Below are 71755 nucleotides of genomic sequence, written 5' to 3'. Positions count from 1 at the left end.
AAGGGTTGTTAATTAAGTTTATACATGCGAAGAACTTAGAATGGTGCCCTGCACATGGTAAGCACTAATAAGGTGTAAGATCAACATCCAAAAATCAATAATATTTCTATTGACTAGTAATAACTAATTAGAATTTTTTCTAGAAATTGAAAGCTCATTAGCAATAGCAACCAAACTTATACATACCTAGAAATAAACCTAACCAAAGATGTGATTTCTTAGGCAGTAGACGACAAAATCCCATTAAGGCAGTGGTCCCCAACCTTTTTGGCACTAAAGACCAGTTTTGTGGAAGACAAATTTTCCACAGATGAGGGGAGGGGAGATGGTTTCAGAATGAAACTGTTCCACCTCAGATCATCAGACACTGGATTCTCATAAGGAGCATGAAACCTAGATCCCTCCCATGCACCGTTCACAATAGGGTTCAAATTCCTATGAGAATCTAATGCCAAGAATCTAATGATCTGACAAGAGGCGGAGCTCAGGGGGTAATGCTCACTGCCCTGCCATTCACCTCCTGTTGTGTGGCCCGGTTCCTAACAGGCCATGGACCACTACCAGCCTGCGGCCCAGGGGTTGGGGACCCCTGCATTAAGGGACTGCTATGATCTGAATGTTTATGCTACCCCTGCCAAATTCATATGCTTAACCTAATCACCAATGTGATGGCTTAGGAAGTGGGGCCTTTGAGAGGTAATGAGGCCATGAGGATGGAGTCATCATGAATGTGTTTTGTACCCTTATAAAAGCAACTTCAGAGAGCTGCCTGGCCCCTTTTACCACCATGTGAGGACAGCAAGAAGGCACCTTCTATGAAGCAGAATGCCTTTGCCTGACACCATAACTGCTGGCTCCTTGATCTTGGACTTCCTAGCTTCCAGAACTGTGAGAAATAAATTTCTGCTGTTTGTAGTCACCCCGTCTAAGGTATTTTGTTGTAGCAGCCCAAATGGACTAAGATGGGGTCAACACAGAAGACTTGAACAAAGGCAGGGCTGAAGCGTGTCATGTCTGAGGGGTGTCATGAAATATGCCATCGCCCTCCAGAGTAAGTCAGGGGTTCGGTGCAATGCCAATCCATGTCGCATAAGGGTTCTTCCTAGAATGCACCCAGCTGGTTCCCAGCTGTATGCGGGGAGAGTGAAAATCCATGGATAACATAAAACAGGCCTTCAGAACAGAACAAGAAGGCCCAAAGTCACCTGTACAAGGAACTTGCTTTTCCTCCTATGGCTGTGTCTTGGTCATTAAGTGAAATTGATGGTGCATGCAGACCCCTGATCCCCAGTGTCCAGTGGTCCTCCCAAAGGATGTACCAATTAATGGCACTAACAGAGGATGACTACTCCTTCCCTAACACAGTGGATTTTCTCTATTTTTAGTATTTGACAATTTAATTGAAAAATAATGTCTCACTCTTTTAAAAATTATTAGGTGCTTACCTACTCCTTCAGGGCAGCTGGCAGGATCAGGGTGCCTGCTTTTCTATTAGAGTGCTGGGCCTGGTGGCTTTAAGGTATGTAGTCACATAAGTACAGAACCATTAGGCATAGAGCCAGGAAGGAAACTGCTGGATCTATGCACAGGTCTACTTTGCCACTAATGCTCAGCCTGCTTGCAAGTGTTGTGCCTATCTGCACTCCTACCGTGTAGGGGCCTTCCTGTTGTTCTACACCAGTGTCAACTCTTGGTATTATCAGACTTTCATTTCAGCCATGCAGCAGCATTTCACTGTGGTTTCAATGTGCACTTCTGCAGTTACAATGACGCAGGGCACCTTTTCATAAGTTTACTGGTATTTGCATACCTTCCTTGTGAGGTGTCTGTTCAAATCTGCTTTCCCCCTGGGCTCTTTGTCTTTTTTTTTTCTGAGACGGAGTCTCACTCTGTCATCCAGGCTGGAATGCAGTGACGCGATCTCAGCTCACTGCAACCTCCACCCCCACAGGTTTAAGCAATTCTCTGCCTCAGCCTCCTGAGTAGCAGGGATTATAGGTGTGTGCCACCATGCCCAGCTAATTGTTTGTATTTTTAGTAGAGATGGGGTTTCACCATCTTGGCCAGGCTGGTCTTGAACTCCTGACCTCATGATCCACCTGCCTCAGCCTCCCAAAGTGCTGGGATTACAGGAGTGAGCCACAGCGTCCGGCTGTCTTTTTTGTGTTATTATTGATATGAAGACCTTGGAATACATTCTGGATCGCAGTCCGTTGTCAGTCTGTGCACTGCACTCTGTGGCTTGCCTGTCACCCTCTCCCTATTACTTTACACTTGCTTGCTGACCTCACCCACACCTTTATTGGGCTTTATTGAGGGATGTCTCCAGCTCATTTCATCCCTGGAGGAAGCTCTGTTCCTTCCCTTCCATTAGAATGTCTGCATTTTCCACTACTGGCCTATGGACCTCTCTCCTCCAGCTCAGAGCCCTGCTTGCTGCTCCATACCCTCAGCCTAAATCCCAAGCCCCGGCCCTCTCCTCACACACAACACTGAACACGCAAACACAAGTGCACACATGCAGGCCTTCTAGGAGGTGTGGCTGCTGCTGGAGTTTGAGAGAAGATTGGTTGGTAGACGGAGAATGCCAGGGTTTACCTGGGGCCAAGCAGCTCTGTAGGTGCCCCCCTGAGAAGAAAGTGAAGTCACTGAAACGTACTAGGCCTGCTTCCCCAAACCCTGCCCTGCCCACACTCTGCCTGCCTGCCTGCCAGGCTGCTCTCCTCCCTCTCCTCATGGCCACACCTGGGATGCCCTCCTTAGTCCCTCCCAAACTGGCTATTTTTTTTCATCAGCTTGTGATGTAATTTATATACAGTGAAATTCATCTATTTTAGGTGTAAAGTTTGAGTTTTGACAAATAAACTCAGCCACATAGCCAGCACCATGACTGAGGGGTAGAATGTTTCCATCACTGCCACAGGCCCCTCCCTGCCCAGCAACAGCTGTCTGTGCCCTGTCACTAGAGCCAAGCTGGCAGCTGCGTTTTGGTGCTTTCCATGGTCCTGAAATGTAGATGGGCTAATGGTGTCCACTTCTGCAGGTGACAGAAATTCAAATGAGATTTATAGAAATGAGATTTTGTGAAAACAGGTGGAAGAGCTATCTTCAACTTTGAAATCTACATTTATCATGCCCTGCCCTGAAACAGGGTCCACTTTGCGGAGCCCCGAGGGGCCTGGGCGAGAAAGTCTTCCTTCAGGGGGCTCAGGCTACAGCCCAGCACAAGCCTGGGAAGGGCTTATGAAGGAGTGAGGCACTCCTGCACCCTCACAGGAGTAAAGGAAGCCAGGTTCCAGTCAGGAGATGCAAGTCCAGGGCTCAGATTCCAGGTCTGGGCAAGTGCTCCGAAACACTGCAGAAAGGATTTCCATTGTGCAGGCTGGGGTCCCACATCCTCATCCTCGAATGCCCAGGCTTCCCTTGCCCCTGTAGGGAGGGCAGGGCCGGCACCTATATTCATATAGGATGAGCATGATTGCAGGCCTGAGAGCCTCAGGAGATCCAGCATTTGAGAGAGAAAACTGCTTCCTAAGTACGTCCAAAACTGAGTTTTAATATGCAGCGAGACAGAAACTGTAGAGATGGGGAACAAATAACTGGTCTCTGGAGTGAGCTGAGTTCCATGCCTCTCATCATGGGGTGATTCATGGAACCTCCACCCTAAACAAGATGTAGAACTGCTCCCTCTTCACAGACAGCCCCTGCACTCACTCTACGATGACAACCACCCTTAACTCCAGACCATCCCTCATCATGCCAGCACCAGCATCCTGGTTCAGGCATCGTGCCATTGCTTTGTAGGATGCAACCACTAGGGGAAGCTGGGAAGGGCACACAGCCTCTCTACCATCTTTCCGACTTCCTGTGAATCTATAATTATGTTAAAACTAAAAAGACAAAAAAAAAGGACAGTAGTGAGTTAAGTGTACAGTACTGAACAGAGAGATCTTTCCTCATAAACTGCATCACTGGGGAAATGCAGGATGAGATTGAGGAGGGAGTTTCTGCCGCACAGGGAGGTCAGCAGGAGGATGGTGTGGAGGATGACTGGGTCCCAGAAGGGGGACCAGTGTCCCCTCAGTTCCTCCACCTTCACCAGTCCCGGGAGCAGCAAGACGTTGCAAACACTGGGCAGGTTGAGAAAGCACCTGGAAGCCTGCATGCCTCTTAGAAAAACCCTGTGTTCCATCTGGTGCCAGAACCCATGCCCTGCTCAGAGAGGCATCTGAAACTCTGGGTGTTGGGCCTGAGGGTGGATCACAGAGTCCCACACACCTTCGGCAAAACAGCCAGAACCCCCTGAGTCCACAGCAGGTGAGGAAAGACTGCGTAGATAAGTGGGCCAGAAGCAGCCAGCATCAGGCTGAGATGCCCTCTTCACCACAGCCACAGCAGTGACTAGGGACACGAGCAGTAGATACCAGCTCCCCAAAGCCAAGAGACTGAAGGCCCGCCCCAGATCTGCAGGTGCCAGGCTGCAGTGCCCAGAGCCAGCTGATGCAATCACCCTCAGGAGAAGCTGCAGGCATCCCAGGGCAACTTACACCTCTCCTGGCCAAGGGGAGAGAAGCAGAGAGGGGCAACCCACGAGGTTGATAGAATGGTCATCCAAGAGGAGACAGTTAAAAAGCAACTCTGTCTCATTAAAAGTGTCAATATTAAGGGCTTTCTGCTGAAAACAAAGTTGCCCTAGTGTTGGGAGGAAAGCTGGGACAGATGTGGGATAGATCTGGGGTCTCTGCCCACAGGACCAGCCTCCATATCCACTGAATGCCCCCACTGGTGATGCTGGGGCTCAGCCGGCTGCCCAGACCCTGTAGGCAATGGGCCACTTGATAGCTCTCAAGATTTCACAGGCACTTCAAATACAACCAAAGCCAGTGTCCAGGTGGTTCCCTCACACCTGTTCTGCTCCAAGGTTCCTGACCTCCCACTCATGATCTGTGCAAGCCAGAAGTTGGGGGTCATCCTTGACATCTTATCTGTTTTCCCCTTACACTCACTCAAAAAGCCTGGCCACTCCTCCTCACAAAACACATCATGGAACAATCCATTTCCCTTGAACTTGCTGATCCTACTCTGATCTACCTCCTGCTAGGATTTTAAGCCTTCTAACTGGAATCTGCATAACCACAGTAAGTTCTCCCTCCTAAAAAAATGCACAATAATTCCTTGATAGAATCTGAGCATCCATAGCTAAGTTTCCCATATTGTCTCCAAACTGTCTTACATAATTCATTTGAATCTAGTTCTGAACAAGGTCCACACATAATATGTAGTTGTTATGTCTCTTGTCCAGAAAAGTCTCTCCTCACTTTGTTTTTAATGCAACAACATAGTGCAGAAACCTGCTCAGTGTCCCACATGCTGCCTCATCTCCTTGCTTCCTTGTGGTGTCCTCTAGCTTGTTCTTCTATCCCCTGGATTTCCTACAAGTGAAAGTTAGCTCTAGGACCACACTGTCCAATACTGTAGCCACTAGCCAAAAAGAGCTATTTAAATTAATTAAAATAAAATGAAATGTAAAATTCAGTTTTAATTTTAATAAAATCCAGTTGTACTAGCCTCCATTAAAGTGCTCAGTAGTCACACATGGCTTGGGCTGCCTTACCACACAATATGGATACAAACATTTCAGAATCATAGGAGTTCTGTTGGACACTGCTGCTGTAGAGTCTGGATTAAATTCAAGTTTGACTTTCTTGGCAAGAGTCTTCCATTGGTGTTATTGTGTGCTTCATATCACACCTACCAGGAGGTGTGCATTGTCCAGCCATCCCCCTAAGATGGGGATGGTGGGCTCAGTGATGACAGCCCGATTCCTCCATCATAAATCTCTGTTTGCCTTTTAGCTAACAGTTTCAATCATTGATGATCATTGTCTGAATCAATCACTTCATCAGAATTTGGAAAATGGTGATTTGCAAAAATTTTTTCACTTCTTCCATATTTATTATGGACCACAATCTTCCTATAAGAAAAATTTTAGAGAAAGATTTTTAAATTCAAAGCTAATTGCTACTTACCTGCTTATATCCTTCAATAGCTTCCCCAAAATTGTAGGACAGGGCCCATACTTCCTTTTATTTTTTTGAGATGGAGTCTCTGTCACCCAGGCTGGAGTGCAGTGGCATGATCTTGGCTCACTGCAATCTCTGCCTCCCTGGTTCAAGTGATTCTCATGTGTCAGCCTCCCAAGTAGCTGGGATTACAAGCATGCACCAACACACCTGGCTAATTTTTGTATTTTTAGTAGAGATGGGTTTGTGCCATGTTAGACAGGCTGGTCTCGAACTCCTGACCTCAGGGGATCTGCCCACCTCATCCTTCCAAAGAGCTGGGATTACAGGCATAAGCCATCATGCCCAGTGGGCCCATACTTCTAAGGCCCAGTATAACCTGGCTCTGCCCAGCTCTGTAGCCTGTAATACACGGCCTTGTCCTCTCTGCTCCAGCCCCCGGGGTCCTTCCAGTCTCCGAGTCATATGGTGCTCCTCCTGGCTCTGTAAAACCTGCTATCTCTGCCTAGAATGTACTTTCCAGTTCCCTTTGTCTCAACCTGGTTAACTCCTACCCAATCTTCAAGGCTAAAGTCACAGGCCCCCTCTTTGAAAAAGCCTTCTATGCTGCACAGACCAATATGCTTCCCTGTAACGCTTCCTTCGAGCACCCTCTTTCTCCTTCATAGCCCTCAGCATAACATGCAATTAAATATTCTTTGTGTGTTATACTAATGTCTGTTCTTCCCTCACTAGACTCAGGTCCCTCTAGGCACTGACCACGCCTATCTGGTTCACCATGGTGTCCCCAGCACCAACGGCCTGGCATATAGGGATCCTCTATTCCCTGTTCAGGGAATTTGGTGAGTGAGCTGGAGATTGGTAAGTGGGAGCAGGGAAAGCTGTGAAAGGAACTTGTGCTTATGAAAATGGCCAGGGCAGCATCCTACACATAAACCCCAAGTCTTCCTGAGAGGGACTTCCCAGGGCAAATGTCCACACTGCTCAGAGCCTGAATAGGACTCTCACTGGGTCACAGAACATGCAAACCATGCCCTCAGTACAGTAGACTGAGGGGGACATGGTCACTGTCCTCCAAGGCCACTTTACCTGGAAGGGCTGGGGGTCACAGCTGTCCTGGGGAGCGAACTGGAGAACTGTGAACTCAGACTAGTGCAGCAGAAAGAAGTATAAATATTTATATGAGTGGACTATGTATAGTTCAATGCTAACAGATTTGCAAATCTTGGAGAAATGGAATATTGTAAATAAATTAACCAAAATCGATTCAAGAAGTGAAGGCCTTTGGGAAGACCACAAACATGAGCAAAGCTAAGTCATATCTAAAAAAGCTCTGGGCCCAAATGGTTTTATGGGTTTTTTCCAACATTCAAATAATGAGAATGTACTAGCCACACCATATAAACCAATGCCACGTTAACTTCCAGTTGTGGCTGGGGCTCTCAAAGTGTGGTTGCTTCTCAAACAAGCAACCTTGGCATCACCAGGGAACTTACTAGAAATGCAAGCTCTCAGCCTCACCACAGACCTAGAGAATCAGATACTTGGGGGCTGGGCCCAACCCTCTGTGCTGTAACAAGCCCTCTGAGCTAAATAATGTAAAGTCTGAGAACTCCTGGGGCTAACGGAACATCTCTACTTTAGTGGTTTGGATTTCTCATCTCTCCTTACCCAGATATGGCTAATTCTAATTCTGCCTCACACAGCTCTGTGTCCAGATCTTTGCATTTTTATATTGGGCACCTTATTGTTAATCAAAGAATTTTCAGTCCATTTATCTGCAATTTCTCAACTTCTTGTTTTGAAAATTAGGGTCCTTACCAAATGATTTTTTTAAATTATCAACTAATAGATCCTCATTATCAAAACCAGAAAATGCATATAAGTATAAACAAAAAAATATGATAGCACATGATTCTATCTCCCAAAGATAATCTATGTCATTATTTTGGTATGCACACTTCCAGACCTTTTTCTTATGCATAGATAACATTTCTTTCCATCACAAAAAAAGCAATGAGCTTGTATAAACTGCATGGTAACTTCTGTTTTTCATTTCATAATATATCATGGATGATTTTCCTTGTTAATCAATAAACTTTTATTACATTTTTCTCAAAGTCCTTACTGTGTAATTTTCTAAACTAGCCTCCTATTGTTAGGATATTTCATATTGATTAAATGAGTTCATACTGGGAAAGTACTGAGGACAGTGTCTGGCATCTGGTAATTGCTATATAAATAATTGGCTTCAAAATGTGTTAGTAAAAAAGCAACAAAAATATAGAAGAAAATGGCAAATCCACACTCTTCATGGGAGACTTTTTAACACACACTTTTGGAAAACTCCAAATCAAGTACACAAAAAATAGGGAAAGCTATGAGGACTGGAATAGCACAATCAAAAAGCTGAAGGTAGATAGGTGGAGATGGACCTAGAAGAGCCGGTCCATCCTTTGGTAAGTGTCAGGTGCGTGCAGCACCACAGCAGTGAGAACCTCCACACCCTTCACCCAGGTGCCTACTGTCATGCTGCATTCTCTACCAGTGTCCTCTCCTGACCAGGGCTCATGGCTAACCCAAGAAACCCTTCACAGCCTGCTGTCTGCCCTCCCCACATCCTGGCCCTCAGGCTGCAGCAAAGCTCTGCTGCTCTGAAACTCAAACCTGCCCTTTTAACTAAACCTCCATCATGGCTGCGGTTACTTGGGCCCCCAGGTCGCTGGAGGATGGGACCACCTGACTCAGCCCAGTATCCTCCTGGCCCCAGCTGCAGCCACAGTGGCCTGCAGGCTCCTGGGAGGGGTCCGCTCCCTCCTCGGGAGCCTTGGTAGCTGGGCTGCGGTCTGCCCTTGAGGTCCCTGCCCCCTCCACCTGGCAGGGCTGACTCCCACTCCCTTCAGACTCTCCTCCTGGAGTCATTGTCCCCTGACTTCAGACAAGTAGGTCAATTACACGCCCTGCCCCTCTCCTGGCCAGCAGGCAACACAGTGTGGTGAGTACCTTTGTTGCTGGGATTAAACAGATGGCTGGATTGACCCCATCAGCTTCTCGTGTAAGACAGAGGTGGACCTTTGACAGGGAACCTGATCCCCTCGTCTTCCTGAGCCACACCAGCGGCCTTGCCCCACCCCCTCACATGACAGTGTTTGGCTCCACCCCCTCATGTAAGGGCACCAAGTGTGGGGCCTCAGAACTGCTTCCTGCCCTGGAGCTGCGAGGAGGAGGAAGGGGAGGGGGAGGGGGACGGGGAGGCGGAGGGGGAGGAGGAGGCGGCTGGTGCATCAGGGCTGGGGCACAGCGCCCGGCTGACCTTGGACCGCGGCGCTGCCGGGACACTGAAGACTGCAGGCTGCCCTCAGGAGCACTTCAGCACTAGAGGGCCTGCTGGGAGAGTCGGGTGTGTGTGTTCGAGATCTCAGGAGAGAGAGCAGCTTTTGTCAGTGGGGGTTAGTCTTCTTCCGTTTTTCTCAGACGGGACATCCTGCCTCCCGGACCAAAGCTGACCTTGTTCATCTGCCTCCTTCAGCATCTGGGGTTCCCTAATCAGACCTTTCTGTCCCAGCCCCCGCATGCTCCCTCCCCTCCTGTTGGCTCTCTATCTTACAAACAAGCCCAGTCCTCGTTACACACACACACACACACACACACACACACACACACACACACACACCCCTCTTCCCCACCCTTCCCAGCTGCCACCCTACCTACCCCTTGTCTCCCCCAGAGCAATGTTTCAGGAGAGCATAATTCAGGCTTCCACAGTGAGACTCCCCTACCAGGGAAGGAGACTGGAAGACAAGGGTCAGCTGGTTTGCAGTCTGGTCCTCCACCCATCCCGATCCTGCCTGCTGACACCAGCTCCCAAGTATTTGCCCCTCCTTCACCTAGGAGTGCCTTCCGGGGGTTCCCTTCCACCCACAGCTTCCTGTTCCAGATCCACCATACACAACTGAGGGAGAGAAACAACTTGCAGGGTTAAGGGTGAGTTGCCCTTTTTAAGTTTTCATCATTTACTGCCAAATTGACCTCTGAAGAGATCACATGAATTTTTGCTCCCACCAGGAAGAGTTCAGCCAGTTTTCCCATTCAGTACTATCAACCTTTTCCATCTTGGCCAACCTCAGTGAAAACTGAGAGTCCTTTCTTTTTGTTTGGTTCTCATTGGTGTCAATTTCATACATGCAATGTAGAATCAAGTAGTATCACAGAACTGATAAGAAAAGGAGCTGCCTCCCACCACCCTCCCAACTCTTTTCAGCTAATTATTTGGGTATCTACTTCCATATCTGCAGATAACATGCTAGCACACAGCTTTTAGTCCTAGGCATTATAGAATTTAGCTCATTTTAGAGTTTAGCTCCTTTACACCACCTCAATATGCTCGGACACGCCAGGGATTCCACCAATTCCATCCTCCTGAAGCACTCTCACTAGGAACCTTCTGACCTGCTCCATCCCAGACCAGCCTGGCTCACAGCTGTCACCAGGACCCCTCACCTCCCTCCTGCATTGAGTCCCTTGTCTTCCTTTTTCTGGGTTTACCCCCTCATTTTGATGCTGTATATCCTATAGTAGTTTTCCCAGAAAGGAAGGGTACATAAGAGATAAACTTGTGATCCTGCCTATTTTAAAATATATTGATTCTAGCCTCACCCTTAATTTATAATTTTCCTGGGTTCAGAATTCTAAGTTGGAAAATAACTTTCCTTTAGAATTTTGAAGACACTATTCCATTTTCTTTCAGCTTCTAGGACAGATGTCGAAGTTCAAAATCATTCTAATTCTGATACCTTTGATTTGTTTTATTTGAGGAATGTAAGATTTTCTTTGTACCTAGTATTCTCATATTTCACAATAGTATTCATTATGTGGGTCTATTTTCATATATCTACTACACCCTGGGTGGGCTCCATTCACTCTAGAAACATCCTTCAGGTCTGGGAAATTTCTTGAATCATGTCTTTGATTAACTCGCTCCATTTTCAGTTTTATTTCTGTAACCCCTGTTATTCAGATGTTAGACATCTAGTGACCCTTTACTTATTTTTCTTCCACTTTTCACTTTTGTAATTTTGTTCTACTTTCTGGGGTATTTCCTCAGCTTCATTTTCCAATCCTTGTGTGTTTCATTTCAGCTATTCTATTGTTCAAAGTGCCTTTTCCCCATGGTATTCTGTTTTTATTTTAAGGATATAGTCTTACCTTTCTGAGGATATTAATTAGCTTTGAGAGTTTTTCCTCTCTATATGTTATTTGTCCTCCAAGTTTTATTTTTTAGTTTTATTTTGTTCCCTGTCTTTGAGATAGCAGAGCTATCTGATCTGATAATGGCTCTATATTTGGCCCAGTTTTGTGCTGGTCTCTAACTTGCATGCTGCAGGCTTTCTGCAGAAGTCCAGAAATGCACAGTTTTTGGCTCATGTGCATAAGTGAGGCACCGAAGGGCTGGTTGAGAGTCCTGAACCTGTGAGTGTGGCTGCAAGATTTGGCTGGGTCTTGCGTTTGGGGAAATGCCAAAGTTACTACCTTTAGATCTTTCCATTGACTGATTAACTGAGACAGTGTCTTACTCTGTCACCCAGGCTGGAGTGCAGTGGTGTGATCATAACTCACTGCAGCCTCGCCCTCCTGGGCTCAAGCAATTCTCCTGCTTCAGCCTCCCTAGTAGCTGAGACTACAGGTGTGCACCACCATGCCCAGATAATTTTTGTATTTTTTGTAGAGACGGGGTGTCACCATGTTACCCAATCTGGTCTCAAACTCCTGGGCTCAAGCGATCCTACCCGCCTTGGCCTCCCAAAGTGCTGGGATTACTTTTAAATCTTGGTTCAAATTTTCCTAAGAAGGCTCTTTTATTTTCCCGCCTGAAGGGAATTGGGCTGGCATGCTGGGAGCTGAGAGGAAGAGAGCTGGGGTCTCAGCAGAACGCAAAGATCTTCTCCCACCCCTGCCTCAGTTTTCAGTCCAGAGAAAATTTGAGTCTCTTCTGCTGGAAGAAGGAAGGGGAGGGCACATGGCCATGTTTGGGGGAGGTGTGTCTCCCAGCTGGCGACTTGTCAGATAGTCCTTGAAAGTCTAATTGGTCTTCCGCTTTTAGTCTCATCTTCATCCCACTTCACGTCATCTCCAATCCCACTGCCTAATCCAGGAATTCTACATCTCCTGAGTGGCTCTGCGGTGGAGAGCGACTGGCTTCTCGACATCCCTGCTGCTGGCTGAGGCTTCCGTTCCTCAGCGTCCTCCTTCTGCTCAGTCACTTCCTGCACGGCCATCTGCTTTCTTGCCACCCAAATCTCCTTCCTGTTTTCTCTCACATTATAGCTGTTCTTGTGGGCTAATGGCTTGTTAAATTTCCCTTACTGTTATGGTGGGGCTGGGGAGGGGCCATCATGAGTACATACCTGTCGCCTGCCATCTTTACCTAGAAGTTCAGCCCAGTCTTTTAATTTGAATAAGTTTGAACAGCTTTTCTCGTGTTTATTGATGTCTCATCTCCCCACCCAGCTAATGTGGCTTTCTTATTGCCATCATTTGGTCATTTCTCAGTGGAGTTGCTCATCGTCTTGCTATTCAATACCAATAGCTTTTTGTCTTTTTTCCTCATAACTGAACATAATTTCTAACTGCCCCCATTTTGTTTGTTGGGGAAATTTTTCTGAGGAAATCTGATTGTATTCAGAGGTTCCCCATCCTCTGTGCAGTGACGGTTTCCACCTCGAACAGAAGGCTGCGTCTGTGTGAAAGTGGGTGTGAGGCTCACCAATGGGAAGCATTATGTGGGTTCATCTGCTATGGTGGGGCTGCACCCCCTGCTCTCCCTCTCCAGTCTCTGTGGCTTCTGGCATCCAGGGAAGCATCTGAATACCTGCATTTACACCTGGATCTTGTCCACACGCTAACCTCATGCCAGTCACTGCACGTCAGGGCCCCTTCAGCTACTTGGGAGGGCAGCTGACTGCTCCTTCCCCTGGGGTGAGGGGATGGCCGTCTGCACCCCTCCCACATCTGTCTTCACAGTCACTGCTCTGGTCAGCAAGGGGGCAGAAATGAGCCCAGCTCCTCTCTCCCCTCAAGCCTGTCCTTCTGGCCTACCCCTCAGAATGTGTCCTGGAAGGAAGGAAGGGGACAGGCCGGAGCACCCCATTTCTTTATTCCTTCAGACTTTTTCTTCCTTTAGCCTTAGACTCTGTCTACTCTTAGGAAGCAGGCATTTTGGAAAGTGTATCAGTCATCTACTGCAAAATCACACTGCATAACAACAACAAAACACCCTCAGAGCATACAGTAAACGCCTATCAGCCCACACACCTGCGGCTTCTGACCAGGACCAGTCGTAAGTGTGGTCTGGCTCTCAGCTGGGGTCAGGCAGGTGTCAGCAGGCAGCTGCAGGCCATTTTGGGCCAGTGCGCCTCAGCAGTAGCAAGATTAGAATCACCCGGAGAAGTTGCCCAGCACTTCGAGGCTCAGCAGACTGAGCCCACCCGTCCTGGGCTCGCTCACATCGGCAGGTCGAGTGCTGTGGGCTGCCCCTGGAGGCCTGGGGTGCCTCAGCTCTGTGCATATGTTTCTCCTACTCTGGCAAGCTGACCTGGCATGTTCTCATGGCAGTCGCAGAGGCACTCATTACTAACACCCCCTTCACCCAGAGCCTGAGTGGGTCACGTGACGTGGAGGCAGCTTACATCAAGGGGAAGGATCCGGGCCTCTAATGCAATCAGCTGCCTCAGGAGGTGTTGAGGGACACAGACTCAGATGTGGCCGGTTTCACCCAGACTGTCTTCCCCCAAACCCATGCCTTCCTAGTGCCCTGGTACATTCATGTGTCCGTTGCACCTGGCACTGTTCTGAGCTGTTTCTTCTCTTCACCTCCAACATCTGGTCAGGAAGGATGCTCTAAATGTTCCCAAAGCCTACCTGCTCCCCTCCCTCCTACTGCTTCCCTGGGTTCTAAGTACCATCACCTCTCCCCTGACTCCTGTCCAGCCCCTGACTTTGCTGGTCTCTACCCTCACCCCACTGCAACCAGAGTGCACTTCCGAAACAGACCTGCCCACTCACTGATGTTCTGAGGCAGGTCTCGTGGGGGCCACCCTGCCTGGGAGGTAGGTCGAGTCTCCCTCCATGGGGGTTCCTTCTCACTCTCCAAGAGAAGCCCCTTGCCACCAGTTTTCTTTGTTTGTGGCTCCAGCAAGGAGATACAGCTGTTTTGGGATTTTGCTTCCTTTTCTTCCTAACACCACCTCAGCCCCCCACACAGCTTAGCCATCAGTCTTCTGGGGTGCTTGTGCACCACATTGGGGTGGGGGCTGGGGACTCATGGGGATGGGAAGGAATGACTCTTAATTTGACCCAAGACATTGCTTCAAAAAAAGACTGCATGCCCCCCAGCCCTCTCTACCACCATGAGCTACAGAGGGTGGTGTCTTGACCCTCCTGGACACTCTGGGGTGGCCTCACCCCTTCCTGAACCTCTTTGTTTTCTCTTCTAACCACTGTCTGCTCCACGGTCGGGGAGCCAGGAGAGCAAGCCCAACATGTGTCACCAGGCTTGGGGAGAGAAGATCCCTTCAACAATGGGGACAGCTACCTCCTGGGAACTAGCCATGCAGAAAAACCTCTCCCATGCTTCCCAGCCCTGGGAGGAAATCCACATACTCACAGCTGCCTCGGCCTCCAGGGTGGATGTGGACTCTGCCGGGGGCCTCTGTGCCTGTGTGGGAAACAAATTTCTAACTGACCCGGCCACCTGGCCGGGCTTGCAGACAGCTGTGTCGTCCACTCCTGCATGGGTTCCCCTGACAAGCTTACCCAGTCCCGTGGGCTTACCCATGGGTGCTCTATGGCGGGTATCTCTGGATGGGGTATCCCACTCCAGCTGCTTTGGTGCCTTTGGTGTGGCTGTATCGAAGGGGCCTCCAGCTTTGACCCCTTCATGGGAAGTCAGTACCTGGCTGTCTTGGCTTCCAGCCTATTTCCTCCCCCACCAACTACCCCCAACGCCCCCACTGCAAGATTCCCACTCACCTACTTTTCAGCTCCTCCCATTATGGGCAAGGCTACCTCCAGCCACTGTCCCCAGGTAGGATGCCAGACTCCAGCCAGGGCTGCAGTTGGTGGAGGAGCATCCAGAGGAGCTCCCTACTTGAAGAAGTGCAAAGCCCCTCCCTCATAATGGACCTCCAGGTGCAGTATCTGGGCGCCTTTGCCCGCTGCAGCTCAGAGCTCTGCCCCCTGCCCCTTCCCCACTGAGGATTCTCAGCTGGACCTTGGCTGCCCCCGCTCCTCCTCCCGGTCACCCTGCAGGGCCTGCCACTGCCTCTTTGAGTGCTAATCAGCCCTCCAGACCCACCCAACAATCAGAAACATGTCTGGTGGAGCCCAGCCAGCTGTGGACTTTGTTTTTAGAAGCGTCTCAGATGTAAGTTCACTATCCTTAACACAGAGCAGATGCAGGGCTGCTCTATTTGGTATTTTTCTACCTTTTTTTTTCTTTTTGCCCTCTAACCCTGATACCAGCACCTTTTGTCCTCCCCAGCCCTTGTTCTGGGCCAGCACTCTAGTAGATTTGCTATTAAGTCCCCAAATATGCATGCATGCATGCAACCTTGTGAAATGAGCTTTGCATGCATATGTTTTTAAATTACATAAATGACGTGCTATAAAAACTGTTTCTTTGCTCTTTATCGGCAGGCACGATATTTCAGATCGATGCACTGTGCTGTATGTACATTCTGTTTGTGGTTCCAACTGCTCTCAAGGACATCATCCCCCCTGCCTGCTGATGTTGGCTGCCTTCGATTCCCTGCTATAAATACTCCACGGAGAGCCCCGGGGAAAATCCCCACACCACCTCTTAGGGCTTGTGTGAACATTTTTCTGAGTCATGGGAAGATGATGCTTGATTTTATTTGGGACAGTCAGCAGGTCCCTCTGCAGAACAGCTTCTTCCACTTCCTACCTCGGCAGTGCCTGAGCTGCCCCCACACAGCATGGCCTCTTGCTGGAAGCCCACTTTGACTGTCTCCATGTGGATAGGCACAAAGTGGCAAGCTATTGTTCTGGTTTGACTTCCTGTCAGCCCTTTGGCCTCCTCTGTCTGTAAATTATATAGAATATCTTTCAGTCATTTTCAGGATTGTAAATTCTGGATATCCATTTTCATTCTTAGGCCATGCAAATGTCTCCTCGGTGTCTGTCAACAAATATGAACTTTGCCGAGGGTTCTCCAAGTGCCACCAAACCCAGCATCAGCATCGCCTGGGAACTTGTGTGAAATGCACATTCTCCAGCCCCACCCTAGATTCTGATTTACAAATTCCAGATGTTGGGCCGACAACCTGTTTTAAGTCCACCAGATGATTCTGATGCACTCTCAAGTTTGAGGACCACTGGTTGCTGCTATTTCTCAATTTTAAAAAATTATATGTATACATATAAGTTTTATCTTTGTATTTTAATTCTATATTATTATATATGATATATAATACAGGTTACTATTAATATATTTATTTAAAAATATATATGGCCGGGTGCGGTGGCTCACGCCTGTAATCCCAGCACTTTGGGAGGCCGAGGCAGACGGATCGTGAGGTCAAGAGCTCGAGACCACGGTGAAACCCCGTCTCTACTAAAAAAAAAAAATTAGCCAGGCATGGTGGCGGGCACCTGTAGTCCCAGCTACTCGGGAGGCTGAGGCAGGAGAATGGCGTGAACCTGGGAGGTGGAGCTTGCAGTGAGCTGAGATTGCGCCACTGCACTCCAGCCTGGGTGACAGAGCAAGACTCCGTCTCAAAAAAAAAAAAAAAAAAATATATATATATATATATATGACTTTGTAGTAAGTCCTCCTTTTTTTCCCCTTATTTTCCTTCCTTTCTTCCTTCTTGCTTTGCTTTAGAAGCCCCAAACACAACCATGAAAGTCCTTGGTCTCTTCCAGGTTGCACAGATCCCCTCTATTTTTAAATATCCTTACAGTTTTTCCTGGATGTTGCCTGGGAGTCCATCCTTATAGATAATGTTACATAAGGACCTGAACTTATCTTTTTCCAGGTAACTGCCAGGTCCAGTGCTATTAAACAAAGCATCTTCCCTATTGATTCGAGGGCTCATCTGTGTATGTTTCAGGCGTCTGTGTGCCCAGGTATCTGTTCCTGAGCTCTCCAGGCTGTGCTCCAGTCTGTCCCTTCATTCACTCTCTACTTCTGTTTGTTATATTTCAATGCATGTTGGTATCTGCTAGGCCGACTCCTCACAGCCACTCTAACCCCTTTTTGCTTTACTTTTTCAGACTTGACAGTGATTTATAGTTCTTTTCTTCTATATAAATTTTGAAGTGAATTTGTCTAATTCCTTCAAAGGAATCCAACTAGATTGATTAGAATAAAAATGTATAGATTAAGTTAGAACAAATTGACATCCACCTTGTTAGCTTGCTCTATTCATGAGTATGTTATATTCATTCTTTTATGATCTTCATGGTGTTTGTTTTCCTTTAAAGCATTTATTTCTAGACATGCATATGTTTTCCTTTTTAATTAAAAAAATGTTCAATTGCAATCCTGTAAGTTCTCAGTTTATTCTGTCGGGTCTTATGAGATAATTATCATACATGAAATAATTCATTCAATAAATGCGCACAGAGCATCGGAGGTGTGCCAGGCATTGTCACAGGTGCTTGAGATAGCATAGTCCAGAAAAGTAAGTCCTTACCAACGAAGCCTTCCATCTATCTGAGAAGAGGTGGCAAACAAATAAATAGCAGCTGGCGGTAAGTCCTGTGAAAGAAAGAGTAAGGAGGATGCAGAGTGATGGTGGGTGGGCTCGGGGAAATCCTCACCAAAAAAAGTGACTTGAGCAGAAGCCAGGAGGAAGGGGTGGAGCGGAGGAGAGGGAGGAGTACCTTTGCCTTTTTCCAGGAACAGCAGGGAGGCCAGTGTGGTTAGAACACAGGCAGGGAGGGGTGGAAACAATGTCAGTCGCGGGAGTTGTCTGAGGGTTTGCACAGAGGAGTGAGGAGATCCACCTCAGGCTGATGCCGTGAGACCAGACTGAAGGTGGAGGAGGCAGCATGGAAATGGAGACCAGTCAGAAGGCTGAGAGTCTAGGCAAGGTGAGGATGGCTCATCCCGGTGGTGGCTGTGAGGGAGGTAGGTACAGTGTGGCTCAATTCTGGATATACTCTGATGGTAGAAATGAAACATACTGCTGTGTTAGGTGTAGGGCTTGCCAGAGAGAGGAGTGAAATGACTCAAGAGCATTTGGTCTGAGCACCTTGAAGCACAGAGCTCTACTTAGGGAGATAAGAATGGCTCAGGGGGAAGCAGAAGGACCTGGAGCTCCGTTTGGGGCATGTTGATTCTGTGATGCCTTCTCCAGAAAAACAGGGTTGTTGTGTAGGCAGCTGGATGCGAGTCTGGAGTATGGAGGGCTGGGCTGGGTCGGCATGCACATCTGAGAGTTGTCAGCACAGATGGTTTTCAGGTGTCAGAAGTAGATGAGATTTCCTAGGGAGTATGTGCAGGGCAGGGAGGAAGAGGGACAAAGACTGAGGCTTGGGATTCTCCAACATTTGAAAGTTGAGAAGATAGGGAGAAACAAACATGGTGAGTGGGACAGGAAACAGGAGAGTGAACGAATTGCAAAAGCAACATTCCTAGCTCTGCCAACTGCTGCCAGCAGAGTGATTCAGACCAGGGCTGGCTTCAGGTTGGAGATGGCAGAGGTCTTTAGTGACTTTAATGAGAATATTTTTGGTGGATGATGAGAACTTGAGTTCAAAAAAGCATGAGTCATATTAGATGTTAACACTGGAGTAAGCTGAGTGAGGGAAAACAAATTCTCTGCACAATTTTTACAATTCTTCTGTAAATCTAAAGGTAGCTTAAAATCAAACTTCTAAAAAATAAGTCACATGAAAAAATAGTAATAATAATTAGCAGAATGGGAGCAGAAGAAGCAGAGATGAGATCACAGAAATATTTTCATAAGGGTTCTTTGTAAAGGGCAGGAGAAACACGGAGTGGATGCTGGAGGGACAGGAGCGGCCGAGGGGCGGTGAAGATGGGGCACACAACAGCATGTTTTCATGCCCACGTACAGGCTCCATGGAAAGGAGAAGCGCTGACAAAGCACAGGAACGGAACGTGGCAGGCATGAAGTCTGCTGGTCCGTAGGAGGAGGTGAAGTCATTGCATAGATGAGCAGCAGGGGAAATGGACCCAGTAAACACAGGAGGTTTAACTGCTTAAGGTTCACAGTCACGAGTTTAGGATGAGACCCATCAGTATGGTGGTGGGTCTTTGTCTAGCTGTGTTTACCTTCATGGATGCAAGTACAGAGTAGATGGAGGGTTGGGTTTGGCTGGGGCTAGATATTGCCAAGTGGGCCAGAAGGAGAAAGAAAGACATGAGGCATGAGGATGATTAAACAGTGTGATGGAACACGGTGCGTCAGGAGGGTGAGGAAGCCCTCCCAGGGCCAGGGATGGTGGAGAGAAGGCAGGTTCAGTAAAGTGGAGTTTTAAATGACTCAGAGGATCATTGGAGTGGAAGATACTAGAGAAAGTGAGGTGGGAAGGTAGGGGTAACTGATTGGAAATGCTAAATTCATTTAAAAATGGATGTAGTTATTGGTAATGACAAGATGCAGGTTTGGCCATGGGAGTGGGTGGTTGAGATAGTTTGGCGGTGAGATGGTGAAAGTTCCTGGAAAATTATCCGTGTGGATATGGAAATTGCAATTCGAAGCAGGGCAGGAGAAGCGGTGAAGAAAGCTGCCTGGCCAGCTGCAAGATCATAGGAATTGACGACCATGGCGAGAGGGAGTAGCAGCGGCATAGTCAGAGAATACCCTTGGGACAGTGGTGTGGAGGTGGTGGTGAGGACCAAGAAGTACCCGTGGGACACAGAGAGAAAGCCGCCATCACTAAGAGGTCAGCAGGGCACAGGGTCCCTCTGTTTCAGTAGGGATGCTTCAGGGAGTTCTTACTCCTCCCTGGGGATGTCCCAAAACCTTCTGGGGCTTTTCTGATTGACATGGTGTTAGAAGAGTGCTGCTGCCTTTTAATGGGCAGGGACTGCAGATGCTAAATGACTTATGTGTGTCAGCTGTCCCTCCCCAGGGAAGTGCCCTCAGCTTGTGTGTCTTTCAGAGGCCCTGTTGATTCTCACAGAGGTGAGAACAATTCGTAGTTACTGAAGACTGACGGGTACCTCATTTTACATATAAACACAAAGTGTGTTTGCTGGTTTTAAGGTGCACCAAATGCTCCTGAATGTGACCTCTGTTCTTTCCTTTCCTGTATTTTTTGTGTGGAAATGGCTGTGATCTTATTTCTCACATCCAGACTTAATCATAATAGTAAGGGAGACAGCTGATGACATGTTTTCTAGGGTGTCATGCCCACGTATTTCCATGGGGAAATACACATTTTTCTCCTATGTATGACAAGAGTGGATTGGCCTTTTTAAAAAATGCGTATGTAAGTTACAATCTGACTTTTTTAAAATTGGAAATTATTATAGATTCACAGGAAGTTGCAAATATAGTGCAAAGAGATCCCATATTCCTCTCACTCATTTTCCCCAGTGGTGACATCTTGCCTTGCTAGAGTACAATATTGAGTCAGCAACTGAAATTGGTACAGTATATGTGTATACTTCTATGCCCTTGTATCAAATGTGTAGCTTTGTATTATCGCTGCCAGAAGACACATCTTATCATTACAAGGATTTCTCCCATACAACCCCTTTCTGGTCGCACCTCCCCTTTCTCCCTGTACCACCACACCTAACTCCTGGCAACTGCTAACTGTGTTCCATCTCTATAACTTTGTCATTTCACCAATGTTCTATAAATGGGGTCATATAGCAGGTGAGACCATTTATATTTAATGTAATTATTCATATGTTAGGACTTAAATCTATTTTTTTTGTCTTCTATTTGTTCCCTCTGATTTTCATTTCTGTTTTCTTTTGCCTGCCTTCCTACGGATACTTGAACATTTTCTAGAATTCCATTTTGATTGATCCACAGTGTTTTTGAGTATGGATGTTTCATACTCTCCCTGTATGGATGTTTCAGGGGCTGCTCTAGATCTCACATTCCATATAGATAAGTTATCAGTCTCCTGGTGTCAATATTTTACCAGTTTGAGGCACATGTAGAAATCTTACCCTCCCCTGTTTAAAATACAATTGTCTTAAATATTTTCTCTACACTCCTGGAGAACCACATCAGACAATGTTATACTTTCCGCTTCAACTGTCAAACACAATTTAGGAAACTCAAGAGGAGTAGCAGTTTATTGCAGTTACCCTATTTTAGCTGCTTCCTTCCTGAGGTTCCAAGATTCCATCTTTCATCATTTCCTTTCTGTTGAGCCATTCCATTCCTTTCCGTTAGCCATTCTTTGAGGGTGGATCTGCTGGCAACAAATCCTGTTCGTTTCCTTTATCTGAGAATGTCTTGATTTCTCCTTCATTTGAGTCGACAGTTCTTTTCTTTCAGCACTTGAAAGATATTGTGCCATCTCCCTCCAGCCTCCATTGTTGCTGATGAGAATTCCACACCACTCAAATTGTTTTTCTCTTACCGGTATGGTGTCATTTCTCTCTCATTGCTGTCAAGATTTTTTCTTTATCTTTGGTGTTCAGAACTTTGACTGTCATGTGTCTTGGTGTGGATTTCTTTGGGCTTATCCTGTTTGGCGGGCTCTGCTGCTTCAATCTGTAGGTTTATGTCTTTTGTTAAATGTGAGAAATTTCCGGCCATTATTTCTTTGATCTCTTTTTCAACCACCCCCACCTTTCTCCTCTCCTTGGACTCCCATAACTGAAATGTTAGATCTTTTGTTACAGACCCGCAGGTCCCTAGGCTCTGTTCAATTTTCCCCTTGTTCAGACTGGGTAATTTCTATTGTTCTGTCTTTAAGTTCATTAATTCTTGTTTTCTCCATTTGGCTGTTGAGCTCATCCACTGAGTTTAAAATTTTTAATTATTATATTTTTCAGTTCTAAAATTTCTGTTTAGTTCTCCATTATATTTTCTATTTCTTTGCTGAAATTCTATTTTCATTTGTTTCAAGTCTGCTCTTTACTTTCTGACACAGGGTCTCATTCTGTCACCCAGGCTGGAGTGCAGCGGCACAATCTCACTTCACTGCAGCCTCAACTTCCCAGGCTCAAGTGATCCTCCAACCTCAGCTTCCCGAGTTGCTGGGACTCCAGGCATGTGCCACCATGCCCAGCTAATTTTTGTATTTTTTATACAGATGGGGTTTCACCATGTTGCCTGGGCTGGTCTCAAACTCCTGGCTCAAGCTGATCCACCTGCTCAGCTTCCCAAAGTGCTATGATTACAGGTGTGAGCCACTGTGCCCAGCCTCAAGAATGTTCTTAATTGCTCAATGAAACATCTTTCATGTGGTTGATCTATAAGGTCAGATAATTCCAACATTCATACAATCTCAGTGTTGGCATCTGTTGACTGTATCTTGTCATGTAAATTGAGATTTTTCTAATTCTTGGCATAATGAGTGATTTTTGTTTGTATCCTGACATTTGTGGCATTATGCTGTATTTGGTCTTCTTTAACTGTTTTGGCTGGCTTCCTCTGACACCAGGCCAGTGGAGGAAAAGGGGGATCACCTAGTTCCAGCCAAGTGGGGCTGGAAGTCCATGCTGTCCACTTGGCCTTCCTTGGCCTCGTGGGGAGGTGGGGTGGGAGTCCAGTCTCCCCACTAGGCCTCCACTGATACCAACTGTTTGGAAGAGGAGGATACCTCATTACCCCTCCCTGTGCAGCCTCCACTGACACTGCAGGGATGGGGAGCTTGTTGCAGCCAGGCAGGAGTACAAGTCCCAGGTCCCCACGCAGGCTTCTCCCATAGCCCGGTGGGGGTGGGGAGGGTGGGGGAAGGAAAGGGGGAGGGGTACCTCCTTACAGCAGGCAAGGGCCAAGGCCAAGGCTGCGTCCCCACCCACCTTTGCTAATGGAGTCAGGCTGTGGTTTTTCTATGGGGTTTGGCTGGGGAAGGGTACCTAATTGTCCTCATGTTTTCTGATTTGCCGGGCTGCCTCTTTCCTGGGGCTTTGGCTAGAGATAGGAGGCTTGAGTTCTCTTCTGTCTATTCCTACTGGCACCTCTGGGTTGCTGGCTTTCCCAGCACCCATTCCAGGTTATAGGAGGGAAAAGAAAACTCAGGAAATTTACAGCCAGGTCCTTCCCAGCCCCTGCCTTCTCCCCTCCACGGTTCCGACTCTTCTCATGTTTGTTTTATGAATAACATCCAAGGCTTCTGGCTGTACTTAGCAGGATGAATAGGGAGAAGTGCTCTACTCCAAGTTTGTCTGGAACTGGAAGTATCTGCATGTGTGAATTTTATTCAGAATAATTAAGACGGATGAAAGTGCTATTTAATATTTGGTACAAAAAAGTAGTGTCAGACCCATTAGGCTTTGGCCATTCATTCTCAAGCAAGAAGGTGAAGGCAGCCTTGGAGATGAGATCTGCCAAGAGGTACTTTGTTGAGGACGGACTCTGTGACCTGCAGCACTGCAGGAGGATGAGGATGCTGTAGGGGGCTGGGACAGCCTAGGCTGTGCAAGGCCTGGCAGGTGGGTGCCCTAGGACCCTCTAGATTCTGCAGTTCCTTAACAGGAATGTTGGATGGGTTCTGAGGATCTTTTGTATGGACTGTGAAGCTCGGCCATGTGTTGGGATGTGGGGGAAGGAAAGAGCTGTGCATTCTGTTACACACATGGGGGTGTCGAGGTGAGCCAAGGGGAGCCCCTTGGCAGTTCCTCTGTGGGAACTTACAGTACTGACTTAGAACATTGGTCAGTATCTCCAGGACTAAGTGAGACCTACTTGACCATAATGCGTCAAATAAACTCTTGCATTTGGTGAGCTAAAATGGTACTTCATATTTCCACATCTGTGTTCTCATCTTGTCCACTTCTGACAACCAGAGGTGGATGGACAGGAAGAAAGAGATGCAGGCATACTCAGCACACCATGGCGGCATGCGGTGGGGCCTACCATCACCCTGGATGTGTGTCCTGGTGGGGCTCCATGTTCCAGAGCCTTCCAGAAGCTTCTGCTTAAGGATATTAAATCTCATTGTGTGTCTGGAGGTGGGGGGCGGGGGTTCCTATTCTATTCTTCTTGGTATTTCTCAATCTTTTGAAGCTTCTTTATTTCTGCAAAATCTTGGTCATTGATTCTTTGAATATTTCTGTCCTTTCTTCTGTGAGACTCCGGGATCCAGGTGCTGAGGCTTTCTCGGCTGCGCCTCTTCATCTTCCTGGTACCTGCTCCATCACTGTCCTTTCTGCATGCCTTCCAAGCGAGTTCCCCCACCTCATCTTCCAGCTCATTAATTCTGTTTTCCCTGCTATGAAGGCCTTCGTTGTCTCCATTATATTTCCATTCCCAGCATTTTCTTAAGGGGTTTCTTTGAACTGCTTGTTCCTGCTTCAGGACATTGCCCGGCCCTGCTACAGGGACTGATGTGCCATGGGGTCCTGCTCCAGGCTCTGGGTCTCCTGAGCTGCCTGTCCCTGTGTCCTGCACCTGAGTCAGTGCTCCCCTTCAAGCTCTCTGCCTCGGAACATGCTGGCCCAGGGTCTCATTGGTGCCATTTCTCACCCTCCTCCAACTGAAGTCTCAGGTTCACCCGCACCCTGAGTGCCGTCCCCGGCTTGGCGCCCCTGCCCCTCCCCAGCACAGCATTTCCCCATGGCCACGAGCTCCTCTCCCTGGGCTGTGCTCCTGGCCTGGGTGCAAGGGCTGGGAGGAACTCACTCTGCTGCTCCTGGAGCCACTTCTGTCCCACCTCAGTGGGGTGCTGGCATTCGGGGAGGGCAGAAGCTCTGCTGTTTTCCTGGTGCTATGAGCAGAGAGGCCCTCCTGGAGCCGTGAGGGAGATGGTGAGTGCCCAGGGCTTTGCCTGGGTGCTGAGAAGTCCCCTTGAGACATCCTTAGCAGGAAGTGAGTTCATGAGGAGGAACCCATGGGAGAGATGGCGGCCTATGTGTGGCACTGTCAGGCTGCCACTGCATCCCTTGGGGGTGGCGGATTCATCCAACACATCGAAGGCTCATTCAGGACCATCCAGCTTCGGGGGCTGCCCTGCCGCACAGGCTCAACTCAACCTGGGGTTGTGGGTGCCTCAGAGAAGACAGCATCCTCCAGGCCAGATCCACCAAATTTCAAACCAAAACCTGAATTGAATGTCAAAGGGACAGGCTTGGGGGTGTGGGAGGCATGCATGGGGCTCAGTCGTCCTCCTCTGACCATTCCTCCCCAAAGCTTCGTCCTGCCTCGACCTGATTATTCGTTTGTTTTTTTTGTTTGTTTTTAGTGGACAAATCATTAATTGCCTATATTTATGGGGTACAATGTGATGCTTTGACATATGTATACAATGTGGAATTATTAAATCAAGCTAATGAACTTAGCCATCACCTCACATACTTACGTTTTATGGTGAGAGCAATGGAAACGTAATCTCTGAGCAATTTTGAAATAGAGGTTACTATCGGCCTTTCCTTGGCGGTGTTTCCCCCTCTGTGGAATGGGGAGGGTGGTGCTGATTTCAGCAGCACCTGCTTACAGGGTTAGCCGCTCATGGAAAGCACCTGCAACTGTGGGTACCTGGAAAAGTGAGCCACAATCTCATTTTCCCACCTCCTGCTGCTGACCGCCACCAAGGAACCTCAGGGGACAGTCAGACTCGGGAAAGCACGGCACCTTAGCCCTCACGCCGTCTGGTGGGTGGTTAGTGTCTTTAGTGTCCCGCATCGCTTAAGTCAGCCCGGGGCACAACAGCCACACAAAAAGCTCTATGGCCCTGAGGCGTGTGCTGTGACCCATCCAGCCCTGGCAGAACCCCCAGGATATCAGAGTGCCTGGATAACAGCACTGCAGGGTGAGTGACTTGCCCAAGTCACACAGCAGCTCAGAGCCTGGAGTTAGCCCAGGCGCCTCCCCCAGGGTCCCCACCTCTCCCCACAAGCTCCACTGGGATTCCCCTCCAGTAGCCCTGCTGTTCTTTCTGCAGGTGAGGGAGGCAAGGCACTGCATGGACACAGGACTGCACTGCCCAGAGCCTGCGGGCCTCCTCAGGGTCTGGCCTAGGGTCCTGGGGCTGTAAGCAGAGGGTTCTGAGGTAAGGCCTGGGGAGTCTAGGGCTGGTGAATGGCCCACTCGGGGGGTGCACCCACAATGACTGCGCTGCTGACAGTTGTACGGAGCCTGGGGGACATGACTTCCTTCCCACTGCAGTGGTTGAGCTGCCAGGTAGCTTGACTGGGGCCTCATGCTGGGCTCTGGCCTCCCTTGCTCCCAGGTCACAGCAGGCTTTTGACAACTCTAATCCACAAAGGCTGAGACTAAGTGAGATCTGTGTCTGCCATGGGAGCTCTCAGGATTCCCAAACAGTCCCAGAGTGGTTGGGACTGGGGGTGCAGCCCCTGAGGAAAGTAATCCTCTTTCCGTCCATCTCAGCCCCCAAGTCCAGCTGGCCCCTCATGCAGACACAGCCACATGCTTCCTCATGGCGCTGCTGGAGGGAGGGTTGGGTGCAGCACCTCTCAGCTCCTGTGGGGCTGCTCAGTGCCTCAGGGCCCAGAGGACTTGGCACAGCCACCATCAGCCACTTTGCACACGTCCAGGCAGACAAGCTTCAAGAGGCCCTCCCTGGCAGGTTAGCAGCAGGTGGGCCTCACAGTCCTGCCTGCACTCCAGCCTCTGGGGCCAACTGATGGACAGGCTGAGCTCCGGTGTTCCCCAGCAGGGAACACCAGCTTGTCAAGTCTCCAGTTGATTCCTGCTCTTGATAAAGCCCGGGGTGCCCCCGTGCTGGCCAGCACGAGGGTCTCCATGCAGCGTGCACATGCCCGCACCCTGTGTCCCCCTCAGCCAGGTGCACCCTATGGCCTCTGTGTTTCACAGCCCTTCTGCCCCCACCCCAGGCAGTGTGATCCTGCCACATGTCGGGTCCAGATGACATCAGCTGCTAAAAGGTTTGTAGTGAGTGCCCGCCTGGTGAGTGCTGTTTCAGCTTCATCAGGGGGTATCTTGAGAGCAAGGTGCAGACTAGATTCCTCGTTGCATCCTGAAGTGTAGCACACAAATATTCTCCAGTGGGGCCGCACCAAAGGCAGTTCACAGGCCCATTGGGAAGTTGGTTAAGGTATTGGCCCTCTGGCCTTCTCCTGCATAAAGGCTCGCTCCGGCAAAGGCAGATGTTCCAGCACATCACAGCCACCACATCCTCCCCACCAAAGCCTGGACAGAGGACGGCTTAGGGCACAATATTCTAGCCAATCAACAAACCTCCAGTGGTGATTTCCCAGGGATATCCCACTCTCAGCATCTGTTATGCAGATTAACAAGCCACCAATTCCACCTTTGAAAACTGATTTCTAACCCTTGTAAAGCAAACTGGCCGAGCCTCTGGGGTGGATGACACAGACAGATGAGGTACCAGTGGCAGCCACTTTGCAGTGTGACTTTTCTTAGGAAACAATGGCTGCAGGCCAGAGTCTGAATACTTAACTAGGCCACGCGCCTCTGGGGTGTTACACCACACAGCCCATAGGCACGATGTCATTGCTGAAATGTCACAGAGACCTTTGGTCATAGGCATCCTAGGGCCATTCTAGTCTGGGCCTCACAGGAGGGGCTGTGGGTTGTGGTCACTCTGCCCACTGCTCCCTGACCTCCAGCCCGGGCCTGGCTCTTGAGCGTGAGCCCCGGGCCCCACTGCAGCCTGGATTCTCCACCTGCCATCCAGCTCAGGCTGGACACCTGATGACCATCCTGGCAGCCTGCCTGCTTGCGGCTCCCCAGTCCTCACTCCTGCCTCACTCCTCACGCTGCCTGCCAGCAGCGACTGAAGGTGTTGGCATCTGTGACTTCGATGGGGCCAGCAGGGTGGGCTTCCCCAGCCCTTTCCCTATTCACACAGTCAGAGGGAATGCTGCAGCCCGTACCCTCACCTGCTGTCATGTCCGCATCCTGCCTGCTCACACCCCTCGTGTAGGGGCACAAGATCAACTGGGCCATTACCTCCTCCAGAAGCTTCCACAGTGGCAGGGAAGATGGGCTGGGAACTAGGCAGCCACAGGGGTGGGTGTGCAAGAAGCGTTCAGGGGAGCACCGGGGGCTGCACGGGAGCAAGTTGGGGGGCAAGTGGCTTCCCTGGGGTGACAGGGATTTGGTATTTTAGATGCCTTGGCTGAGTGACCCTAAAGCCTCTGGCCTCTTTGACTCAGTCCTGGCCTGTAAAGTGGCGATGACAATCCAACCTCCTCAAGCTGCTGTGCTGGTGAAGGTGTTCATAGGCACAGGCCTCAGCATGTGGCCAGCAGCTGGGGATCAGTTCTGGTCAGCTGCTGCTGTTCTTCTCATGACCGCTATCATTGTTAGGGTAAGTTGGGGAAGGCCGGCTCTGTCTCTTCTTACAGTGGCAGAGGCCCTAACCTCTTCATGCCTCAGTTTCTTCATCTGGAAAATGGTGCTAGTGCCACCCATACTGCAGGATTAAATGTGTGAACTGGGGTGCAGTGCTTTCCTCCCGCACAGTGTGGGTGCTGGCACCATTGGTCTGCCTGGGAGCCAGGTTCAGGGGCACTTGTGCTGGGTACACTGGGCCAGGCAGAGCATCATTGGGACTCGAGCAAGGGAAGGCCATGGTCAGAAATGTTTCACACGATGCCTCTCCAGAAAGAAAAAGGGCAGCTCCTCCCATCCAGAAGCTGGCCAGGCACTTACAGCTGGGTCCACTCTATTAGACATTAACCATTGCACAGAAGACCAACCAAGGCCAAGGTCACTGAGACATGATGACATGAGACAAAGCAAGGCCACTTCATGATGTGTCTCTGCCCAAAGTGAGGTCACTTGCTGTGCCACCCACAAAATACCAAGCAACCACTCTTTCAGCCAAAGTAAGCAACTGCCACTTCTGTCCCCCTGACAGCCTGTCTACATGCACCCCCTCTATAGATAGGATTTAGCCAGAAACCCAGTCGTGGCGTTGACCCACTTTTTGCAATAGCCAATCTGAGCCAACCCCTGCGCTTAGAGTCCCAAAAATCACCCAAACCCAGGGGTAGTTTCTTTCTAGCACACCACCCGGGGCCTGGACAGTGGCAGGCCTGCTCCGCGCTGCAGCTCAGCCCTCTCCAGGCAGGTGTGCCAGCCCTCAGAGGCCCCTCTGCTTCCTACTGCTGCACTTCCACAGGGCACAGCCTGTCCCTCCAAGAGACAAATCCCTTGAAGTTTTATAAACCAAGTGAATTTAATTCAGAGAATAAGTTCTCTGGGTGATGGAATTGCTGGGAAGCCTGATGGGACAGTGATCAGCTCGGTCAACCATGGCCGGAAGCCACCATCGCTGCAAGGCTGAGGAGACAATGGAGGGAAGTGATGTTGCCAGGACCCGCACGTCAGGGCGTTGAGAGGGAGCCAGGCCACAGCAGGGGCCGCCCAGGGGAGCCAGAGCCCAAGAGGCAGAGAGAGGAGGGGAAGACACCCTGGCTTCTCCCCTTCCTCTCACCCTCTCGCCAACGCCTGCCAGGAAGCCACTTGGCAAGGGAGCCTGGGAGCTGTAGGTCTTTCGTGCAGAGCCCAGCAGAAGGACAACAGGGGCAAACTGGTAGCTGCCCAGCCCCCCGGCCCAGGGCGAGGTGTGTGCACCCCTGCCCCTGCCCCTGGTCCTGGCCCTGCCCCTACCCCTGCCCCTGGCCCTGGCCCTGCCCTTGCAAGTCGACTCCTTCAACCCTGGGCCATGTGAGCATCTCACAGGGGAGGCTGGGGCAGTCCAGGCCATCGGTAGAGGTTAGGGGGACAGCTTCCCTGGCTCTGGCCAGCCAACATGTCCAAGAGAGGAGCTGCCCAGAGGCGGAGGGTGCCCCATCCTCAGGGTGTCCTAGGGGAGGCCAGCTGGGCTTCAACCCCAGCACAGAGATAGAGTGTGAGTGGGGAAACTGAGTCAGAAACCTATGAATAAGGGAGCCAGGGACAGGGTGCTGTTGCTCTTCCAGCGCTGGGTTCCACCGACTGGGAAAGGAAGCAGAGACTTCATTTCTTATCTCTGCCCCGTACCCTGGGCAGAACCGAAACTCCATGTGGGGAACTTGGGGCAGACAGGAGTGGATGTGGCTAAGACCAGAGATTCTAGGTCTGTCCTCCAGAGCTCAGGCTCTGCAGCAAGGGGGAATCAGGGACCCAGTGTGCTTCTTGTGGCCTCTTAGAGCTGAGGGTTGGACTGTAACACCAACACCTACCAATCTCTCTTTTTAGCAAAGCAAGTCTAGGCTTGAGACCGACACCTTCAGCCAGTCAGAATGTAATCACATTGTTCTGTTTTCACTGTATCTAGTTTTATATTCTACATCTGGTAAGTGACGCTGAAATTTCCTTTAGTGATTAGATTTAACATGTAGTGCATCTATTGAAAAGGCGTTACAGCCGTGCGCAGTGGCTCATACCTGTAATCCCAACACTTGGGGAGGCTAAGGCTGGTGGATCACTTGAGCCCAGGAGTTTGAGACCAGCCTGGGCAATACAAAAATTAGCCAGGCCTGGTGGCACATATCTGTAGTCCCAGTCACTCAGGAGGCTGAGGTGGGAGGATCACCTGTTTAGGGAGGTTGAGGCTGCAATGAGCCATGATTGCACCATTGCACTTCAGCCTGGGTGTCAGGAAGAGACCCTGTCTCAAAAAAAAAAAAAAAAAAGGGATTATATGGAGTAACAAAAGCTAATTTAAAATAAAATATATCACCTGTGACTCAAGTCTTGAAAAAAGTAGTATATAAAGTACAAGAACAGGGAGAAGCTCTAATGTGGGCATAGGAATGCCAGGAATTTGGAAAGGAATTAACTATCTAAATATCGCCCTGTGGAACGGCAAGTGCATGAGCCTGTGGAGGGTGTGAGTGGAGGTGAGGTGGAGGGCGTGCAGGCTGGTGGCAGGACAGGCCCAGGACTAGCTTTGCCCTTGCTCTGTGCTGTCTCCACTCCTGAGTGGTTTGGCACTCACGCCGGCCCACATCTGCTTTCCTCCCCTCCCTGGTTGTAGCACACGGCTCATCGCTCCTGACCCATAGAAACACCAGCCTCTTGTGTTCCTTGGAGGAAGTGGCTCTGGAGGATGGCTGTCAACCTCCAAAATGCCCCACCGGGCTCCAAAGTGAACTCTGAGTTTAAATGGGAGAGTCCTGAAGATGTTCTCCAGCTTTGGCACCCAGATAGATGCCTTCAGCAATGCTGGTGCAGTTAAATGGTTAGACAGGGCACGGTCCCTACGAGGATATCCCGTCATAACCCGGCGCCCTCGTGTCTGCTGAGATGGTACACAGGCGCATTTGGACTTGCTCAGGGTGTGGCCAGGAGCCCCAGGTCAGCAAGGCGTGTTCATACTGGGGAGCTCAGGCAGGGTTCACAGCGGCAGCTCAATGAGTACTGGGTGGGCTCCTGTCTTGGCCATGGTGCACAGCACGTGTGTGGGCTTTGTATGGGGGCAGTGATGGGGTTAACAGTCTGAGCAGGGTGAAGAGGCCGAAGAAGAGGAGGATCTGATGCCCAGATGCTAAGTTCTGGGCCCAATGCTATGGCGGCCCCAAGCCTGTCCAGGCAAGAGCTGCACTGTGGGATTCTGCTGCTGATGCCTGAGGCTGGGCTGAGGTAACCTGGTCCCCCACAGGGACTGAAGCTCTAGGAGCTCCTCAGCCCTGTCCAACAGGCAATAAGGAATATACCACCTACCAAATTTGTGGGACAAAGCTAAAGAGGTGGGTATTCTGAAGAAAATGTATAGCTTTAGGTTCATCATAAGGCAAAAGAGAAACAACACTATGCATTCCACTGAGGTTTAAAAAAATAGCAACAGAACAAATCCATGGAAATAAAATGAAGGGACAAAATACAAAAGCAGAAATCCATGAACATAGAATGACAAAATAGAGTGAAAAAAATGATTTCTTTGAAAAAAACTTTGATAGACAAAACATTGAGAAGATCGATTAAGATGAGAAAAGATGCATTTAAATAAAATATAGAACTATTATATAAAAGAAATATAAAAACTACTAATACAAAAATAAATGTGATAAGCAAAGTGGTAACTCCTTTATTCCTTAAAAGTCCCAGGAGGCCAGGCATGGCGGTTCATGCCCAGCACTTTGGAGGCCGAGGCAGATGGATCATCTGAGGTTGGGAGTTCGAGACCAGCCTGAACAACATGGAGAAACCCTGTCTCTACTAAAAATACAAAAATAGCCAGGCATGGTGGCACATGCCTGTAATTCCAGCTACTCGGGTGGATGCAGCAGGAGAATTGCTTGAACCCAGGAGGCGGAGGTTGCTGTGAGCTGAGATTGCACCATTGAACTCCAGCCTGGGCAACAAGAGTGAAACTCCTTCCAAAAAAAAAAAAAAAAGTCCCAGGAACAGGTGATTATAGGTGATTTTTCAAACTTTCTCATAAATAGACTCCAGAAATTTCTTTTCAGAGGAAAAGCTGTGAAATTTAGTTTTTGAATTCCAAAGTGGTAAGGTCAACACAAGAAACATACCTAGATTATGTTTCCCTTATGTAAAATATCCTAAATAACACATCAATAAACGAAATGCAAAATATATTGCAAAATACAAAAATACAAAATATATTGCAAAATACAAAAATATGGTCAGATTTAGTTTATCTCAACTGCAAGGAGATTGCAGTTGCAAGGATGATTCAACACAATTCACTGCATTATTAGCCTACAGAAGATAACAAAATGATTAATACAAAATGACAGCAAATACAAGAAAAATACTTTGATAAATTTCAACACACAACACACATCTCTAAATAACTGAAAGATCAGGAAACCAAAAATTATAGTTAATGATATAAAAGATTTAAACTATACAATTAGCAACTTGATCAGAACTCTTCCATATATGGACATATAAAGAATGCTGCAATGAAAATGTACTTAACAAGTTTACAAAATTTACTGGGTTTATAATATCTATAAATTTCAAAGAACTGGTTTTATATTGCATTCTCAAGCAACGGAATCAAGTTACCATCAATAATAAAAAATGACCTTAGTGAACATGTTGGTGTGAGTGTCCACAAGCCTTTGAAGATTTTTTCCTGCTCTGAAAGTTGTCCAAAGTGTGTAAGTCTTCCTTGTGACTTAGAATCCCATGAGGAAAAAAAATGGAATGATACTTTCAGGAAAATCTGCTGACCTAGGACAAAGAGTCAGCAAAAATATCCTTTAAAATAGAAGGCACAATTAAGATGTTTCCAGACAAACATAAGCTGAAAGAATTCCTCATGATTCAAAGCATCGAAGTAGTTCTTCAGGCTGAAAGAAAATGATTCCAGGCAGAGGCATCGAGATTTTGGCAGGAAAGAAGACTGCTGGAAAGGGAAATATATGAATAATTGTATAACAGCAATGGCTGTAAGTCTCAAACAATAATGTCTTGTGAAACTACCAACTTAAATAGAAGGCATTACAACAATAGGGCAAAAACAGAGGGAAGAATGGAGTTAAAACTGCTAGAAGGCTCATGCATGATTTGGAAAAGTGGTAAAATACAAATATAAAGTAGGCTGTAATACATCAAGGGTACATATTTTAATCTCTAGAGTAACCACCAAAAGAATAATACACTAATGTGTAACTAAATAGTAATAGAGGAGGTACAATGGAATAATTAAAAAATAATTTGAATATTATGAAAGATGGCAGGAAAGGAGAAATAAAGGAACAAAGAGCAGAGGGAACAAAGAGAACACAAATAGTGAGATAGTAATGGTAATGGTATCAGGTCAATGATAGCAGTGATTCTGTTAAATATAAATGGTGTAAACAATCCAGTTAAAAGACAGAGACTGTCAGACTGGATTGAAGAAACCAAACCATCGACCTGCTGTTTACAAAACACTTAAGAACATGAAGTGATTGAAAGTAAGGCAAGCACCAACCAAAAGAAAAGTACACAGGCAGTGGTGTCTACAGCTAATGGATCACAGGCAGTTATAGATTTCTTTGTTCGTTTTCCACCCTCACTGCTTCACTTGACTAGCCTGAAAAGGAAAAGTGGAATGAATATATTATCATCACACAAAACAGATGTTAATGTTAGAAGCATTGAAAGATGTCAAGTGGGACATCTTATAAAAAAGACAAATCATCCTTTGTCCCAAATTTGTTATATACCTAATAACATAACTTTAAAAATATAAAGCAAAAATCAACAGAACTAGAAGGAGAAATAGAATAAGTCACAATCAGAGCCGGAGATTTTAATGCCAACTCTGATGAAACAAGAAGATAAAAAGCAATAATAACATATATTTGAACAAAATAATTATCCAATTTCACCTAAATGACATATATGGAATATTATACCCCTAAATTGCAGAATTTTTAAGTACATGGGAAAATGTACTAAAATAGGCCAAAGGCTGTTCCGCAAGCCAAGAGGCAACAAATTTCAAAAATTAATTTGAAGTAGATTATAGACCTAAGTATAAAATGTAACACAATAAACCTTCAAGAAAAAAATATGAGACTATGTCCATGACCTTCAGGTAAGCTATTAAACAGGCTGTTCAAAGCACTACCCAAAAGAGAAAATATTAATAAAAATTGGATATCCATAAAATTTACAACTTCTGTTGATTGACACGTCCCATGTTAAAAGTAAAAAGCCACAAAGAAGATATAAGCAATACTTGTATCTGACAAAACATTCATGTATAGAATAAGTGCACACACACCACATACCCCACAACCAACCCAAGGAAAAAAAACCTGGGACAGTCACTCCACAAAATAGTTTATATAGATGGCTATGTGATCCATCCTAGGTTTTTTTAAAAAGCTATCAAACACTGTATATTGTTGGGGCAACTGGGAGTATTTGAGTATGTTCTGAATAATAGACACTAGGGAATTATTAATCTTGTCAGGTATGATAATGATTAAGTGGTAGCGTAGGAGAATGCTCTTATTTTTGAGAGGTGCAGGAGGAAGTGTCAGACATCTGTGATTTACTTTCAAATGGTTTAACAGATAGACAGCCCTACAAATGGATAGATAATCCATATGCATGATACTATGCGTAAGTGTATTTGTTTGTATGAATAGAGACCAAGAGATAAAACAAAGGTTGCAAAGTACTAACAATTGTATACAGATGGGGGATATATGGGTGTTCCTTCTACTACTCCTTATAATTAAAATTCTTCAAATAGAAATGTAAAAATGTAATTGCGGTAGTCCCTCCTTATCTGAGGGGAGTATGTTCCAAGACCCCCAGTGGATGCCTGAAGCCACAGATGGTGCCAAACCCTGTATGCACTGTTTTTCCTATACATACCTATGATAAAGTTTAATTCATAAATTCGGCACAGCAAGATCAATAATAAAACAGAACAATTATAACTATATGCTGTAATAAAGTTATGTGAATATGGTCTCCCTGTCTCTCAGCATCTTATTTTACTACAGATCTCAGCAACCTCAGCATACTATTTTTTTCATTCCTTATTAAGTGAAGAACTTTCACATTTTCACTTAAAAAATGCACTTTATGGCTTCTCTTTGGCCTATGTGAATTTCCAGCAGCACTCCTCTAGCACCTTGAGGCCACCATTAGATAAAACAAGGGTTCCTTGAACACAAGCAGAGGTACCCCCACTGTGGACCTAATAACCAAGACGGTGGAGTGACTAACAGGCAGGTGATGAAGACAGCGTGGAACCTGAAGACAGCATGGAACTCAGGACAAGGCAGGCTCCACTCCCAGGGCAAGACAGAGATCTCATAACACTACTCAGAATGGTGGCCCCTTTAAAACTTAGAAATTGCTTATTTCTGGGATTTTTTAGTTAATATTTTGAGACCAAAGTTGACTGTGGGTAACTGAAACCTCAGAAAGCAGAACCGAGGATAAGGAGGGACTGCTGTATACCTCAGGAAAGCTGAGAAGAAAATGTAAAAACAGATTATGAGAGGGAGCCCCACACGTCCTCCCAGCTCCCTGCAAGCAGCTCTCTGCAGGCTCTGCCCCATTTAGCAGGTGGCTTTGGGGGCTCTGTGTTCCTTGTTGGGCATGGGGGAGCTCAGCCTGTGGAATACTTTGGCAGCACCAAGGGGCCACCCAAGTGTTTTGGGGACACTGCAGGAAGCAGTGGTCGAGCAGCCCAACAACCCGGGCTGCCCCCATCCTCCATAGCCCCTGGAGGGCCAGCCGTGTGTGTACCTGTCATCAACAGTCTCCTACATTTGCTCAGTCTTTTGCAATCAGCGTAGAAAGAGAAAAGCATCTGGCATGAGGCTTGCTGCCCTCATCCAAGAACATGAAGTTCATAAGAAAGCCTCAGGCTGTGTAAAAGGCACTTGCAGAAACAGAACCATCTTGAGAAACCACCACTCTAGAGAAGGCATCATCCAAAACACAGAGCCAAGAGAAAACTACAGAGAGCAGAAGGGGTGATCTTCAGGCTGGAGGGAGAAATCAATTCCCCGGTGCTAGTCTGAAGAGCTCCCTCTCCCCTCCCCAGCTGAGGGTCTTGGAGACCTGCAGCCCTGTCCCTCCGCACCTGCTCCAGGAGGTTACATGGGTGCCTCATCTCAGGCTGGGTTTTCCTGGGTTTCCCTAGGCTATCATGTCCTGCAGACAGAATTGGGTTTCTTCAAGGTTAATTCAACCTTCTAATAGATCAATTATTTCAAATTCCAAAAGTATACCAAGAAACTTGGCAATCTTTCTCCTCCCTTCAATATGTATTATTGATTTCTCCTTCACCATCAGCATAAGATCAGCAAAAGGTATACAAGCACTGCCACTCAAGAGATTCAAGTTTTGCTCAAAGTGCTGTGGATGAAGCTATAGTTTTTTGGGTAGTGCACATATTATTGGTATGAATATTGTAAGTGAATAACTTCCATACTAATGCTCTATCAATATCATATAGACATTATTTTAATTCTCATTAGTCCATTATAACAGCAATAATAATTGGAATACTAATTGGAATATTATAGAAATTCTATATGAGACTTTTAAACTACAAACAATTTTGGTTTGTCAGGCTATAAGAAAATAAAATTTATTTGATTTTCCTTAATAGTGATTATTTAAAAAGATAAACAAAAATATCATATATCATAAATGTAGGATATATTTTAAAGTAGTATATTTAGAGGGAATTTTATAGCCTTAAAAACTTGTAATAGAAAAGAATCAAGCCTAAAAATGAACTAGCTGTTATTAACTTTAAGAAGTTACAAAACAAACAAGCTCACAATGAGAAGACACTTCAAGACACAGAATCACTGAGTCGAAAATAGATACTAATAAAACAGAAAAATCCATGGGAAATTTTCTATACAATATTTGAAAAGTAGGGGTACAGCCATTATAGAAAACAGTATAGAAGTCCCTGAAGAAATTAAACCTAGAAGTACCATATGACCCAGCAATGCTTCTTCCGGGTATGTACCCAAAAAAGATGAAATCACCACCTCATAAAGATACCTGCACTCCCATGTTCATGGCAGCATTATTTACAATAGCGAAGATATGGAAACAACCCAAATGCCTATCAATGGATGAATGGATAAAGAAAATATGATTATATCCGTATATATATAATGGATATAGAATATTATTTAGCCTTTAAAAAGGAGATCGTGCCATTTGCCATAACATGCATGGGGAATGATGAAATAAGTCAGACACAGAAAAAAAAATTGCACAGCTTCCCTTATATGTGGAATATTAAAACAGAACAAAGAGCTAAAATACAGAGATAGAGAAAGAAGCAGTCGTTCCCATGGGCTGGGAGTGGGGAAACCAGGATATGTAAGTCAAAGGATACTAAATATACATAGGCTGAGCAAGCCTAGAGCTCTAAGGTACAGCATGAGGAATAAAGCTAATGAAATGGCATTGTACTAGGGGTTTTTGTCAAATAAGTAGATTTTAGCTCCTCTTGTCACCAAAAAAAAGTAGCTGTGAGATGACAGATGTTAGTCAGCTTCACTATGGTAACCATTTTACTACCTGTATGTATCCCATAACATCATGTTGTAAACCTCAAATATACACAATAAAATTTTAAAGAAAAATGGAATGCAGCACATAACAAGAAATACAGCAAGAAATAGTATGGAAAACATGCTAATAAATTTGAATAAGCAAAATACACTATACATATATACAGATATGGCTAGGTCTTAAACTAATGAATGAAAAATTGGAGAAAACATGATTTATAGCATAGTATCATTTATTTAAAATTTTTTAAAAGCATGCACTGTACATTTTACTGGTGTGTGCATTACCCCAGAAGGTGCTGATGGGGTGAGGAGTGAGAAGAGCACACCCGCAAGGACCCAAGGGCACTAGCGTTCTGAATGAGTCAGCATTTCCTACTCTGTGTCCACTGGAACAAACAGGTTTTGGAAGCTTCTAGGCAGAGCCCACAGCACGTGCTCACTGGATTCCATGGGTTCCAAAGTGCTTGAGTGTGTGGTTCCCTGGAGGACACACCAATGCTGGAAGAGACAGCAGCAGGCCCCACAGGGTGGCCAGGGATGCGGGGATCCTGCTGAGGGTCTTTGCTGAGGAGCGGCAGAGAGAGTCCTGGGCTGAAGGGTGGCACAGGTGCCCAAATACCAAACCTGGAGGCCTATTCTAACTGAGCGCTTCTACAGGTTGGATTGAGCTTAAATAAGCTCATTTTACAAGGTTGCATGCATGCATATTTGAGGACTTACAGCAAATCTACTAGAGGGTGGGCCCAGGACAGTCTGGGGAGGAGAAAAGGTGCCAGTGTCAGGGTTGAAGGGCAAACAGAAAAACAAGAAAGTAAAGAGAAATAGCAAATAGAGGGGCCTTGCATGAGTCCAGGAGGTGTACTCTGTACTGAGGAATAGTAAACAACCTACATCTGAGACTCTTCCAAAAACTTAAAGTCCACAGCTGGCTGGGCTCCACCAGACATGTCTCTGATTGTTGGGTGGGTCTGGGTCTAGAGGGCTGATTAGCACTCAAAGAGGCGGCGGCGGGCCCTGCAGGGTGACCGGGAGGAGGAGCGGGAGCAGCAGGGGTCCAGCTGAGAATCTTCAATGGGGGAAGGCGGCAGAGGGCGGAGCTCTGAACTGCAGCAGGGCAAAGGTGCCCAAATACCGAACCTGGAGGCCCATTCTGAGGGAGGGGCTTTGCATGTCTTCAAGTAGGGAGCTCCTCTGGATGGCCCCTCTACGGCAGCCCTGGGGGCTGAGCTGGCTGGAGTCCAGCATCCCACCTGAGGACAGTGGCTGGAGGTGGCCTCGCCCAGAGTGGGAGAAGCCAAGGAGTAGGTGGGTGGGAATCTCATGGGGAAAGGAAATAGGTTGGGGGCCAAGGCAGTCAGGTACGGACTTCCTATGAGGGGGTCAAAGCTGGAGGCGCCCCTCCAATACAGCCACACTGAAGGCACCAAGGCAGCTGGAGGGGGATAACCCATCCAGAGATACCCACCATAGAGCACCCACGGGTAAGCCCAGAAGGCTGGGTAAGCTTGTGGGGAAAATCCCATGCAGGAGTAGATGACAGGCCAGAGGGCCAGGTCAGTTACAGGCTGGGCTCCCAAGCAGGTACAGGAACCATAGGCAGAGCCCATGGCCACCCAGGGGGTTGAGGCTGCCAGAGTCCCATGGGCTTCCTCGGAGGCCTCGAAGGCACGGCGGACCTTCTGCTCTGCTTGTTTCTCTGATGCACCTGTGCCCATCTTAGATGAGCTGTGCTCTTCAAAGCCCCGAAATGTCTGGCAAGTGCACTCCTCTTCAAGCTGAGGCCACACACACCCCACGGGGCTCCTGGTATCTGTGGGGTGAGCAGACAGCCAGTCAGAGGGCAGGGAGACCAGGTCGCACAGGAGGGGATGGTAGGAGGGGGACAGCTGGGGGTGAGGTGACAGAAGAGCCAAGATCAAGGCATCTCCAGGGAGGATGGGGAGCAAGGTGTCCTGGGTAGGAACGAGTGGCCCCTGCAGTGGGAGGGGTGCACAGCAGCCACGTGAGGCATTTTCTAGGGACATCAAAACAAGTTTCAAATTCAGTTCCTCATGCTTCCCTCTATGCAAGTCACAGAGACCAAAGACTGGAGAGTACGGATGGCCAAGTCTGTTGGAGACCTGCTGGAGGGAGAGTTAAAGATTCAGCAAAGCCCCTAAGCTGACAGATGAAGGAACAGCAAAGCCAGAAATCCACTGGGGCCACCCCAGTGCAGGGGCTGCTGAAGGGGCAGACAGGTCCCGGAGCACTTCATCCTTGACAGATGCTTGCCCCACAAAGCAGGAGCTCCCAAAACATTTCCTCCAAAGGATGCAGTGTCTGAACATAAGGCCTGTCAAGTTTCTCCTGGAGTGTTCTGGAATGTTGTGAACAGCATATTCAGCACCCACACCTGACACAGTGAGGACATGATGGAAAGGAAGAGAAGTAAGTGAAGAGATGATCAAAGGCCCAGTATCCAGGAGAGGGCACATCAGGTAGCACCAGGTGTTTTTCCCCAAAACGAAGGTCCCCCAGAGGAATCTCCTTGAAATTTGGAGCTGTTTCTGAAATAAGAACTGATGCGCAGTACATGCTTTGACTGTCTTAGGTGACAAGGATGTGGCACAGAGAGACGGTGGAGAGGTCCTGTGGCCAGGAGAGGACACCCCCAGCCCCAGCATCAAGGAGCGGAGGCTGGTGCGGTCAGGACCCCTGGGGTCAGGGGCAGCATGGAATGGAAGAAACTGAGGCACAGCTGACTGGAAACACCCCACAACCTCCAGTCAGGTGAACAAGAGGACGCTGTATGAGAAAGAAACCAGCCAGGTGCCTCCAGAGTCCTTTTGGCAGAGCCTAGAGGGAGGCTGCCCATTGGAGTCAGGAGCTGAGCAGATGAGGACACTGGGAAACCTTTTAGGGTACAAGTGAGGGCAGGGAGGGACTTCCTGGGGGCAGAGACAAGAAGTCAGATCACGAAGGTGCCCCGGAGTGCCTGCCAGAACTCTCAGGGCGAGCATGGCAGGGAGCCTTTGAGAAGCTGCTCTACCAGCTTTGTGTTTCAGGAGCCTCTCTAGATCAGAGGGTGGACCACAGATGGAAGAAACCGGCCCGGGAAAGGAAGAGAAATGGATGTAAGGAGAAGGAGAGGAAGGTGCCAGGCAGATGTTCAAGTTTCTGTCTTGAGCAACTGGGGTGTGCCAAGGACCCACTCCCGGATACTTAGGTGTGTGTGGGCTGAGTGGGTCTGGTGTATCTCTTCTCTCCTCCACCCAGGCAAAACACAGTTACAGTGGAAACTGGAGATCTGACAGTGGCGCTCCCCCTCCTCTCTGCCACAGCGCGGGAGGACAGGTTTAAGGGAAGAGAGCACCAGCGCTCTTTCTCCTGGCTGGGGTCCTGGACCATGGGAGGTGCTCAGGTGTGGCCTGATGCTCTGAGATGGAAGCTTGGGCAAGGTCAGGGCAGAGGGCCCTGTGTGGCTGAAGAAGCATTCATTTCCTCCCGAATGGGCAGAGGACCTGGGGTGGAGGACAGGCCAGTAGCCCCAGGGAGGATCTTCTTGAGGGACCTGAAGGACACACAGTGACAGCCAGTGACAAGAAAGGAGCTTAGTGTTTCATAGATGCCTGCAGGGACAGAAGCTGAGGACCAGTAGGAGGAGGCCCAGCTGAGATGACCGCAGGATAGATGTGGACCACTGACCAAATGGCCCACCCAGAAATTTGAGGCAAAGACACCCTGGCCCCAGACTGCAGGAGCCAACTCCTGGAAAAGGAGGCAGGAGGAAACCGAAATGCACTGAGAAAGTCTCAAGTGCCCAAGGTTACCCATACTGAGGAGGAAATCCCTCTTCCTCAATTGCCCAAAGGTAGCCTCTAGATAGAAAATCAGTTCTGGAAAAACACACTACATTGTATGTACTTCTGGCCTGTGATATGCGTATCCTTGCAAGTTCAGATCATCCTCTAAGGCAAGCTAGTCCAACCTGTGGCACAGGACGGCTTTGAATATGGCCCAACACAAATTCGTAAACTTAAAACATTACGGGATTTTTTAATGATTTTTTTTTTTTAGTTCATCAGCTATCTTTAGTGTCAGTGTATTTTATGTGTGGCCCAAGACAATTCTTCTCCCAGTGTGGCCCAGGGAAGCCAAAAGATTGGACACCCTGCAAGAGTTAACATGCACAAATGCCTAGTTGGCTTCTCAAAAACTTAATATGGTGGAGAAGGCCCTTTGTGCATGATACCAAGACAAGAAAATATAGGCAGATAAAACTGGCTATTTAAAAATTGAATATCTGGTTAAAAAAAAAAGCCACAAAATTATCATGTTCAAAATCAAAAGACAAACCACAAAATAGAGGGCGATATCTCCAACATGTGGCAGACCAGAGCTAATCATATGTCAGATACAGACAGCTCTTGCTAGTCCACGGCAGGTAAATAAGACCTTATCAACAATCTCGCCCAAGGGCAACCACAAGCAAGCCACAGAATAAGCTATACAAAATCATGTAAAAATGTTCCACTTCACCATGTTTTTAAAAAAATCAAATTACAAAAATGGAACTTTGATTTTTACAATTAATTTGATAAAGAATAAAGCCCTATACTGGCTTTTCAAAGGATATGGAGAAAAACATGCTGGTTTTGTTGTTTACTCTTTAGTAAGTAAAGAGTAAACAGCTATCAAATTCAAAACCCGATTTCCTTGTCCGAAGAAGCCAGACTACCTTCATCTGGGTCCCCTAGGGCGGGCCTGGGAGCTGGGCAGAACAGAACACATTAATCTGGGCCTCTACCCACACCTCGCAGCTGCAGCGGGTGGAGGGATGATTCTGCGAGGGGGCAGGCAGGAGGGTCCTGGGCTTGGCTTTTAGGGGAGGGGCTGAGGCTGAGGGAACAGGCTGGAGAGAGCTGTCTCATAGGGTGGGGTGCGACGCGGACACTTTCAGGCCTGCTGAACTGCAAGAGAAGCAGGGAAGGGGCGGGAAGGAGGAGAGGTGAGATGCCAGGAGTTGGGTGGGAGAGTGCGGAGAGGATGGTGTCAGAGAAGGTCCTCAGGCCCTCGCCCCACCCCCTCAGCCATCCCATAAGGCTAACTTTGTTCTTTCTCGCTGCTTACCCACTTGGTCTTTCTAGAACGTTTCTTTCCAGCGAAGTCCCTCAAGTGGTTGAGGTTTGTCAACAGAGTTGAAATGCTCTCTCAAGAGGTCTTGGGGTTCCCTAGGCGTTACTGTCCCCGGTCCAGGTGGCGGCAGGAGACCACTTGAGGCCGCAGATTCAAGCGGCCCAGGAGCGCAGTCCGCCGGGCTTTTACGGGAATGCGCGTAGCCGCGGGGCGGAGCCTGGGCTCCTGGCGGTGGTCAGAAGAGGTCCCAGGACTCAATCAGTTTCCGAGGTGTAGAGGCCGGTGGGGTTGATTGGGTCAGCTGCTTATCCCAGAAATGAAGTGGAACTCAATTGTATTGAGGGCTACGCCAAGAGCGCAGAGGTGTTACCAGGGTATGAAGACATTCCCCTCTCGGATGGGAGGCATTGGGGAGGAGTCCTGCAGGCGGTAGCTTTCGGTGGAGTCTGCACGCTGGATGGGCCCCAGCAGTGCTGGGGGAGTGGAGCTGACGAGGGAGGAGACAGGAGGCCCACAGGGCCAGAGGGGAGGCCTTCCGCCTTCCAAGGCCTTGTGGATGGGGCAAAAGAAGTTGGTCTCTGTCCCGGGAGCAACGCGAGCCATTGCAGAGTTTTCATCAGAAGCAGAGTAGTGTGCTCAGCTGGGGCAGATCCTGCGTTTGCCGGGTCCGAAGCTTAAACAACTGGGCCATCCCACAGGAAGAGAAGTCAAATGTTCTGAATGTGCATGCTCCTTTGAGTGCGGTCATTCGGGTATGCAGCTCCCAGTACCCCTATACCCTAACGTTTAAGGGGAGCTTCCTCTGTGCTAGGTTCTGTTCTGAGCACCTCGCACGCATTTGCTCATTTCATCCTCACACCACCTGGGGATACCCACGTTAATGCAATCAACAGGACCCAGAAAATCCAGTTGCTTATCCAGAAGGTCACAAGAAGCCCCAAAGTAGACATTATAAAATGTATACAACACAACTGATTGTCCCAGATGACCAGCAGCAGTCACTTCTCTCTGAGAGCCCCAGCTGCCTCTGGGTGCTGATGACATTGTGCCTTCCCTGCCGTTCAGCCCAGAATGGTCATGACCCCTTATTGTCCACAGACTTTGACATTCCTTCTTGCTTTCCTTACCTTTTCCCAGGCCTCTGAAAATAGTCCATGCATTAACATTCAGTGTTCTTCAATTAACCACTTGAATGTTCCACACCGGAACCTTGCCCAATACACTTTCCTTGGTTCTTCAGAATGGTTCTTGCCTTGAATCATATTTTGTCTGAGACCACCCTTACCATACATGCTTTTTGTTGCGTTGTTCGCATTACTGTCAGTATTCATCTTTTTTTAAATTTGTTTGTTTGAGACAGGGTTTCCCTCTGTTGCCCCAGCTGGAGTGCAGTGGAACAATCATAGTTCACTGCAGCCTCAAACTCCTGGGTGCAAGCAATCCTCCCACTTCGGCCTCCCAAAGTGCTGGGATTGCAGACATGAGCCAAGGGGCCTGGTCAGTACTTATCTTTCAATAAATAACTTTACTTCATTCATATTTGTTTTCCTTAAATTAGCGAATCAATAGCTATATTCTCCCTACATGAATACAATATTCTTAGCACCATTTAAAAATTATCCTTTCATATTTCCCCTATATTAACATCCTATATTAATGTTGGGAATATTACCTTGATCTTGTTATATCATTTTTTAACCCATACTTATTTAGACTTACTAACAGCTTTCACTAATGACTGTGTTCACTGTTGCATTTTGACTTACACAATTTCTTTCTTAATTTCCTTTAAAATTTTGATTCTATATTTCTATAATATATAATTCATATAATTCTATAATTTGTATTGTTAGTCACTCTATGAGGATCTGTACATAGGAAAATTTGGAAAGTTTTTATATGCAAAAACGTAGTTCATTCTCAATTTTGATTGACAATTTGGCTGGGTATAGAATTCTAGGTTCAGAGTTACTTGATCTTAGCACTTTGAAAATAATGTGTAATTAACCTATTGCCTCTCTTTTGTTGCTGAGAACTGTAATTTTTATCAGAATCTTTCTTTATAAATAGTTTCTTTTCCCATGCAACTAATATAAATTTTTCTTCATCCTTTCATATTTTGACATGTCCTTGGAATGTAATTATGATTTGTTTTTATTATGTGGTGGTTTGTTCTGCTACACACTTGGTATGACCTTTCAATTTGAAGATTAATTTATTTCTTCAGTTTTAATCACCTCTAACATTCATGAAGTTGATTAATGATTCACTGGTTTCACCAAAGAAAATCTATTTCTGACACTTATAATGGGATTAAGCCAGAAATACCCAAGAAATCTTGTAGAAGAATAAAGTGGAGGACTTACACTTCCAGATTTTAAGATCTACTGTAAAGCTACAACAAATAAGTTAGCAATAGCCAAATAGATTAATGAAACAAAATAAAGAGTCCATGAACAGACCCACACATAATTTTCAACAAAGGGGCCAATGATTCAGTATCTAAATGAAGTGCTTCTCAATGAGTGTTGCTGGAGCACATGAATATCCATATCAAAAATAAATAGATCTCACCCCCTCATGCATCACATCATAGGCAAAATTAATTTGATGTGGGTCATAGACTTGATTTTACTTTTAAAATAATACAAGACAAAATAATAAAACTTCTAAAAGAAAAATAAGAATATTTTCATTATTCTGATAACTGTACTATGGTTATGTAAGATAGTAAAATTAGAAAAAGCTGGATGAAGAGTATACATAAATTCTCTGTATTTTTTTTACAACTTTTCTGTAAGTCTAAAATTACTTTAAATAAAAGGTTTCAAAAAGGCATAACTTTGAGACAGGCAAAAGTTACTTAAATAACGAACAAAAAAGGTAACCATAAAGGAAAAGATTGATAAATTTTACTCCATTAAAATTAAAAGATATTTATAAGAAGATACCAAAAAGAGAATGAAAAGACAAGCTACAGACCAGAGGAAGATGTTTGTAATACATGTATCCAACCAAAGATACATATACAGAATATATTAAAAGCTTCTACAAATCAATGGTCACAGCTCACAAATCAGTGGTCACAGTTACTCGGGAGGCTGAGGTGGGAGCCAAGGCTGTGGTGAGCTATGATAGAATCACTGCACTCCAGCCTGGGCGACCAAGTGAGATCCTGTCTCTAATTAATTAATTGATTAAATTTTTTTAAAACTTAAATTGACATTATTCAGTGCTGAGAAGCATGTGAAGGAACTGGAATCCTCAAAAGTTAATAGTGAGACTTTAAACTGGAATAATACTTTGGAAAACTAGCAGTACCCTATAATCCAAAATTTACACTCCTAGGTGTTATATATATATATACACACACACATATATATGAAAAAATAACTGCATGAGTCCACAAAATATATGTACAAGAGTGTTTATAGCAATTTTATTCATAACAGGTAAAATTGGGAACAACCCAAATATTCATCAACAAAAGTGTGACATGTTCATACAACAGAATGATACACAGCAATAAAAACAAATGTACTGTTGCTCCATGTCATAAGAGACATGAATCTCACAAACATAATGTTGAGCTAAATAAGCCAGACATAAAGGAGTTCATTCTGTGTGGTTTAAGTTGTATAACATTCAAAAATAGGCAAAAATAATCTATAGCAATAATCTATAATGATAAATGTTAGAAGTCACCCTCCAGGGCCAGGGGGTGGTGTGGATTGATGGGAAGGGTCCCCTGGAAAGCTTCTGGGGGCTAGGGGTGATTTATATCTTGATAGTTACATATGTTTACATAGATAAAATTACAATAAAAATTCATTGACATATGGGAGTCCTAGAGAGGGAGGAAAGAGAAAAAGGAGCAGAAAGAATATTTTTAAAAATAGTGGCTGAAAACTTGACAAATCGGATGAAAAACAATCCCCACATCCAAGAACTTTAATGAATTCCAAGTAGGATAAACTCAGAGATCCATACCTAGATAGATTATAATCAATAACACATTCCTAAATAGCCAATGGGTCAATGAGAAATCACAAGGAAAATTAGAAAAGACTTTGAGATGAATGAAAACAAATATGCAACATACCAAAACATACGGGTTACAGTGAAAGCAGTGTTCAGAGGGAATTTATACCTGTAAATGCCTAGGTTAAAAAAAGAAGAAAGCTCAAATCAATACCCTGACCTTCAACCTTAAGAATCTAGAAAAAGAGCAAACCAAACCCAGAGCAAGAACAAGGAAGTAAATAATAAAAACTAAAGTGGAAATAAATGAAATAGAAAATGGAAAAGCAATAGAGAGAAATCAGTGAAACCATCACATAGTTCTTGGAGAAGGTCACAAAATTGACAAATGTTTAAGCCAGATTGACCAAGAATAAAAGAGAGAAGACTCAAATTACTAAAATCAAGAATCAAAGAGGGGACATTACTACCAAACTTACAGAAATAAAAAGGATTATAAGAAAATACCAAGAACAATGGTAAACCAACCAATTAGACCAGCTAGATAAAAACAGAAAAAATTCTAGAAAGACACAAACTACCAAAACTGACTCATGAAGAAACAGAAAATCTGAATAGACTTATAGCAATAAAGAGATTAAATCAGTGATCAAAAACTTCTCAACAAAGAAAAGCCCAGGACCAGATAGTTTTCACTGGTAAATTCTACCAGGTGTTTAAAGAATTAACACCAAACCTCAAATTCTTCCTAAAAATAGAAGAGAAGGGAAGATTTTCCAACTCATCCTATGATACCAGCATTACCCTAATACCAAAGCCAGATAAAAACATTACAAGAAAACTGCAAACCAGTAACTCTTGAAAATTCTCAAGAAAATACTAGCAAATCAAGTCCAACAACATATACACAGAATTATACAAGATCAAGTGGGATTTATCTCCAAAATGCAAATTTGGCTCAACATTTGAAAATCAGTTAGTGTAATATATTGTATTAATAGAACACAGGTCAAAAAACACATGATCATCTCCACAAATACAGAAAAAATCATTTGACAAAAATTCAACACCCTTTCATGATAAAACACCCAACTTGCTAGGAACTTTCTCAACTTGATAAAGGACATCTATAAAAACAAACAAACAGCACCCTCACAGCTGACACCATATTTTCTCCCTAAAAGAAAGAATAAGACAAGAATGTCTACTCTTACCAATTCTATTCAAGGTTGTACTGGAGGTACTAGCCAAAGAAATTAGGCAAGAAGAAATAAAAGGATCCAGATTGGAAAGGAAGAAGTAAAACTATCTCTATTTGCAGGTGACATGATTGTGTATATAGAAAATCCTAAGGAATCTACCAGGAAAACCAACCAACCAACCAACCAAACAAACAAACAAACAAACCCTGTGAGAGCTCATAAATGAGTTCAGTAAGATTGCAGGATGCAGATCAAAATATTAAAAATTATATTGTATTTCTACCTCCTAGTAATAAAAAAATCAAAACATAAAATTAAGAAATAATTCCAAGTACAATAGCATCAAAAGGAATGAAATATTTAAGAATAAATTTAACAAAAAAGTGTCAGACTTGTAACTGCAAACTACAAAATATCATTGAAAGAAATTAAAGAAGATCAGAATAAATGGAAAGACATCCCATATTCACAGATTAGAAGACAATATTGTTAAGATGGCAATACTTTTTAAACTGATCTACAAGTTCAATGTAACTGTCAAAATCCCAGCTGGCTTTTTGCATAAATTGACAAGCTGATCCTAAAATTCATATGGAAATGCAAGAGACCTAGAATATACAAAACCATCTTGAAAAAGAAGAACAAAATTAGAGGATTCATTTCCCAATTTCAAAACTTACTACAAAGCTGCAGTAATCAAGACTATGTGGTGCTGACCTAGGAGAGACGTATAGATCAATGGAACAGAATTGTAAATCTAGAAGGAAGTCCATACATTTATGGTCAATTGATTTTCATCAAGGGTGCTGGGACTGTTTGATGGGGGAAAGCACTGTCTTCTCAGCAAATGGTGCCAGGTTAACTGGATACACACATGCACAAGAATGGAATTGGACCCTACCTCATGCCTACCCAGAAAAATTAATTCAAAATGGATCAATGGCCTACATGGGAAACCTAAAACTATCAGAAGAATTTGTAAATGTAAATCTTCATGACTTGGATTAGCCAACGGTTTCCTAGAAATGACACCTAAAGTACAAGCAAACAAAGATCAAATCGATAAACTGGACTTCACCAAATTAAATTTTGTTGCGCTTCAAGGGACATTATCAAGAAAATTAAAAGATCTGTACAATGGAAGGACATACTTGTAAATCATATTTGATACAGGACATGCATCTAGAATTTATTTTTTAAAAGCCTCACAACTCAACAATGAAAGGCAAATAACGCAGTTTAATAATGGGCAAAATATTTGAATAGACATTTCTCCAAGGACCATAAACAAATGGCCAATAAACACATGAAAAGATGCTCAACATTATTAGTCCTTGGGGGACAGCAAATCAAAATCACAATGAGATGCCACTTCACACCCACTTAGGATGGATATAATAAAAAGACAATTACTAGTGCTGCCAAGGATGTGGAGAAAGTGGAACCTTCATACCTTGCTGGTGGGAATGTATGGCATTTCCTGAAAGAATTAAATAGAGTTACCATATAACCCAGAACTTCTACTCCTAAGTCTATATCCAAAAGAAAACACATGTCCACACAAAAACCTTGTCCATGAATATTCACAGCAGCATTAGTCATAGTAGCCAAAAAGCAGAAACTACCCAAATGTTCATCAGTTGACAAGTGAATAGACAAAATGTGGTCTATCCATACCATGACATATGTCACCATACAAACCAATGAAATCTGAGGCATGCTACAAGATAGGCAAAACTTATAAATATTATCCTAAGTGAGGCTTATGTGGTAGCTCACACCTGTAGTCCCAGCACTTTGGGAGGCTGAGGTGGATCGATCATTTGAGGTCAGGAGTCTGAGACCAGTCTGGTCTACTGAAAAAACAAAAATTAGCTGGGTGTGGTGACACACGCCTGTGATCCCAGCTACTCGGGACGCTGAGGCAGGACAATTGCTTGAGCCTGAGAGGCAGAGATTGCAGTGAGCCAAGATTGTGCCTCTGCACTCCAGCCTGGGCCACAGTGTGAGACTCCAGCTCAAAAAACAAAAACAAAAACAACAAAAAAAACTAAGTGAAAGAAGTCAAGCATTGATATGAAATGTCCAGAATAGGCAAATTCATAGAAACAGAAAGTAAATTAGAGGTTGCCAAGGGCTGGGGGAGGGGGAATGGGGTGTGCCTGCTAATGAGTATGGGATTTTTTTTTGGAGTGATGAAAATATTCTGGAATTAGATAATGGTGATGGTTGCACAAATGTGTGAATATTCTGAAAACGACTGAATTGTACACTTTAAAAGGATAAATTTCGTGGTATGTGAATTATATTTCAATTAAAAAATCATTGAGCTTTACTGTTAAGGTTTATATGCTGTTCTGCAGAAGGAGGTAAAGGGAAATACATTTATATAATCTAAAAGAGGATCAAGAATGTATATCTTACTTAATAAAATAGTCAATAGACAAAACAAACAACTGTAATGCATCATTATTGATTGACCCTAGTGTTTACAAAGCTGTAAAATATATTCTGAGGACAGTTATGAGAACTTGAATATGGAGTAAATAAGTATCGGATGACATCATGGAATTGGTTATTTTTTGCAGCTAAGATAATGCTACATGTGAATGTGAAAGAACATCCTTATTTTTTAGAGCTGTCTTCCAGAGTATTGTAATATCTCTGATTTAGTTTTCAGTGGTTTGGCATTGTGCATGGAGAGAGAGAGAGAGGAAGCAATACGGTAAAATGTTAATACTTGTGGAATTTGGGCAACAAGTTCTTTGTACTGTTCTTTCTATGTCTCATCATGTTCAAGGCTTCTCATAATGCATTTATAAGGAAAGAGAAGCATGTGCATGAATGTAACTGTTTAGTTGAATTCTCCACAGCCACCCCCACTCCTCCCTCTGGCTCATCCACAAGGGTCCCATCCCAGTTGCAGGCTGGGTCCCAGGCAGAGCACTGGCCCTGCAGAGCTGGTCTTCAGCCTGGCCGCTGGGGAACCGTGGGCGGCTGGGCGGAAAGGGCGGCTGGGCTGTCCCCCTACCTGAGGCCTGGGAGTCAGGGATGTGTGCACTGTCAACAGATTTCTGGTGGGTCTTTGGCTGTTGTTCAGACAAGGGCAGTTGGGGGGAAGCAGACTCCAAAAGGAAATGCAGTGGCCCTCCTTGGGAGAAGTAAAAAGTCTTTATCAAGCCTGAGGCCTTTTCAAAAGTAAAATGTCACACTGGAGTTACCCTTAGAGAACAACACTCTGGAGAAGGAATGGCTAGAAGACGAAGCTTGACAGAAGCCATAAAGAGCTGTAGAGGACAGTGGGGTCGACAGAGGAGGGGACACCTCCCTGAGTGAGTGGTGAATGACAGATCCAGATGGTGCGGGGGAGGAGGGGACGGCACTGCAAGGACTAGCGCCCGGTGGCTCCACAGCAGTCCTTCCCCACGCAGCCCGGCCTGCTGTGGCCCCAGCAGGACGCCCCACCAACGCGTCAGTTTTCACCCCAAAAAAGAGCTGTCCTCTTCCCCTACTCTCAGACTCCTGCCACCCCCTCCACCTGTGGATCTGAGGGGCCATTGTGGGGGGACTCCCTGCCGCTGCATCCTCTGTAGGAAGAGCCTAAGGACCCACCTGCATGGGCCAGCCATCCCCTTTCTCACCCTAAAAACGGAGGTGAGTTCCTGCACTGCGACTCAGACTTCAGGATCCAGAAGCACAGTTGGAGGTGCGGGGCTGTCTCTCATTATCAGTTTAAGAAGCTGCCTGAGTGAGGGGCTGAGTTGGGAGGACCGAGGAGTACAGGACTGGGGTAAGCAAAGACCCTGGAGGCCAAGGCGGCTGGGTGCTGACTTCCCACGAGGGACTAAAAGCTGGAGGACCGAGGAGTACAGGACTGGGGTAAGCAAAGACCCTGGAGGCCAAGGCGGCTGGGTGCTGACTTCCCACGAGGGACTAAAAGCTGGAGGACCTCAAACTGAAGGTGCCGAGGCAGCTGGAGGGGGATGCCCATACGGAGATAATGGCCAAAGGGCGGCCGCAGGTCAACCCTAGGGGGCTGGGCAGGTGTGTGGCAGGAGCCCCCACCAGTGATCAGTGACACAGGAGACCCCCATGACAAGGGAAGTGCCCAGGCAGAGAGCGAGTCCACAGACAGGTCCACCATGGGGGCCAGGCAGGTGAGTGATGTGGGGTCTCCTTGTCACTGACAAAGAAAATGAAGGTTTAAGCCAGGTGTGGTAGTGCACCTATAGTCCCATCATTCAGGAGGCTGAGGTGGGAGGATCATCTGAGTCCAGGAATGTTGAGGCTGCAGTGAGCGGAGATCACACCACTGCACTCCAGCCTGGGTGACAGAGTGAGACACTGTCTTGAAAGAGAAAGGAAGGGGAGGGGAGGTGGAGGAGGGGGAGAGGGAGGGGGAGGGTTTAAAAAAGAATGGAAGGTTGGCTTTAATCACTGAGTTTGGTAAAGTAGAAAAACCTGATGTACCTGGCATTTCACTGGATATGCAGATCAACACGTTCTGATGCATTGTTGGGGCACACGAAAGGGATCCCAGAGACCACCCTGGCAGAAGTGTCCCCCTGCGCACCCTGACACATTGACCCAGGGTCCACAGACCAAATGGCAGGCTGGGGCAGTGGTGAGGGGACAGCCAGGGCAGCATAACTGAGCTGAGGACAGGCTGCAGGGCTAAGGGCCATAGGAGGGAGGGCCTGTGCTCCTCTGTCCAGGGCAGGTTGACCCTCTCACCCTGTGCCAAGCAGGATCCCCACCCTGACTCCCCTAACAAAATCTGTTGGTCACCCTCAAAGGCCTGATGTTCTTGGCATGTCCCTCCTTGGTGCTGTGCCCGGAAGGCAGCCTTGCATGGTCTAGGACAGCGAGGGCCACCGGGGCTGCTGTGGTCTCCAAGCAGTGATGGCCTCCACCCATGCTGACTCCTCCCCTAGAGATGAAGGGGCCCAGATTTACCACCCAGGGGCAGGCAAGGGCTGGGGAGGCATGCGCAGTAGGGGAGGGAGGGGCTTTGACCAGGTGTGACTCAGGGAGACAGGGGATCAGGTTCCCTGTCAAAGGTCCACCTCTCCAGGGCTGCCTTAGGCGAGAACCTGGTGGGATCGATCCAGCCATCTGTTTAATCCCAGAAACAAAGGTACTCACTGCACTGTGTTGCCCACTGGCCAGGAGAGGGGCAGGGTGTGTAATTGACCTACTTGTCAGAAGTCAGGGAACAATGACCCCAGCAGGAGGGTTTGAAGGGAGTGGGAGTCAGTTGGGTGGAGGGGGTTGGGGACCTCAAAGGCAGGGGGCAGCCCAGCTGCCAAGGCCCCCGGGGAGGGAGCAGACCCCTCCCAGGAGCACACAGGCCACTGTAGCTGCAGCTGGGGTGAGGGGAGCTGGACCTGGACCTGGACCTGGACCTGGACCTGGACCTGCCTCAGCCCTTGCTGTCGGGGTGGGGCCTGGCAGAGGCCAGGAGCCGGTCACCCTGGCCCTGGGTCTGAGGTTGGCACCAGGGCTCCCTCCAGTGGGGTTCCTGTCCCCACTTTAGAGAGGGGGTTACACCCTTAAGCCCTGACTTCCCTCTGAGCCTCTAGTTCGTGTGGGTGTGCAAAGACTGATGCGCCCTCAGGGGCTTCGCTGTGCTATTCGGACCCTTTTGTCTTTTCTCCCTTGTTTCTCTGAGCAGTCAGTTGCTTTCTGAGCTGCATGCTATTAAATCTTCTGTGTTTCTGGTTGGCTATCATGCACACATTTGGAAGCTGCTTCTTTAGGCCAGTAGAGGTGATCTATTCTTAATGGAAAGTGCCTTTTATCAAAATTAACTATGTTTCTTCGTCCTTTTATACTTTTACCTTCAATTATATTTTCCCAGAGAACTTCGTTACACCTTTCTTTTTGTCAGCATTTGTCTGCTGTACCTTTTATATTATTGTCATTTTCCTGCTTCACTTTTATTGCCTTTTAGGTGTGTCCCTTGTAAACTATAACTGGATTTCATGTTTTAATCCAATTTGAGAATCTTTTAATAATCCATTCAGAGTCTTTTCTCCTTATTTATTTTTCCCATTTACTATGCTTATCACTACTTTTTCTCCCATTCTGACATTCATTGGATTACTTCATTTCTTTTGTTGCATTTCCCCTTCTACTTCTTTAAAAGTTATATCTTTTAGTTTTGTTCTTATAGTCATTACCTTTATCTATTTCTTATTTATTTTTGAGCTGGAGTCTCACTCTGTCACCCAGGCTGGAGTGCAATGGCGCAATCTCGGCTCACGGCAACCTCCACCTCCCGGGTTCAAGCAATTCTCCTGCCTCATCCTCCTAAGTAGCTGGGATTACAGACACCTGCCATCATCCCCAGCTAATTTTTGTATTTTTTGTAGAGACGGAGGTTTCACCATGTTCGCCAGGCTGGTCTTGAACTGCTGACCTCAGGTGATCCACCTGCCTCAGCCTCCCAAATGCTGGGATTACAGGCGCGAGCCACAATGCCCGGCCTCTGGTCATTATCTTTAAATTGTTAACACATGCATATTCTGGAAAGTCTAATGTTAAGCGACACCTGTATTCTTTCTCCCCAAAGAAAGGATTTCTCTCAGAATCCTTTCATTGGCTGAGTGACTGCGGCCCTCCCACCTCCCTACCCCTACAGACCAGCTCCAGTGTTATCATGGGAAACCTGAATTCTGTCTAGTTGGTAATATCCTGCTTTACTGTTTTAATTGGTACTGGTTAGATTATATCACAGAGGTTTCTGATGTTCTCGCTGTTTCTGTGTGATCTACTTGTGAACGTGTGATGTAGATTGCTGTTTCTCCTTGTGCTATCTTTTGAGCTTTGTGTATTTTCAAGTTTGTCGTTGAGTACACTGATGGTTATGCTTGTTATATTTTCTTGGTGATCATTCCTTTCACCAGGATGAGACGCACCCCTCAGTGATGACCACCTGCTTGCCCCTCCAGGCCTACCTTTCTGCCCTGCTTGGAGCCCCAGCAGCTTCCCTCAGTAGATTGCATCTGCCACACTCCTGCCCGCTCTGGCTTTCAGGAAATCAGAGAGTAGGATAGAGGGTGGGCTCAGGTTCTTGATTCTGTCGCCCAATTCCTCCCTGCAGGCCTGTGGGCTGGTGGCAACTGCATTCCTAATCAACTGTCCCTCTCCTAAAGCTGCAAGTGTCCCTGGGCCCTGGAACACCTCCCACTCTCTCTCCCTCCTCTGCAGACCTCGGCAGGGCCCTGGGGACCTCATCGTCTCTTGTTGGTTCCTTTAGCCCTGCCAATATGAGCAGCAGCAAATCCATACAGGTCTGCAGCAACTCAATTCTTGCCTCCTCGATGGAGAGAATTCGTCTGAGGGGCATAAGGCAGAGTGAGAGACCAAGGTGAGTTTTTAAGCAGGACTGAGAATTTATTAAAAAATTTTAGAGCAGGACCAAAAAAAAGTAAAGTACACTTGGAAGAGGGCCAGGCTGGCAACTTGAGATTCAGGTGCCTCATCTGACCTTTGCTGTGGGGTTTTATACATTGGCATGACTTGGGGTTTGTGTTTCTTCTCCCCTGATTCTTCCCTTGGGGTGGGCTTAGAGAGGCCCACTTGGGAGGGGTTGCACAGTGTGTTTACTGAAGTTATGCACATGTTCATCTGAGGCGTTTTTCCCTTACCAGTTGAGTGTTCCTAGAGGAGGGTCATGTACCAGTTAAACTCCATTTTGCCTCTTAGTGGACATGCTTGAGCCCCCTCACCCAACTCCTGAGATCTTATTGGAAAGCTGCTGATTACCAGCTCCAGGTGTTTTCTATCTACTGGGAGACTGCCTTTCCCTGGTGCAACCAATTATTATTTTAGAGAGACAGTTTACCAACCACCTGACCATCACCTGATGGTGGCCTGATATTCCTACTGGGGGAGCCCTCTCCTGCCCTGCTCATGTCTGCCTAGCTACCAACTCTAACACTGGTATCCCTGCAAGTAGGACTTTCATTCATTGCTCTTCTCTTAATCCTTCAAGTGTTTCCTTCTAAACCATGATTGATCCATTGTTTTTGACTCTTTATAATGACATTTCCTTAAATTTTATTTTAGATTATGTGGCTACTAATATACCCTCCTTCTTTTGTTAATATTTACAGGCCAGTCTCTGTCTTTCCACAGATATATTTAATCAATTTGCATTTGCTACCCTTTACTGTGAATCCATGTCATTCTTCCTCAGCAGAGGCCAGTTTCTTGGGATCTTCTTACCCTCTCTGCCCTTCTCGCCTATCCCAGACTACTTTTAATCAGTACGCCTGCAAGCTTAATGCCTTCCATGTGTGTCTCTGCCTGCCACTGCTTCTTGGCTTCCACAGCTTCCTACTGTATTTTTGTAATTACTGGATAACTTCCTTTATTAATTTTTTCAGTGAAGATCTGTGAGGGTGATAAACTGATACAAATACCTTAATATTCCAATACTTCATCTTATTATCAGTCCTTGTTGACAGTGTGGCTGGGTATAGAATTCCAACTCCAGAGTTACTTTGCCTCAGCACTTTAAAGATGCTGTTTTATTATCTTCTTGCCTTCATTTTGCTGATTTCATCTGACTATTCTTTTATATATGGCCCACATTCTTTATTGGTAACTATTAGGGTTGATTCTTTATCCTTGGTGTAATGGAATGTGAGCATAGTGTGGCCAGTTTTTTGTCTTATGGTGATTTGCTCAGTGTGTGCCTTTGATTTGAAGATTCATTTATTTTTTAGTTCTAGAGATTCTGTTTTACTTTTTGAAAATATTCCTTCTTATTTAATCCATTCTGGAATCCCAACTAGATAGATATTGAAACGTCCCTGAAACCTCAATGTCCCATTTTTCCATACTCTCCAGCTATTTATTCCTTTGTGCTGCATTGTTCTGCGATGTGTCCAATCTATTAATCTTTTACATGGAATGTTATATATTTCATTTCCACCATCTCTATTTAGTTCTGTTTCATAACCCCCATCTTTGTTTTATGGATGAAGTAGTAGTCTTTATCTTTCTGAATGTAATTGTGTAGTGTTTGTTTGTTTTAACGATAGCTTTTAGAAATTCCTGAAGATTCATGTGTTAACTCTCTCTGGAGGGGCTCCTCCCTTTGTTGAAGACAGCATGGGCATCTCTAGACATTTGCTGATTTGACATTTGCAGACATTACTTTGTCTGGCCAGCAGTTTTTTCTCCCATATAGTCCCATCTATTCTGTGCATTTTTGGGGACTCCTCCCAGTTTCAAGTCTACCAAGAAGTCCCCTTCTTATTTACAAGTGGGATGGTTAATTTTCTGTTAAATTGTTGAATATTTTTCTTATTGGTATGGATTTAGTGCAGAGAGGGGTATGTCACAGGCCAGGGTTTAGCACAGGTCAAGGATCTCCAGAGAAACAGAACCAACAGGATGGATGGATAGAGAGATAAATGATAGATAGATAGATAGATAGATAGATAGATAGATAGATAGAAGATTTACTGTGAGAATTGGCTCACACAATTATAGAGGTTCAGAGGTCCATGATATGCCATCTGCAAGCTGGAGAACCAGGGAAGACATGGTATAATTTAGTCTGAGTCCAAGGCCTGACAACTTGGAGTTACATTGCTTGAGGGCAGAAGAAGATGGATTTCTCTGCTCAAGGAGAGACAGAGAAAGAGTGAATCTGCCTTTCCTTTGTCTTTTTGTTCTATCCATGCCCTCAAAGGATGGGATGGTACCTGCTAGCATTGTTGAGGGTAGATCTTCCTTTCTCAGTTCACTGATTCAAATGCTTATCTCTTCTGGAAACACCCTCACAGATATACCCAAAAATAAGATATAACACTTTACCAGATACCTTGGTATCCCTAATCCCAGTCATGTTGACACCAAAATTAAGCATCACAGGGCAACTGTAGCATTTGATGGCCTATTGTCTTGAAGCAGGACTCTCTCCCCTGGTTTTAATTTTCTTTATGAAATTCATTTAATATTTTATTGTTAGCTATTTTATACTTTCTGTTGCTATTGTTAAGGGAACATTTTTCCCATAACATTATTATTCTATGTTGGGTTCTCCAGGCAGCTGACTCTTGGAATCAATGCTATGGGGGAGAGGAGAAGGAAGCAGGACTGGACAGAGAGAGGTCAAAGTCAAGTTCAAGAGAGCTCATGGGCCACGCAGGCCTGATGACCTTAGTTGACCCCATGAGGATCCCAGGAACTAAAACACCCTGTTGGAGGTGTCCAGTTGGGCTTTCATCCTTGCTTCCCTCAGCCACTGGATGTGTACAGCCTTGGGAAGGCCACCCTTGGGAAGGTCAGGGTGGCCATCTCCTGTTGAGGCTGTCCCTGAAAAGACTGGCATCTGAAGGCTGCTGACTACATTCCCAGCAGGTGGAGCAAGAAGTCCCTCTATGAAGGGGCTTTGAGCAGCACATCTCTGTGCCTGTCACAGTTTTTAACTGGCTGCTGTATTTATAGGAAAGCTATTTACTTGCATATATTTATCTTATATTCAGCCACCTACAGAAGTCCCTTCACTGTAATTAGTTTTCTATTTTTTAGAGGGATGTAAGTGTACTAAACTAAGATAAACGCGGCTGTTTACAAGAGTCCTACCTCCCATTTCAGTTTCCTGTGTTATTGCATTTGCCAGAATTTACCAACAAATGTTCAAAAAATGTTCATAAAAACAGTCATAACTGAGAGTGCTGTTCTGTTCTTGATTGCCCGTAAGAATCTCGAGTGAGGTCAGCTGTTGCCCTGTGATATGGTTTGGCTGTGTCCCCACCCAAATCTCATCATGAACTGTAGTTCACATAATCCCCACGTGTCATGGGAGGGACCCAGTGGGAGGTAATTGAATCGTGGGTGTAGTTTCCCCATCCTGCTTTCATGATAGGGAGTGAGTTCTCACGAGCTCTGATGGTTTTATAAGGGGCTTTTCCTGCCTTCACTCTGCACTTCTCCTTGCTGCAACCATGTGAAGAAGGATGTGTTTACTTCCCCTTCTGCCATCGTAAGTTTCCTGAGGCCTCCCCAGCCCTGCAGAACTGTGAGTCAATTAAACCTCTTTCCCTTATAAATTATGCAGTCTCAGGTATGTCTTTATTAGCGGCATGAGAATAGACTAATACGCTGTGAAATGTCTCTTCTCTTTGCGTTGAAGAAAACTCCTTTAAGCCTCATAAAAGTGCAGTAAGTGGAGGCAGATAGCAACCAGGGTAGATATGTAGTGGATGGCATTGTTTCCTCCTCCTCGTGTTTATCTGATCACCATCTACTTGTGGCACATGATATTGGTCTTCCATCAAAATGTTTCTTAGTGGGCCCCTGTCAACTCCTGGTGGTTGGCTCTTTTGGCTTCAAACCATGCATGTAACTGTTTATTCTAGGATTTTTCATGGGGCTGGTATCCTTAAGCTCACAGGGCTGCAGCCCCTCCAATCTACCCTTTGTCTCTCTTCATCCTAGAAGCACCTCCTGATGCTCCTTGGAAAGACTGGGAGAGCCATTGGTGCTGGGGGGCAGTAGTTTCTATGGACATGATCTGAGGGTCAGAAGCTCTGGGGTCAGGCAGTTCTCTTACCCCCTCAGACTCCATTTCCATGACCCTGAATAGTTCCCACTGGGGGAGACAGAGAATCCCAGCAACAGCAGACCTTGAAGGCCATCTGCACTCAGCTAGCAAGAAGAGCCCACCTTCGAGGTGGCAGAAGGACACAGATACCTTGGGGGGTCTGCCCTGACTCTCACCCCTTCCTGTTCTCCCCCCAGCATCCTCTCCCTTTTAGAAGGACCTTCTCCCGGATGCAGTGCCTTATACCTGTAACTCCAGTGACTCAGGAGGCTAAGGGAGGAAGATTGCTTGAGGCTAGGAATTCAAGACCAGCCTGAGCAACAGAATGAGACCCCATCGCTAAAATACTTTTTAGTTAGCTAGGCGTGGTTGCACAAACCAATAGTCCTAGGTACTCAGGAGGCTGAGGTGGGAGGATCACTTGAGTCCCAGAGGTAGAGGCTGCAGCGAGCTATAATCATGCCACTGCACCCCAGCCTGGGTGACAGAGCCAGACCCTAACTCTATAAACAACAACAACAAAATCTTGTATCTTCATTTACCGTCCATGGATCAAACCCTGTCTGCCCCAGTAACCCATTCTCTGATGATATTTTCTTGCTCATAGGCTCTGCGTGGGCTGCACATTTGCCCTGCATTAAATCAGGCCTCATGTCATCAATGTGCTGAGTCCTGTCCAGTGCTGTTCCCAGCCTGGTCACTCCAGCACTCAGAAAGTCTCTGCTTGTTCTAGCCTGTCTTTCGCACCTCTCCAACATGTGTGAATCTCCCTTTTGAATAGAGAGCAAACCGGCGTCAGGCCAGAGCCTTGGCAGGCAGAATCGCAAGTTGGCTTGCTGGCTGTTTCAGGCGCTCATTGTGCTTGTGTTCTCAGGTACCTTCCTCCGATGGCAAGTGGTACTGCCTTTCTGCTTTCTTGTCAGGATCCATAGATACATTTGTTTAGGTTTATAAAAGGGAACTGAATTGAAAGTGTGTATGAAGTAAACAATAGCGTAGGTGGTATGACACCCTGACAAAACACACAGATGGCGGAAGTGTGGGGATGCTGTTTGACAGAATGAAGCCAGAATGCAGCCCACCATCCGGTTGCTCCCACCCTAACCTGCTCTGTCAAGGTGCCCTCCCATGGGCCCTCCATAGCCCCATGTGCTGGGGATGGTATGCAGCCCTGCCTTGGGCTTCCCCACCTGCAGACCTTCTTCCTGGACTGCCCTTCCCCTGAATTTTCTCATGACAAAGCCATGCCATCTGCCAGGCCAGCTCAAGGCCAAACTTTCCCTGGTTGACCCCCAGTGACTGCTGCTGGGCCCACAGAGCACCTCACCCTCCCTCTCTGGGGCTCTCTGTCCCATGCTATCGCACACTAGAGGTTTCTGGGCTGGCCCTGGTGGGCAGGCTGCAACAGTTAGAGGTTCCGCAGCATGTGCTGACAGCATGGAGCCTCACCTGCTTCTCTTGCACCTGTGCAGGCCAGCAGGATGGTGAGCCAGGCTGGGCATGAGTGGATACACATTTATCCAGCACCTGCTCCGTGCAGGGCACCAGAGTAGGCACTCTGTGTGCTCCTGGTGGGGGTGACATTGCTGGGTTTGTGTGGGATGCCCTCAGCTCTAAGAAACAGAAGACCCCAATTCACAGAGTCTTCAGCCTCTTGTGGTCCTGCAGCGTCCGGTGAGGGGTCTGGAGGCAGGCAGGGGCTGCCTCTAGCTCTGCTCTCAGCAGGCTGGCTCTAGTTGCCAAATTCAAGGCCGTGAGTGAGGAAGGAGGATCCAGTGCCAGGCTTGACTTCCCAGAGCCCCCTGAAGACCCCACGGACATTCCATTGGCTTGGTGGGGTCCCAGGGGAGTTCTAGGCTGCCCCCAGTTGCAAGGAAGACTGGCAAAGGGATTCTTCTTACCTTTGCTGAGACAACTACTGCTCCTCCTGCAAAACAATGTTTGTTACTAAGGACGAGGGAAGGAATGGATACTGAGCCAGCATCAGAGGTGCAGTGCAGCACCCAACTTGCAGATGGGAATGCTGAGGTTGAGAGATGAGAAGGACGTCACACAAAGGAGCTGGAATTTTGACTGGATCAGCCTGATGCCAGGGATGGCAATTTTCTAACACATCGTCCACCTTCATCTTATTCTCTGAGGCCCAGAAGAGTCGAAGAAGGAATTATTCGTGTCATCCATTTACCTGGGAAACCTGCTGGCTCGCACTTACGTGAGGGCTTGTGCTGGGCACCAGAGACATGGGGGGCGAGTAGAGCCAGGCCTATTCCTCAGAACTCCTGGTGCAGGAGGTGAGCTAGCAGGGCTGCCCAGCATCCAGCCCCATGTGTCCCAGAGGTCCTGGAGGCACAAGCACAGGGTCCACTGGGGCTGACTGTCAAAGGACTGGCAGCAGAGACAGGGAAGGTTGGGAGGAGGCATTTCAGCAGTGAGTGCAGAGATGCTGTCCACAGCCTGGGCTCTGTCCCCAGTGCTCTGTGCACCTTAACTCACTTAATCCTCAAATTAACCCTGCACTGATGATACTAGTCCCATCCTTCTATGTGCAGCTGGAGAAACTGAGGCACAGAGAGAGGGACTCAGAACTGGGCCAAAGTTACATGGCTAAGTAGCCTGATCACAGGCAGCCTGACCCCAGAGGCACACCTGACCACTCTGCCGTCCTGTCCAGGGTGGCAGAGGAACAGAGGAGTGAGCTGCAAGTCACCCCAGCAGCATACAAGCAGAGGGGCCTCCACCGGGGATGCCGAGTCCTGGGCAGGGAAATGGACAGAAGGACTCCTCGGTGGCCCCACAGCCGGGTGGATGTCTGGGTCTGGGTGGCAGGGGGGTTGCCTGTGGGGCTGCCACAGCCCTGGGTGTCTGGCCCCTCTGGCAGACACACAGGGTGATGTTTTATGTCTTAATTAAACGGAGAGGAGTTTAATTGATGAGTGGCCTGACGGACGATGCAGCTTCCTGGCTTCCCACCCCGATGACTCATGCATGCGGCGGCCCCAGATGCCGAGCACAGCTAATAGATTTGCAACGCTGATCACTGCTCCAGACCCACTTAGTGAGGCTCCGGGAAGTCTCTTACCACCCTGGGATTGAATTGAATTGCTTTTCATTTCGAGCAGCGTCCATAAATCCCTCACACATCAGCCCTCCCTTCAGAGGCTCTTCCAAGCTCAGGCCTCCCCCACTCCAGCAGGGCTGTTAGAAGGGCAATGTTGACACACGTAAGAGCCACTCAGAACCAGATATCTGTGTGTCAGTGGCCTGGAACAGGGGCTCACAGGTGTCTGGCCCGAAGCAGGGCATCTCCATGGATGTTTTCTCACCCACTCCTCACACAGCCCACATTGGGGCCCAGAGAGGGTGGATGGCCTGTGCAAGGCCACTCAGCAAGGAAGCAGGAAACCAACTCAGGAGGGGCCACGGCCCCTCACCCGTGGAGTCGCCATGGACGGGTGACTCTCTTTTCACCTCTGCCTCCTCCCTGAAAATCAAGTGTGGTGATACAATGCCTCCACTCCCATGGGTAAGAATTTAAAGGCGCCTGGATTCAGTCATTTGACAAATTTCTTTCAAGCATCTGCTATGTGCTGGGTGTGCTCTAGGAGCTGGGGTTATAGTCATGAACAAGGTAGACAAAGTCACCTTGGAAGTGACAAACCTGTTGGGAGAGGAAGTGGTAAACAAAAACACTACCAAGACACTTGGAGGTCGTGGCCAGTGTGACAAAGAAAATCAGGCAGGGCCACGCACAGCAGAGGGCAACACACAGCAGACAGCTTGGGTTGAGGCCGCGAGGAGGGGACATGGGCTGAAACCTAAAGGATGAGCAGGAGCTGCATGGCAAAAGTGTTCTGTCCAGAGAAGGGCAGTGTGGAGGCTCTGAGCAGTCCCAGAGAGAGAGGCCCATGTGTCGGGGACAAAGGGGCTGGGGCATCCAGGGAGAGTGAGAGGCCAGGGGGGTGGCTGGCTCATGAGAGGGGCTCTGTTTTTTATTCTATGCACTCAGCCCACAGTGGGCATGAACAGGAGTGGTCTCCCCAGATTCCTCTGGAGCATTCCAGAGCACCCTCCACCTTCCGAGTGCCCTATGTCCAACTTCTCCCTCTGCTTTCCCTCCCCATACCCCACGTTCACCTTCTGCTCACACAGCCCCCCTTTCTCATGGTCCTGCTTCATGCCTCCTCTCTCCAAATTTCCCCATCATCCACAGCCAAGCCCTCGGTCCAGGACTCCAGGAGACTTCCTTGGGCCCCAGTGTCTCCCCCAAAATCCCTCCACATGGACACACGGCTTGAGGTCTCATCTTCCACTGGCAGACATTGAGTGTGCAGAGCCCCTTCTCCCAGAGCATGGCCTATGCCTCCCTGGTGCAGCCCCAGGGCCCTTCCTCCATGCCCTTTCCTCGGGATACCTCAGTGTGGCCACCAGCATCTCCCCTGCATAGGATTGGGGCTATGAGCCTTGGTACCAGGAGGTGAAGCTTAGGAAAGGGGTGATGTCCTCCCTGGGCTTGACATGCTGCTGCTTCTCTGCCTGCATGAGGTGACTCTGAGGCCAACACACCCCCCAGCCCTCATTAGCACCGAAGGGGAGGCTGAGGACTCCAGAAGGCCATGCAGTGAGTGAGACACGGCTCCAAGGGGTAGGTTGCTGGTGCTCATTCCAGGAGAGAGCCTGCTGGGAGGAGGTGGTTGACCGACAGCCCCCAGCTCCTGTGCCTTCAAGGTCCACAGCAGCTTTATACAGAGGCTGAGGACCAAGCATGGCCAGTGGGTGCTGGGGCATTGAACAAATAAATGAAAAGATGAATCCTGGAGAAAGGAGCTCCTCCCTGGGCAGTCTGAATGCTGGGGCCTTCTGCAGAGTGTGGCCAAGGCTCTCTCAGAGCCGTACCGCAGCCTGGGGCTCTTCCTGCCCCCTCCTCCGTTTCTCAGGTCCCTGAGTCCTGATCTGAGACTCCCCCACCTGCCCCACCCCCTTTCCCTATGTTCCCCAATGGTGTTTCCCTCAATAAATCTCCTGCACACCTCATTCCATCTCAGTGTCTGCTTCATGGAGGACCAGAACTGACACGCTACATGGTGCTGGCTGGACAAGCTTGCCTCTCTGGTTCAGGTTCATGACACTCCCACCTGTGCCCTGCGGCCCCACCCCTGCTGTCCAGTAGGGACATCCAGCCCACGCCACCCCCACCCCGTGGCCAGCTACACTAACTGCCGCACACCAGAGGGCCTTCTTGGCAGAATTCCTGGTGCTCCCAGGCCTGTGAGCCGGAAGGTGATCTCATCCCCAGGCAGTAACCATGGAAACAGAGCTGTGAGCCGCTATGGCTCGCATGGGGATGAGGTGCCTCAGTGTCCCTCACCCAAGCCGGACCCAGACCCTGGCTGTAAGGGACCCCTCATCGGAACATCCCCAGGATTTGCCAAGAGGGATGACAACCAATCTCACCCTGAAGAAGATGCCCCACCTTCCCCCAAGCCCACCTGAGTTGCAGGCTTTGTTACCTCCAGGGACAGTTTTAAAATCCCAAAGTGCAGGTATGTACGGAGCACCTGTTAGACCAGGCATTTCACCTGGCTGACAAGTCATGTAATTGCTCTGAGCCTCAGAGAGACTAAGGGATTTGCCCATACACATGCAGCTCATGGAAAAACTGGAATTCAGACCCGAGTTTCCTTCCACCAGGTCCAGAGCCTTGGGGGAAGCGTGGGAAGGTAAGAGGGTTGTGTTGGAGTCTGAGGCGACTGAGCTCAGACTCCAGGATGGCCAGGTGTCAGGGCACACTCTAAAGTAACAGTGACTAAAGCAACATGTGGTGCTGCCACAGAGACAGACATGAGGCTGGAGAAGAGAATTCAGAGCCTTGAGATAGAGCCCTGTCAGATACATGAGGAGTTAATCATTCACAAATACTCAAGACTAAATAATGGCGAAGGGGAAAATAATTTACAAAATGATGCTGAGATAGCTGGAGATCAATTCTGAAAAGAAAAAAGAAGCATGTATATTTTGCATCATAGACTCATTTAAACTTAGATAAAGATTTGACTATAAGAAATCCAATCATAGAAAACCTAGTGGAAACACAGTTGATGCTTTGGCAGATATATGGAAGTATTAACACCTGCCTGTCTTGGAATTGAAGAAATTAAAAAAGAGATGGGTTTAATAATGTAAACATAAAAACTTTCTGGACATTAGAAACTAAAATGATTGGGAAACATTTGCATCAAAAGGGCAGAGGGTCCATGTCATCCACAGCTGTCTTGGTCTATTTGCATTGCTGTAAAGGAATACCTGAGGCTGGGTAATTGATAAAGAAAAGAGGTTTGTTTGGCTTATGGTTCTGCACGCTGTACAGGAAGCATGGTGCCAGCATCTGCTTCTGGCGAGGCCTCGGGCTGCTTCCACTCATGGCAGAAGGCGAAAGGGAGCCGGCATGTATAGAAATCACATGGCAAGAGAGGAGGAAAGGAGGAGAGGTGGCAGACTCTTTTTAACAACCAGGTCTTGTGTGAACTAATAGAGCAAGAACTCACTCATTACTGGAGGAGGGAACCAAGCCATCCAGGAAGGATCCACCCCCATGACCCAAACAATCCCCTCCAGGCCCCGCCTCCAACACTGGAGGTCACACTTCAACATGAGATTTGGAGGGACAAACACCTAAACTATATCAATAGGTTACAAATATTTCTGCAAACAAAAATTCTCTTGGTTAAATGTGGGTAGGGCTAGGGGAGAAATGCAGCTAGTGGCCTACCAGGGCAAACATTTCACCTACTCTTGTAATCAAAGACCTGGAAATGAAATAATGAAAACAATGGCAATTTTCCACCTGAATTAGTGAAAGTCAAAAATTGAAATAAGTGCCAGCAAGGCTGCCCAGCAACGATTGGTTCCAGGGCCCCCATGCACACAGCAGCATAAATCCACCCTGTCCTACGGAAGAGCAACTTGACAGCACATGCAGAGCCAGAAAAAACACACTGAAGCCCCTGCCCCCCAGTGATCCCACCCCTGGGAATTCATCCTCAGGAAACAATGCAATAGAAGGAACAAAAAAAGTCAGGAATGAGAATATATTGGTTGAAGCACTTTTTAGTATTTTATTATGGAAAATGTCAAATCTACACAAAAGTAGAGCAAATAGGATAATGAACCATGTGCCACCCCCCAGCTTCAACAGTTAAAAGCTCACAGCCAATATTATTAGTATTTTAAGGCAAATCCCAGACATCACCGTATCATTTTATCCATAAATACTTCCATTTGTGTCCCTAGCACATAAGGACTTTAAAAATCTAATCACAATATCATTGCACCCAACACATTCATAATTCTTTAATATCTTTTAATTCTTAGCCCATGTTCAAATCTCCTCAGATGCCTTTAGCTATATTTTTAGAGTTGGTTTGTTGGAATCGGAAAGCAAACAGATCGAGGTATTACATTGGTTGCTGTATGTCTTCTCATTCTCCTTTATTCTGTAACAGCTTCCCCTTCCTCTTTTCTTTATTAATTGAAACATCTTAAAATAATGCCCTCAAAATGGAAAGCTATCTACATGCCCAGTGCCAGAGACACTTAGGTAGTGTATGATGCAAGGGCCTGGGGTGCCCCGGTCCCCCTGCTGTCCCCGGCAGCACAGGCTAAATATAACTCAGAGCAGCTGGCCCCAGGTTGACCTGGAAGGGCTCCTGCATCCTGGTGCACACTCACCAGCTCGGCCACCACAGTGACTTGGCTCCTAGACTTGGCTGCACCCTCAGCCTCCCTCCCTCGGCTCTGGCAGCCTGGACACGGCCATTTGTTCACTCATGGCATGTTGGACCTGGCCTCATTTCCGGACTTCCCTCTCATGGCTGTGGCCAACCCATTGCACTCAACAGCTGCAGGGGAGCCCACCCCACTTCATTCATGACAGCGTTCAGCCAGACAAAACCGCCAGCCAGGAGACCACTGGCAACATAAGAAACATGCCAGTGGGGTGTCAGGTTGAAAGACCACCACCCAACCCTGCCCATGGCCAGTGCTTGCATCTGGCCAGGTAGGTTGCTCATGTGGTGGGGGAAAGTGGAAATGTCCATTGAACAAATAAATAAAAAGGTGAATCCTGGAGAAAGGACAATAGTCATTATGTTAGAAATGGGAGAATGTGGGATATGTACAGTTTCTTGTGATATGCTTTCTAATTTAGATGTAACTACGGGAACATATCTTCTTTTTAATTAAGAAAAATAACCGATTCACACCTTCTCCATCCTTTGAGTGTCAGCTGTTCCACCTGTTCGAGAAGGGGGTTGACTATTGTCACTCACTTGGTTGATCTGGGAACTCTCCCACCAGGGAAATGGCCAGGGGCAGGTGGGAGGAGATGGGCGGGCTCAGCCCCACAGCCTGGGCTCTCTCTGCCCTGTCCCTTCCAGCTCAGAAAGCCAAAGAAAGTAGCTGGTTGGCCAAGAGAGAAGGCTGCCCTCACCAGACACACATACCCAGGGTGTCTTCATCTCACTGACTATTTCAAAAGGTAGGTCTTTTGTTACATAGGTATGGTAAGGCCAATAGATCAGGAGATGACTGCCATTGAAAAGTTAGTGTGTTATTCACAGTTCTCAAGAAGGAGGGCGTGCCATGCTATGAGGGCTGCACAGGGAAGCATGGCTTCCGTGGGAAGGAACAGGTGAGGCAGGGCACGTAGGCTTAGGGTGATCTAGTTGAATCATTTCAGCGGGCTCTGGGGTAGAGGGGCTGTCCCCTGTTCTTGGTCTCTGGCCCTGGTGATCAGGACAGGTGAGTCATGTGGGCGCCTCGTAGAGGAGGCAGTTGGCAGAGTGGGCTCTGAGTTAGGTAGTTTTCATGGGAGATAGGAGAGGTGTGCCCCTGGGTGGGTTATTTGCTATCTCTAGGAACTGGATAACCCTGGTAAGGGTAGTCCCTCCAGAATCAGTAAAGCTCCAGATGTCAAAGTGTCAGAAAATAAAAGGCATGGTTGATACAGTAACTCAAGCCAGAACCTTGGGAGTCTTTTTTAACTTGTTTCCCTCCCTCTCTACCATCTATTAAATTCCCAAATCCTGTTGGCACTGCCTCCCATATCTCCAATGCATCCTCTTCTCATTTCCATGGGCACCAGCCTGTACCCAGCATCCCCGCTCTCCCCCAAATAATTCCACCCTGTTCCTCCCCCTTCACTCCCACACTTCCATCGTTCATCACCTGGGTGGGGGAGACCACCATTTCCAAAGTGGCCGAGACACCACCTCCTATTCCACGTGCTTCTCTGCAGCACCCCTACCCCATCCATGAAGAGTGAAATCTTTTTCTCCACCTCTCTGAATCCACTAGGCCCTGTGACTGCTCTGACAGATAGACTATGACAGAGGTGATGCTTTGCCAGTTCTGGACATAGCTCTTAACTGGACTGACCACTTCCGTTTTTGCCGTGTAGGAAGTGAGACTCCCCTGAGCCCACCAGGCTGCATGCAGCTCAGGTCACGTGGAGAAGCCATGGAGAATGAGACACACCCTGAAGGAGGGCATGCCCAAGAAGCACCAGATAAGTGATGAAGAAGCTTCTCAGAGGCGGCTCTCCCGGATCCAGCTCCCCAATGGCCATCATGTGGAGTCAAGAAGAACCGTTCTGTTGAGCCCTCTCCAAATTCCTGACCCACAAAATTGTGACCAAACTAAAACAGCTAATTGAAGTCCCTATGTTTTGGAGCACTTTGTTATACAGCAGTGGATAACTGCAACATGACCCAACAGCCAGCAAGATCTTTTAAAAATGGAAACCAGTCCCAGTCCCTCTCCCTCTCCCTCTCCCTCTCCCTCTCCCTCTCCCTCTCCCTCTCCCTCTCCCTCTCCCTCTCCCCACGGTCTCCCTCTCCCGCTCTTTCCACGGTCTCCCTCTGATGCCGAACCGAAGCTGGACGGTACTGCTGCCATCTCAGCTCACTACAACCTCCCTGCCTGATTCTCCTGCCTCAGCCTGCCGAGTGCCTGCGATTGCAGGCGCGCGCCGCCAGGCCTGACTGGTTTTCGTATTTTTTTGGTGGAGACGGGGTTTCGCTGTGTTGGCCGGGCTGGTCTCCAGCTCCTAACCGCGAGTGATCAGCCAGCCTCGGCCTCCCGAGGTGCCGGGATTGCAGACGGAGTCTCGTTCACTCGGTGCTCAATGGTGCCCAGGCTGGAGTGCAGTGGCGTGATCTCGGCCCGCTACAACCACCTCCCAGCCGCCTGCCTTCGCCTCCCAAAGTGCCGAGATTGCAGCCTCTGCCCGGCTGCCGCCCCGTCTGGGAAGTGAGGAGCGGCTCCGCCTGGCCGCCCATCGTCCGGGATGTGAGGAGCCCCTCTGCCTGGCTGCCCAGTCTGGAAAGTGAGGAGGGTCTCTGCCCGGCCGCCATCCCATCTAGGAAACGAGGAGCGCCTCTTCCCGGCCGCCATCACATCTGGGAGGTGAGGAGCGTCTCTGCCCGGCCGCCCATCGTCTGAGATGTGGGGAGCACCTCTGCCCTGCCGCCCCGTCCGGGATGTGAGGAGCGTCTCTGCCCGGCCGCCCCGTCTGAGAAGTGAGGAGCCCCTCTGCCCAGCAGCCACCCCGTCTGGGAAGTGAGGAGCGTCTCCGCCCAGCAGCCACCCCCGTCTGGGAAGTGATGAGCATCTCAGCCCGGCAGCCACCTCGTCCGGGAGGGAGGTGGGGGGGTCAACCCCCCGCCCGGCCAGCCGCCCCGTCCGGGAGGGAGGTGGGGGGGTCAGCCCCCCACCTGGCTAGCCGCCCCGTCCGGGAGGGAGGTGGGGGGGTTAGCCCCCCGCCTGGCCGGCCACCCGGTCCGAGAGGTGAGGGGCGCCTCTGCCCGGCCGCCCCTACTGGGAAGTGAGGAGCCCCTCTGCCCGGCCAGCCGCTCCGTCCGGGAGGGAGGTGGGGGGGTCAGCCCCCCGCCCGGCCAGCCGCCCCGTCCGGAAGGGAGGTGGGGGGGTCAACCCCCCGCCCGGCCAGCCGCCCCGTCCGGGAGGGAGGTGGGGGGGTTAGCCCCCCGCCTGGCCAGCCGCCCCGTCCGGGAGGTGAGGGGCGCCTCTGCCCAGCCGCCCCTACTGGGAAGTGAGGAGCCCCCCGCCCGGCCAGCCGCCCCGCCCGGGAGGGAGGTGGGGGGGTCAGCCCCCCGCCCGGCCAGCCGCCCCATCCGGGAGGTGAGGGGCGCCTCTGCCCGGCCGCCCCTACTGGGAAGTGAGGAGCCCCCCCGCCCGGCCAGCCGCTCCGTCCGGGAGGGAGGTGGGGGGGTCAGCCCCCCGCCCAGCCAGCCGCCCTGTCGGGGAGGGAGGTGGGGGGGTCAGCCCCCCGCCCGGCCAGCCGCCCCATCCGGGAGGGAGGTGGGGGGGTTAGCCCCCCGCCTGGCCAGCCGCCCCGTCCGGGAGGTGAGGGGCGCCTCTGCCCGGCCGCCCCTACTGGGAAGTGAGGAGCCCCTCTGCCCGGCCAGCCGCCCCATCCGGGAGGGAGGTGGGGGGGTCAGCCCACCGCCCAGCCTGCCGCCCTGTCCGGGAGGGAGGTGGGGGGTCAGCCCCCCGCCTGGCCAGCCGCCCCGTCGGGGAGGGAGGTGGGGGGGTCAGCCCCCCGCCGGCCAGCCGCCCTGTCCGGGAGGGAGGTGGGGGTTCAGCCCCTCACCTGGCCAGCCGCCCCATCCGGGAGGTGAGGGGCGCCTCTGCCCGGCCGCCCCTACTGGGAAGTGAGGAGCCCCTCTGCCCGGCCACCACCCCGTCTGGGAGGTGTGCC

At 47.9% G+C, this 71755-nt stretch overlaps 1 protein-coding gene and 1 pseudogene across 1 annotated transcript; one reads left to right on the top strand and one right to left on the bottom strand.

The window, feature by feature from the left end:
• Window positions 1–13006: 13006 nt before the first annotated feature.
• Window positions 13007–15357, top strand: LOC101151997 (proline-rich protein 23E-like; annotated as a pseudogene).
• A 21788-nt stretch (window positions 15358–37145) lies between these two features.
• Window positions 37146–43632, bottom strand: PRR23E (PRR23 family member E). The gene is made up of 2 exons (XM_004036236.5): window positions 43228–43632; window positions 37146–39928 (listed from the first exon to the last, which is right to left on the bottom strand). Exon 2 carries the CDS (start codon window positions 39831–39833, stop codon window positions 39105–39107), a length of 729 nt encoding a protein of 242 aa, XP_004036284.5. The 5' UTR covers window positions 39834–39928; window positions 43228–43632; the 3' UTR covers window positions 37146–39104.
• Between the last annotated feature and the right edge of the window lie 28123 nt (window positions 43633–71755).

This window comes from Gorilla gorilla, chromosome 2 (genome assembly GCF_029281585.2).
Source record: "Gorilla gorilla gorilla isolate KB3781 chromosome 2, NHGRI_mGorGor1-v2.1_pri, whole genome shotgun sequence".
NCBI classification, from domain to species: domain Eukaryota; kingdom Metazoa; phylum Chordata; class Mammalia; order Primates; family Hominidae; genus Gorilla; species Gorilla gorilla.
Note: the sequence above shows the minus strand (reverse complement) of the source record. Positions and strands in the feature narration are given on the sequence as shown.

Excerpts from the sequence above, each read along its gene's own strand:
- PRR23E (XM_004036236.5), bottom strand. The coding sequence starts at position 39,833 with ATGGGCACAGGTGCATCAGAGAAACAAGCAGAGCAGAAGGTCCGCCGT.